The sequence below is a fragment of the Trachypithecus francoisi genome, unplaced genomic scaffold (genome assembly GCF_009764315.1).
Source record: "Trachypithecus francoisi isolate TF-2019V2 unplaced genomic scaffold, Tfra_2.0 Lachesis_group0, whole genome shotgun sequence".
Lineage (NCBI taxonomy): Eukaryota > Metazoa > Chordata > Mammalia > Primates > Cercopithecidae > Trachypithecus > Trachypithecus francoisi.
Genome location: NW_022681453.1, coordinates 139918608 through 139979541, shown reverse-complemented (window position 1 = coordinate 139979541; position 60934 = coordinate 139918608). Strand labels below are relative to the sequence as shown.

At 44.7% G+C, this 60934-nt stretch overlaps 2 protein-coding genes across 9 annotated transcripts; one reads left to right on the top strand and one right to left on the bottom strand.

Annotated features, from left to right (window-relative positions):
- Window positions 1-1069: 1069 nt before the first annotated feature.
- SS18L2 (SS18 like 2) lies at window positions 1070-15882 on the bottom strand. 5 transcript variants are annotated; one of them, XM_033212211.1, is made up of 4 exons: window positions 15745-15882; window positions 6127-6284; window positions 5496-5571; window positions 1070-1646 (listed from the first exon to the last, which is right to left on the bottom strand). In XM_033212211.1, exons 2-4 carry the CDS (start codon window positions 6193-6195, stop codon window positions 1537-1539), a joined length of 255 nt encoding a protein of 84 aa, XP_033068102.1. In that variant the 5' UTR covers window positions 6196-6284; window positions 15745-15882; the 3' UTR covers window positions 1070-1536. The 5 variants fall into 5 exon arrangements, with proteins under 5 accessions (XP_033068102.1, XP_033068105.1, XP_033068101.1 ...); XM_033212214.1 differs by lacking the exon at window positions 5496-5571 and adding an exon at window positions 4491-4567 and having other exon boundaries at window positions 15745-15873; XM_033212210.1 differs by lacking the exon at window positions 15745-15882 and adding an exon at window positions 15488-15633.
- SEC22C (SEC22 homolog C, vesicle trafficking protein) lies at window positions 14697-51852 on the top strand. 4 transcript variants are annotated; one of them, XM_033212201.1, is made up of 7 exons: window positions 14697-15530; window positions 30810-31018; window positions 35904-36067; window positions 38302-38481; window positions 42134-42252; window positions 43806-43871; window positions 46376-51852. In XM_033212201.1, exons 2-7 carry the CDS (start codon window positions 30837-30839, stop codon window positions 46574-46576), a joined length of 912 nt encoding a protein of 303 aa, XP_033068092.1. In that variant the 5' UTR covers window positions 14697-15530; window positions 30810-30836; the 3' UTR covers window positions 46577-51852. The 4 variants fall into 4 exon arrangements, with proteins under 4 accessions (XP_033068092.1, XP_033068091.1, XP_033068094.1 ...); XM_033212200.1 differs by lacking the exon at window positions 14697-15530 and adding an exon at window positions 15711-15857; XM_033212203.1 differs by lacking the exons at window positions 14697-15530; window positions 46376-51852 and adding exons at window positions 15711-15857; window positions 45775-46352.
- The last annotated feature ends 9082 nt before the right edge of the window (window positions 51853-60934 follow it).

The following is a 60934-nucleotide window of genomic DNA, read 5'->3' as shown; positions in this document are numbered from 1 at the left end:
AAATTGCGCCATTGCACTCTGACAGAGCAAGATTCCGTTTAAAAAAAAAAAAAAACCAAAAAGGAAAAACAAAAAAGAAAGAGCCAGAGCCCTCAGATAACACATCAGCGCTAACATAGATTAACATGTGCCCAGTTCTCAGCCACATTATCTATCTCACAACCTCAGGAGGCAGATGCTATTTTCATTATCCTCACTTTAGTAGTGAGGAAACAGAGCTTTCAGAGGTTAAGGGATAGAGCTGGCATTCAAAATGAGTTATCTCTTCACTATTTACATGTATTTTACAGTTGCCCTAGGTTGCAACCCTTGACTCCAAAAAAAAGGAGCAGGACCTGGACTTCTAATTTTGGATATCTTTACAAGAATCTCTTTGCCTCATCTTTCAGATATATCTCCAAGAGTGAAAGTTGTTTATAGAATACAGCTAATAAAGTCAGAAAGAATGATAAATTAGAAAATCCTCATTATGTAATCTCTAATTAATTACCAGATCAAAGCTGGGTGGATCATAATTTAAGTGAAAGGCTGGTTGGGAACTTGAAAATAAATCAGGTCACTCCTTATGTGATGCAAAAGCAAGTACTTATCACCTTCTAGTATATTCCTGCTAAAAATATTAGAACATGAGTCTGCATGAGCCTCTAGATCTACTAGTTTGCAGGAAAAGTGGATGATAGTGACACATGGTTAACAACACTACAGAGATATAACTGTATGTAGAACATGAGAAAATTCTAGGGTAAACACCTAGTTCTTTCAACAAATAAATAAAAAAAGGAACTATTAAGTATTCTTTAAGTGACTTAAAGGAACATCAACAAAATACAATGTGTGAATCTTGTTTGGATTCTGGTTCAGATAAATCAACAAAAAGACTATCTGATAACTAAAGAAAATTAAACATCTATTATCAGATGATATTAGACAATAACTAGAAATCACTATTCATTTTGTTGGCAATGATAATAGCATTGTTGTTATATACCTTACAGTTAAGTCCTCAAAGTTATTCTTGAAAACCAAATGGAATACTTATTACATGAAAACGTCTATACCTCCACATCAGTATTTTATAGAAAAATAAGCTTTATTTCAAAGCAATCTGAAAACAGCAGTCGGGGGACCACATTTGCAAACTGGTAGGAAGGAGCATACAGTTACATGTCCATTTAGCAAGGTCTCAAGTCAGGAGTCTCACCAATTCCTGCCCAATACCTACTCAGTTTCCTCTTCAGGTTGAAACTAAAAAGTAGACTTGAACATCCCAGTGATGTCTTTGTTATCCAAACATGCTCCAAGTTCAGGAAAGAGGACACCTGGGCTCAACTTATTGAGGGATTTGCTTAATTATTTAAAAAATATTTACATTGAGAATACAGTTAAGTTAGGAGCTTTCTTCACATTTTCACATTTTTTGAAAGAGCCACAGAGGTTTCATTCATGTTTTAACCAGTTGAGTTGATAAAGACCCTGTCTCCATTTTGTAAGAGATGGATTACATTCAATTACTCCTCACGACAGCCAAATGGAAGATTATTCTATTGCTTTTGAAAGATTATTCCATTGCTTTTGAAGTGCTGGTTGGACTGGCATCTGCAATGGTAGCCAAATAAATGAGATTTCTATGTAACACATGCTGGTACCTATGGGCAAAAAAAAAAAAAAACAGGCAAAAATCAGAGGCTTGTTTTTACCGACCATGAACAAAAAACTGGAAAATAATTTGCCCACTTTAGTGGAATGGCTCATCTACTAACTGGATGATTCACTGTTATCAACCTTCTTGTTTAACATATTTAAGGAAAATATAGTCAGATTCTCACCCATTCTCACTGATTACTTTCATAGCTACCATCATTTCTTGCTTGGACTATTGCAGTAGACACCTAGTCTCCCAGATCTATCTTTGCACCCTACTTTATTCTCCACACAACAGTCTGAGAGATCATTGTACAATTTAAATCAAGATCATGTTACATGTTGTTACATGTCTATTCAAAACCTTCCAAAGGCTCCCATCTCATTCAGAGTAAAGGTGAGCTGTTCTTGTGTCCTAATAAGGCCCTACATGATTGGGGCCTCCCGTACCCCTCTGATCTCATCTCTTATGGCTATACCTTTGTTTACTGAATACTGGCCACAGTGGCCTCCTTCCTGTGACTTGAAGATATCCAGCACACTCCTACTTGGGAGCTTTTCCACCTGATGCTTTCTCTGTCTTACTTATCTCACTACGCCTTACTACTGCATAGCTGGCTCCCTTACCCCAGGTCTCTACTCAAATATCACCTTATCAGACATACCATGTATAAAATAGCACTCCTTCCCCGACTTACTCTGCTTTATTCTTATTCAAAGCACTCATTATTATGTGCCTAATTATACATTTTCTTATAGATTCTAGAGTCTAGAATGTCAGCTCCATGAGTGTGGAGCTAGTATCTGTTTTACTACGGATTTCCCAGATTCTGAAACTGTGCCTGGTACCAGGAGTGCAGTTGTCCCTTGGTATCCACAGGGGATTGGTTCCAGGACACCTCCCTCCTCCCCTTAGATATCGAAATCCGAGGATGCTCAAGCTCAAGTCCCTTATATAAAATGGCATAGTATTTGTAATATAACCTACACACATCCTCCCATATCATATACTTCAATTAATTAATTTATTTATTGAGATGGAGTCTTGCTCTGTCGCCCAGGCTAGAGTGCAGTGGGGTGATCTAGGCTCGCTGCAATCTCCAACTCCTGAGTTCAAGTTCAAGCAATTCTCCTGCCTTGGCCTCCCAGGTAGCTGGGATTACAGGCACACACCACCATGCCTGGCTAATTTTTGTATTTTTAGTTTTTAGTAGAGACGGGGTTTTGCCATGTTGGCCAGGCTGGTCTTGAACTCCTGACCTCAGATGATCTGCCCGCCTTGGCCTCCCAAAGTGCTGGGAATACAGGTGTGAGCCACCACACCTGGCTCACATACTTTAAATACTCTCTAGATTACTTATAATACCTAATACAATTTAAATGCCATATAACTAGTTGTTATACTATATTGTTTTTTATTGTTGTGTTGTTATTTTTTATTGTTTTGTGCTCCCCAATATTTTTGAAATGCAATGCAGAACCCATAGATACAGAGGACCAACTGTACTTATAAAATATCTGTTCAACAACTTCAAGAAGGGACAAAACATTTTCATGATCAACATAAGTTTATAGGGGAGTAGAGTTCTTCACCTAGAAAAATAAATCAGACAAGGGGTCAGAAAGCATGGCCTGTGCAATTGAAAAATCCCACTAGGAGATTTGATAACTTTCTTACCCTTGGGTTGCGAATTACTGTACCAAATGGAAGGTTTTACAACCATTTTTCATATAGAAAAAGGAGAAGGTATTTATTATAAACTTTTAAAAATCAAATTACCAAATGCCAGAGTCAGATGTAAAGATTAACCCAAAAATTGGTATCTCTACTATTCTATCAAGGTATTCAGTGAGGGACTGTAGGTAATTTTTCTAGGGGGTAGGGATTGTGAAACATTTCTTCAGTAACAATGAAATAATATATTTTTCTATAAGAAATGGGCATAAGGCCGGGAGCAGTGGCTCATGCCTGTAATTCCAACACTTTGGGAGGTTGAGGCAGGCGGATCATCTGAGGTCAGTAGTTTGAGATCATCCTGGCCAACATGGTGAAACCCCGTCTCTACTAAAAATACAAAAATTAGCAGGGCATGATGGCACACGCCTGTGGTCCCAGCTACTCGGGGGGCTGAGGCACGAGAATTGCTTAAACCTCGGAGGTGGAGGTTGCAGTGAGCCGAGATTGCACCACTGCACTCCAGCCTGGGCGACAGAGGAAGACTCTGTCTCAAAAAAAAAAAAAAAAACGAAAAGAAAAAAATGGGCATAATACCTGGAGTAGATTTGGAAAAGAGACTCAGATTCTATTTTCTCTCATTTTGGTATCTGCTTAGGGAGTGCATTAAACTATGATGCAGAATTCACCTTTGACTAAACTTGGAAATCCTTTGTTTGTCTTTGTGTGTGTGTGTCACTAACAGACTGATGGGAAGTTAGAAATGAGAGGGAGCTTAGCAGTCAAATGGCCTGACCCCTTCACTTAACAGAGAAAGGATGAGGCGGGGATCTAAGATGAGAAAGGGGCCATGGCTCCAATCTCCTGAGCCTAGTTTTCTGTGTGCTCCCACCCCCATCCCTGTTGTCATCAGCTGGCATAGCTTTGAGTGAAGGAAGTTTTGCAGTGAGAATAATTCACGTTTTGAAGAAAGAGCCACGTCTGACTCCAGGCTCCACAGTGTACTTGTTGTATGCTCTTGGGCAGGTTAGCAAACTCTTTGGGGCTCTCTCCTCAGTTCAAAGAGGGGCTTAACTGCGATCAATCACCCAAGACTCTTAGTTCGAGAAAGCACCATATCACACAGGCTTTCCCTCTACCCACAGGTGAGGCGCGCGGGGGTGGGGGCACTTACTGGACGCACTCGTTCCCCCGGCCCTTGTTCTGATACTCCACAATACAGCGGATCAGCTGGTCATTCTCCTCAAGGAGCTGAAAGATCAGCGAAAGAAAGGGTCAGTGCAGGCCCGGGGCAGTGGCTCACGCCTGTAATCCTAGCACTTTGGGAGGCCGAGCTGGGCGGATCACGAGGTCAGGAGTTCGAGACTAGTCTGGCCAACATGGTGAAACCCCGTACTAAAAATACAAAAATTAGCAGGGCATGATGGCACACGCCTGTGGTCCCAGCTACTCGGGGGGCTGAGGCACGAGAATTGCTTAAACCTCGGAGGTGGAGGTTGCAGTGAGCCGAGATTGCACCACTGCACTCCAGCCTGGGCGACAGAGGAAGACTCTGTCTCAAAAAAAAAAAAAAAAAACGAAAAGAAAAAAATGGGCATAATACCTGGAGTAGATTTGGAAAAGAGACTCAGATTCTATTTTCTCTCATTTTGGTATCTGCTTAGGGAGTGCATTAAACTATGATGCAGAATTCACCTTTGACTAAACTTGGAAATCCTTTGTTTGTCTTTGTGTGTGTGTGTCACTAACAGACTGATGGAAGTTAGAAATGAGAGGGAGCTTAGCAGTCAAATGGCCTGACCCCTTCACTTAACAGAGAAAGGATGAGGCGGGGATCTAAGATGAGAAAGGGGCCATGGCTCCAATCTCCTGAGCCTAGTTTTCTGTGTGCTCCCACCCCCATCCCTGTTGTCATCAGCTGGCATAGCTTTGAGTGAAGGAAGTTTTGCAGTGAGAATAATTCACGTTTTGAAGAAAGAGCCACGTCTGACTCCAGGCTCCACAGTGTACTTGTTGTATGCTCTTGGGCAGGTTAGCAAACTCTTTGGGGCTCTCTCCTCAGTTCAAAGAGGGGCTTAACTGCGATCAATCACCCAAGACTCTTAGTTCGAGAAAGCACCATATCACACAGGCTTTCCCTCTACCCACAGGTGAGGCGCGCGGGGGTGGGGGCACTTACTGGACGCACTCGTTCCCCCGCCCTTGTTCTGATACTCCACAATACAGCGGATCAGCTGGTCATTCTCCTCAAGGAGCTGAAAGATCAGCGAAAGAAAGGGTCAGTGCAGGCCCGGGGCAGTGGCTCACGCCTGTAATCCTAGCACTTTGGGAGGCCGAGCTGGGCGGATCACGAGGTCAGGAGTTCGAGACTAGTCTGGCCAACATGGTGAAACCCCGTACTAAAAATACAAAAAATTAGCCGGGCGTGGCGCACTCCTGTAATCCCAGCTACCCAAGAGGCTGAGGCAGGAGAATCGCTTGAACCCGGGAGGCGGAGGTTGCAGTGAGCCGAGATGACGCCACTGCACTTCAGCCTGGACGACAGAGCGAGACTCCGTCTCGGGGGAAAAAAAAAAAGAGAAAGGGTTAGTGCAGTGTGACGTCTGGACGGCGGGGGACAGAACCCCATGCCGGGCTATCCTGCCCCGGCGCCTGTGCTGATTTCGTGCCCATCTCACCCCGCACCCCGGCTGCTCAGCTCCCTTCACAGTCAGCCGGGAGGCCGCTCACCACAGGATGCTTCTCGCACCCCGCGGCCACTCGGGATCCCGACTTCTTCTCTTCGCCCGCCCGCCCGCGTGGATGCTTACCCGCTGGATAGTCTCTTGATTGACTTCCGCCTTGCCCCTCAGCCAGTCCGGTACGAAAGCCACCGACATCCCGAGGAACCTCCCGAACCACGACCGCCAAGCGACTCGACCCACGAAAGGTGGGGCCTACGCTGTCGACGTTGATTGGATGCTCCCGCCTACAGGGCGGGGGACAGAAGGGACGTCATTTGTGACTGGACGCGCAGGAGCGACACTCAGCGCCTTCCTCGGTCCCCGCCCCCAGAACACCGGGGCCGTTTACGTATCCTTTGCGCTTGCGCAGTCTGGAGAGCGAAACTTGTGGGTCGGGGCTGGGTCTACTGTTGACCTACCTGGCCTCAGCACCTCCAGTGTTAGGCTGTGCATGCTTTTTTTTTTTTTGAGATGCAGTCTCGCTGTGTCGCCCAGGCTGGAGTGCAGTGGCGCGATCTCGGCTCACTGCAAGCTCCGCCTCCCGGGTTCAAGCCATTCTCCTGCCTCAGCCTCCCGAGTAGCTGGGACTACAGGTGCCCGCCACCACGCCTGGCTAATTTTTTTTTTTGGTAGAAACGGGGTTTCACCATGTTAGCCAGGATGGTCTCGATCTCCTGACCTTGTGATCCGCCCGCCTCCGCCTCCCAAAGTGCTGGGTGTGCATGCTTAATCTATCTGCAGGAGTGGCTTGCTCGGCACTACACAGCATGTCTGGAACCCAGATATATGGCTTCAAATCCACTGTCCTCTCTACATCACTCTGGTGCCTCCAGGTCTGCATCTGGAGCATGAACATTGACTATGGCATTGTCTTCTGCCAGGCCAAATCTGCAGGGCCAGGAAAACTCTGGTATTAGTTTTACTCTTTGCTGAAGGAGAAATTCCCGTTTTTTTCCACATAGCCTAGACTTATTTGGGGCAGGAATAATGCTTATTAGGTTGGCAACCCTAAAAAGCACTGGTATTTTCTCCATTTTACAGATGAGGAAACAGGTTAAGTAACTTGCCCATGGTTCCTTAGCAAAGCCAGTCTCTGAATACGGGCAGTCTGGCTTTAGAACTCTCACCCTTAACAATCAGGGACTGCCCAGGCACCATACTGCAAAGGTGGTGTGCCACAAGATGCAAGGAGGAAGCTGGACATACCCTCTTGAGCCACATGGTTACTCCTGGTGATCACTAAAACTGAACTGGTTGTAGTCTTCTAGACCAGTGGTCCCCAGCCTTTTTGGTACCAGGAACTGGTTTCGTGGAAGACAATTTTTCTTGTCTTCCACGGGGGTGGGGGTGGTTTTGGTGTGAAACTGTTTTACCTCACATCAGCAGGCATTTAGATTCTCATTAGGAGTGTGCAACCTAGATCTCTCGCAAGTACAGTTCACAATAGGGTCCATGCTGCTGTGAGAATCTAATGCCCCCGCTGATCTGACGGGGCAGAATCCTCGGCGGTAATGTTTATCCGCCCTCTGCTCACCTCCTGCTGTGCGGTACGGGTCCCTTGTTCTAGCCATCCGTGGTGGATGTGGTAACAAGATTCGTTTTCCCTGGAGTGAGCACTTCATTTAGGAGGGAGATCTTGGGAGCCTACTCCTAAAAAGGGGAGCTCCCTAGAGCTTTATTCCCCTGAATGGTGGCTCTGATCCTGAGCAAGCTCATCTGCTTTACTGGGCTTTCTTTCCACAACCCCTTTATTCAAACCTGTGAAAAGGCAGCTTTCATCCCATTTCTTTTCTTTTCTTTTTTTTTTTGAGACAGAGTCTCACTCTGTCACCCAGGCTGGAGTGCAGTGGTGTGATCTTGGCTCACTGCAACCTCTGCCTCCCGGGCTCAAGCGTTCTCCTGCCTCAGCTTCCTGAGTAGCTGGGATTACAGGTGCCTGCCACCACACCTGGCTAATTTTTTTTGTATCTTTAGTAGAGATGGGGTTTCGCCATGTTGGTCAGGCTGGTCTTGAACTCCTGACCTCATGATCCGCCCGCTTTGGCCTCCCAAAGTGCTGGGATTACAGGTGTGAGCTACCGCACCCAGCCTGCTTTCATCCCATTTCACAGAGAGGTAAACCCGGTGAGAGAAGTGAGGTAACCCCTGAGCTGGGGCGGACTCAGGACTTCCTGGTTACCAAGCCTGCACTGTTAACTCTGCATCAGGCTTCCTCCTCAGGAAAATTCCCCAAAGCTTTCAGAGAAACAGAGTGGGCAGAAAAAGAACCATCAGGAGCAGGATGTAGGTCTTGCTACAGGCGCTCAGCCCTATTCCTGTTAAGACAAGTGAGGAATGACAATAACATGAAATGGCCCAGACAACAATCCTCCCACCTCTGAAAGCTTCCCTGGGATTATGGGCATGAACCACCATGCCCAGCCCATGCTTTTGTTCATAAAGTTTAAGTGACTTGCTTACCAATCTTATGCAAAATTTCATGTAATTTATGTAATACTATATAACATAATGCTACATATGGTATGTATATATAGACACAAAGATCTGTCCTGGGTATTAAGTATCTTATCTCTAGGCTTTATGTTTATGGCTCTGAAATGGAGGGAACTGGGACATACATGTTTTGAGGAATAAAGTGAATAGGTTTTGTTTTTTTTTTTGTTTTTGTTTTGTTTTGAGATAAAGTCTCACTCTGTTGCTCAAGCTGGAGTGCAGTGGTGCAATCTCAGCTCACTGTAACCTCCATCTCCCAGGTTCAAGAAATTCTCCTGCCTCAGCCTCCCGAGTAGTCTGGGACTATGGGCACGCACCACCATGCCCAGCTAATTTTTTTGTATTTTTAGTAGAGACGGGGTTTCACTATGTTGGCCAGGCTGGTCTTGAACTCCTGACCTCATGATCCATCTGCCTTAGCCTCCCAAAGTGCTGGGATTACAGGTGTGAGCCATCCTGCCTGGCCCTGGTTTTTGTTGTTGTTGTTGTTATTGTTTGAGACAGAGTTTTACTCTTGTTGCCCAGGCTGGAGTGCAATGGTGCAATCTCAGCTCACTGCAACCTCCACCTCCTGGGTTCAAGCAATTCTCCTGCCTCAGCCTCCCAAGTAGCTGGCATTTCAGGCATGCACCACCACGCCCAGCTAATTTTGTGTTTTTAGTAGAGATGGGGGTTTTACCATGTTGGTCAGTCTGGCCTCGAACTCCTGACCTCAGGTGAACCACTCACCTTGGCCTCCCAAAATGCTGAGATTACAGGTGTGAGCCACCAAGCCTGGCCTAAAGCGAAGGTTTTGAGTGCAGTTTATAGAAGGAATTGATTGTTTTTTGTTTTTTGTTTTTTTGAGACGGAGTCTTGGTCTGTCGCCCAGGCTTGAGTGCAGTGGCGCGACCTTGGCTCACTGCAAGCTCCGCCTCCCGGGTTCACGCCATTCTCCTGCCTCAGCCTCCTGAGTAGCTGGGACTACAGGCGCTTGCCCTCAAGCCCGGCTAATTTTTTGTAATTTTTTTTTTTTTTTTTTAGTAGAGACAGGGTTTCAGTGTGTTAGCCAGGATGGTCTTGATCTCCTGACCTGCCTCGGCCTTCCAAAGTGCTGGGATTACAGGCATGAGCCACCGCGCCCGGCCTGATTGGTTTTTTTAACATCATTAAAGTTTCTTTTTTTTTTTTTTTTTTTGAGACGGAGTCTTGGTCTGTCGCCCAGGCTTGAGTGCAGTGGCGCGACCTTGGCTCACTGCAAGCTCCGCCTCCCGGGTTCACGCCATTCTCCTGCCTCAGCCTCCTGAGTAGCTGGGACTACAGGCGCTTGCCCTCAAGCCCGGCTAATTTTTTGTAATTTTTTTTTTTTTTTTTTAGTAGAGACAGGGTTTCAGTGTGTTAGCCAGGATGGTCTTGATCTCCTGACCTGCCTCGGCCTTCCAAAGTGCTGGGATTACAGGCATGAGCCACCGCGCCCGGCCTGATTGGTTTTTTTAACATCATTAAAGTTTCTTTTTTTTTTTTTTTGAGACGGAGTCTCGCTCTGTCGCCCAGGCTGGAGTGCAGTGGCCGGATCTCAGCTCACTGCAAGCTCTGCCTCCCGAGTTCACACCATTCTCCTGCCTCAGCCTCCCGAGTAGCTGGGACTACAGGCGTCCGCCACCTCGCCCGGCTAGTTTTTGTATTTTTTAGTAGAGATGGGGTTTCACCGTGTTAGCCAGGATGGTCTCAATCTCCTGACCTCGTGATCCACCCGTCTCGGCCTCCCAAAGTGCTGGGATTACAGGCTTGAGCCACCGCACCCGGCCACATCATTACAGTTTCTATCAGGTAAAAAAAAAAACAACAAAAAAAAACGATATGGTGTTAGGGTGAGGCATGTGGTATAGGGGACCAACCTGTTCCAGCATACAGGGAAAGCCCTCCAGAAGAAAAGTTTTATAAAGGCAGTATAAAGGCAAAGTGGAGGTTAAGCAGGACACAGGTATCCAGATTCTGTACTCTCCTAGGAGCAATGGGAGCCATGGATGGTTTTAGGCGGAAGAATGATGAAACCTGAGATGCATTTAGAGTTTTATTGGCTGTAACATGGTGAAAGTTAGGGAAGACACCCAGATGAGAAACAAAAAGAACAGTGACAAGGCTGCTACAAGAAGGCAGGCCAGAGATAGTGGGAGCAATGAGAAAAGAAGTGTATGCATTTGAAAGACATTGGAAGTAGACTTGGCAGGCCTTAGTGATCGAGTGGGGAGGGATAGAAAAGGGAAATTAGGGATGCCTTCTGGGGTTCTGGGTTAAGCAACTGAGAAAGTGGTGATGCCCCTTATGGAGGCAGGGAACAGTGGGGGAGACGCTGGACTGGAAATGAAGGTGGTAAATTCAGTTGTGGAAATGTATAGTGTGAGGTGATATCAAACGATGTGGAGGCTTGTGGCTGACTATTTGGGGCTGAAACTCAGGGACAAAGACTAGGCTGGAGATACAGCTTTGAGAAACATCACTTGTAGAAACTGACTGGAACTATGCAGTGGATAAGACTGCCTAAGGAGAATGTGATAGTTTCTCTTATGACAGAGGAAAAGAAGCTGCAATGGAGATTGAGGGGAGAAAGAGACTAGAGATATAGGGAGAGGAAAACCAGGAGAGTGAGGGTTATGGCTTTTTTTTTTTTTTAAACAGTGACTGAAAAGGACAGACAGGACAGCAATGACAAATGCTGTTGAAAGGTCAAGGAAGGGCTGGGTGCCGTGGCTCACACCTATAATCCCAGCACTTTGGGAGGCCAAGGTAGGTGGATCACTTGAAGTCAGAAGTTTGAGACCAGTCTGGCTAACATGATGAAACCCTGTCTCTACTAAAAACACAAAAATTAGCCAGGCATGGTGGCACGTGCCTGTAGTCCCAGCTACTTGGGAGGCTGAGGCTGGAGGATCGCTTGAACCTGGGAAGCAGAGATTGCAGTAAGCCTCAGCGCCATTGCACCTGGGTGACAGAGTTAGACTCTGCGTCAAAAAAAAAAAAAAAGAACAAGGAAGATAAAGACTAGGTCTTTGAGGAGAGCATTTTCAGTGGTATGGTGAAGCAGATATCAGAAGTGCAGAGGACTGAGAAATGATGAAAGGTGAAGGTGAAGCAATGGAGTGTTCAGATATAGACCACTTTTTCCATGAGGTTTGGTTGTAAAGGGGAGAAGGGAAAGAAGGTGGTAGCTGGAGGGAGAGGAGTTGTCTGGAGCTAAGGGACATCACTTTGATGGTTGCTCTTTCTTCAGTAAAGGAGGTTCCTGGGAAAGCAAGAGGGGGAGGGGGTGTTGAAGAGTGGGAGATCTTGGGAGCATGCAGGATATTTGGAAGTTGATTTTGGGGGAGAGCTGGAGAGAGCTGCCTTGGCAAATAGGACTGCTGAAGGGTGTTGAGGACCTAGTTGAAGTTGACAATGTATGTAGCACTGATCTGTGTGGTTGTGAGATTTTGTCCAGTGGCCCTCAGAGCCAAGAAGCAGAGAAGACAGAAGGTTGGATTCTTCCAGGATTGTAGTGCTGCCAGATGGGTGTTACTATCCTTCTAGTTGTGCTAGAAAGATAACTGTGCAAGAGATATAAGTATATTGGGAAGAATGTGATGGAGGTGATAAACCCTGAACTCTCAGCTGATGGGGAAGGAAGTGAAGACTCGAGGGAGCTCATAATAAAAGTAGAGGCACAAATGAACTGGAAGTTTCTGCAGGCTAGAGAAACCATGGAAGGAATTCAGAGACTAGCAGGACAGATGAAAGATCAGGTGTCTGCATTTATAACTTCAGAGGTGGAGCTCTTCTGTGGTCCAGGGTGTTACCCTAGGAGTGGAGGGCTGAAGAGGACTGGAAGAGAAAGCCTCCGGAGTTGACTGTGAGTCTGGAGTCAAAGTGACCAATGATTGGAGATGAGAGCTAGGACTTTAGGTACTACATCTCACCCCTGTTGTCCATGGTGCCTGAGCCACACCAGTTGCACCAGTCAGAGGGTGTAAAGTCCTATTCTAAAGCACTCGCACCACAAGTTTTGAGAGCCCAATTCCCCATATTTGTTTGTTTGTTTTGTTTTGTTTTCTGAGATGGGAGTTTTGCTCTTGTAGGTCAGGCTGGAGTGCAATGGTGCGATCTCGGCTCACTGCAGCCACCTCCCAGGTTCAAGTGATTCTTCTGCCTCAGCCTCCCAAGTAGCTGGGATCACAGACACCCCCCATCACTCCTGGCTAATTTTTGTAATTTTTCAATAGAGACGCGGTTTTGCCATGTTGGACACGCTTGTCCCTGACCTCGTGATCAACCTGCCTTGGCCTCCCAAAGTGCTGGGATTATAGGTGTGAGCCACCACACCTGGCCCCAGTTCCCCATATTTGAAGTGCACTTATGCTACAGGGTTTTCAATTGCCTTTACCAACCCTGAATCTCCTGGTTTTTCTTCTTCTTTATGCCTGTTATGACCTACCCTCATTATCAGAGACTCACTGTGGGAGGGGACTACACAAGGGTATAAATCCCAGGAGGTAGTGATCCCTGTAGGCTATCTTAGATTCTATCACAATTGTCTTCAGTTTTCATTTTGTAATTTTTCTCTGGCTATGTAAGCCCTGCTTCGATTTCCGCCCATATGATGATGACTTTCAAAAGTCCAGGCTAGGCGTGGTGGCTCACGCCTTAATCCCAGCACTTAGGGAGGCCAAGGCAGGCGGATCACTTGAGGCCAGGAGTTCGAGACCAGCCTGGCCAATATGGTGAAACCCCCATCTCTACTAAAACTACAAAAATTAGCTGGGCGTGTTGGCAGATGCCTGTAATCCCAGCTACTTGGGAGGCTGAGGCAGAAGAATCACTTCAGCCTGGGAGGTGGAGGTTGCAGTGAGCCGAGATCGTGCCACTAAACTCCAACCTGGATCCCAGAGTGAGACTCAGCCTCAAAAAAAGTCTGTGCCCAGCCCAGACCTCTACATTGACATGCAACCTGTATATACAACTGCTATGTTGACATCTGTATTAGTCAAGGTTCTCCAGAGAGGAAGAACCAATGTGACATCTATATATCTACAATATAGATCTATATCTATAAATATATGGGAGGGGATTTATTAGGGGAATTGGCTCACATGGTTATGGAGGCTGAGAAGTCCCACAATAGGCCATCTACAAGCTGGAGAACCAGGGAGGCTGGTAGAGTGCTTCAGTTCAAGACTACCCTGTCTTGGACTTGCCCTCAGAACCAGGGAAGCTGAATGGTGTATCACCCAGTTCAAGGCCCAAGCCAGGAGAACCTGAGGAACCACTGGTACAAGTCTTGGAGTCCAAAGGCTCAATAGTTGCTAAATGAATAAATGGATGGATTCTACTACCTAATCTCCTGGAGTTAGGAGATTAGGGGAACCTGGAGTTCTGATGCCAAGAGCAGAAGAGGGGTGTCCCAACTCCAGAACAGAGAATTTGCCTTTCCTCTGCCTTTTTGTTCTCTCTATTAGATGGTGCCTGCCCATATTGGATGAGGACAGATCTTCCTTACTCAGTGCATTGATTCAAATGCCAATATCTCCTGAGAACACCCTCATAGACATACCCAGAAATAATGTTCCCCCAGGAATCTAAGTATCCTTTAACCTAGTCAGGTTGACATAAAAAACGAATCATTGCAAAATCCTAACCAAGTCTCAAAGGTGCCTCAAATTCAACTTGTCTAAGATGGAGCTCAAGATCCATTTTATCTCCTCTTCCAGTGTTCTCCATATCTGTGAATCCCTCCACCATCCATCCATTTATCCAAGGCTGAACAGTGGCCTCATCCTTGAAGCTACTTCATCGCCCCTTCACATCCAACTCATCACCAAGTCCTGTTGATTTTGCTCCTGTATTTCTCTGCAGCCTGCTCAGATCTCTTTTTCTTCACTCTCACACCAGTCCACACTCCAACTCCATTCTCTCTTGCTCAGATGACTGCACTGGCTCCCAGGCAAGTCCCATCATAGCTTTTTCGAGATTTCTCCATTTTGATCTGCACTTTAGCAGCCAAAGTGAGTTTTATAAAATGCAATTTTGATCAGTGTTCCATGGTCCTAAACGTTCCACTATGGCCCATAAGATCCTACATGGTCTGTCCCCTTCCTTCTATTCGCTCTAGTGGATCTCACTCTACTCCTTTACTCTCTAAACTCCGAGTTTCTTTTCTTTTTTGGTAAAATGTACATAACCACTTTTAAGCGTGCAGATCTGTGGCATTTGGTACATTCACATTGTTGTGCGATCATCACTACTAACCATTTCCAGAACTGTTTCATCTTCTCCAGCTGAAATTCTGTATCTATTAAGCACTAACTTTCCATTACCCCCTTTCTGGGTTTCTTTTCATCCCTCAAAGGAGCTCTGCTGCCTTCCACAGAGTCCTTATATACATGCTGATCTCTCCATCTGAAACACACTTCCTCTCCCCTTTGCCTAGTTAGCCTCCTGTGGTTCCCAACACCAGCCTAGAAGCTTCTGTAAATTCTCTCAAAACCCCTTCTCCTCCCAGAAGAACAATTTGTATTTATACAGGTGTTTGATTGTTTGAAGGGTGCTCTCACCCTGCCCTCCTCTCTTAACATAGTTTTTCCTGTCAGGAATTCCTCGCTTTGTCCACAAGCCCTGGCACACAGCAGGTGCTCAATCCTTGCTAAATGAATAAATGGACGGACTCTGCTACCTAATATCCTTCCAGCCGGTCATCCACTTGTGGGTGCCTCCGCCCCCAGCTTGGGGTGTGTCCCCCTGGGTCGGACTTTGGCGCCCTATCCAGGCTGGCAGTAGGTTGTGCTCTTTGGTTTGCCTATCTCGGGCCTCCCGCCCAGCCGCGCGGACCGCAGAACACACGCCCCGGGCGTATCACACTGTCACGCGGAGCCTCCCCGCCTCCAGACGTCAGTCCGGTTGCTACCCCGGCAGGAATCGAGCTTATACCACGAAGGCTCCTTCTCACCTGCGGACGTGAGAATTACAGGCTTGGACCTCAAACCGCCGCGGTGAGAGCCGGGAGGTGCGAAGAAAGTTGGGAGGCGCGCATCCCCGTCACGCTCCCTCTCAGTTTGGGTCGCAGCCCTTTAACAACCACTACAGTCGCGCCTTCGCCGGGACGGGGGCTGTGGAGGCGCGCCGGGATTGGTCGGTTTGGGTGCGGGTGTCGCTTAGCAGCAGCGAATGGGGGCTCAAGGCTCGCGCACGCGCACTACCGCCTACCTGCGCCTGGGCCGCCGGTGACCTGGGCCGGGTCCGCCCGGTCGGCTAAGGTTGCTGAGGAGGCGGCGGGTAGCTGGTGGGCGCCGACTTCCGAAGGCCGCCGTCGGGGCGAGGTGAGGGCTCACGGGCGGAGGCGGGTGCCGCAACCCGTTAGCCGACAGGAGGCGGGTTAGGGTGTGGCGCAGGGCGGGCTCAGAGGTGGAGGCGGCCCAGGGCCAGCCCCGCCCTCAGGCCCGGCCTTGGCCCTGGGGCTCCCCACGGGGCTTCCCTGGGCTTCTTGGAGTCTTCTGTCCCCTTTCTCTCGCCAGCCTCTCCCTGGACCCCGGGGCCACCCAAGACACGCGCCTGCGGGAACCCTGGGCTGACAGATGGGCGCCGAAGGCTTCTCCCAGTTGGAAGAGATGGGGAGTGAGAAAGGGGACGACTGTTTCTTTAACCATTCACGAATCTCACGTCAGAGCATTGTTTAATCTGAATAGCAAACTTCCCTTAGCATGCCAGTGTTATAAGACTTTAAATATTGGATACACTGAACCAACTTTTCGGAGCACTGGGTGTAGGACGTTCCATTACAGGTTTTGTGTTCATTACAGATTTACACATGTACCTCCAGAGCCAGAAGGATAAAGCACTTGGGGAAAACTTAGGTTTGTAGAAATCAAAGCCACGAAAGACTTGCCAGTGTGGAAAGTAATTGGTGAAATTTGTGACATGGTCAGAAAAGAATACAGCTCAGAACCAACATAGAGGATAATATTTTTTTTTTTTTTTGAGACGGAGTCTCGCTCTGCCGCCCAGGCTGGAGTGCAGTGGCCGGATCTCAGCTCACTGCAAGCCCCGCCTCCTGGGTTTACGCCATTCTCCTGCCTCAGCCTCCCAAGTAGCTGGGACTACAGGCGCCCACCATGTCGCCCGGCTAGTTTTTTGTATTTTTTAGTAGAGATGGGGTTTCACCGTGTTAGCCAGGATGGTCTCGATCTCCTGACCTCGTGATCCGCCCGCCTCGGCCTCCCAAAGTGCTGGGATTACAGGCTTGAGCCACCGCGCCCGGCCTAGAGGATAATATTTAATTACGTTTTGCAGAGGAAAGTTGATCCCGCTAAAGATAATTTTAGTAAAATGAAAAATGGAAGCAACTGGAAATGGTTTAACGTTGCTAGATAGAATTAAATAAACAAATAGAGTTTCCTCTGGAAAGTACATTTTGGACAATGTTGTTAATAGCTCTGATTTAAGTGTTTGTACTTGCAACAGAAGCCATCTTGGAGTCTCAGTGTTTTTTTATTCTTAGAATAACTTAGAATCAACTATATTCAAAAAGTAACATGGTCAGAGAGAGGACAACCTGACTTCAAGGTAATACAGTGGATAAAGAGCAGTTGTAACAAGTGTAATCTCAGGCTCCTTCGTCTACCAACAGGTCTCTGATTAGCTTATTAGTGCTCTAAGGAGAAGAAATTATTTTAGAGAAAGGGAGTAGCTGTAATCCCCAAGGTTGGATTTATAGAAGAAGGATGTGGTGGAAAGATCGTCAGCTTTAGAATATTTGAAGTAAGGAAGTGTGGGTTGAATCTGGCTCTATCTCTTGAGCCTTAGAGCTGCAGTTTTCCCACCTAGCCAGTGTAGATTATGTCTACCTTATAGTTACAAGCATTTAATAACATTATCAGTGTAAAAGGTCCTATCAAGTTTAGTTCCCTACCCTTCTCAGTTCCTAACAAATGACAAAACTGACCTCTACCCTCCTGTTCACTCCATCCCCAAGCAACTTGGAGCCTTAATAGAATCTACAAATTTGGTAACCAGTTCTCAAGTCCTGTGGCTGAAGGTGAATTTAGTAAGGGTGACACAACTCAGTTTTGTCTTCTGTATTGTGTATTTGAGTCTTCTGTATTCTGTATATACTTTATGGTGAACACTTTGTGTTTGAATATTTGTGTGCCAAATGAACCCTGTTTTGTCTAAATTCCTATTTTGCAAGGTGCAGTCATCTCTCTCTTTCTCTCTTTCTTTCTGTTTCTCTCTCTCAGCCTCTCCCTCTCTCAGTGCATGTGGTAGGGGCTTGAGGAGGGGTTAAGGGTAAAAGGAGGAAGAAAAAACAGAAACAAGGGTAGCCTGCAGCATAGGCACAAAGTCTTTGTTGATAGAACAGAGATAATATATGGCATGAGCAATTTACAAACAGATGCTGGGAAGAGGATTTAGGAAATAAGGGAGTCAAATTAAAATATATTTTTATAAAACTAGTAACACGGATGCTGTGTATTTGATTACTACTTTACTCTACTTTTAGACAAATGTCATCTGTATAAACCTTTCTCTTTTTCTCTCCAAGTACAGATTTATTGTGGAAAAGTGTTCAAACTGTAGATCAGAATTATGGCAAGGGATCTGTAAACCTGCATTTCTTGTTTCAGTGAGCAAAAATAAGGTAGCCTTTAGGTCATTCATTCATTTACTTAGCAGTGTTTACTGAGTGCTTCCTAATATGTCCCAGGCAAGGTGGTAGGTTATGACATCCACTGCCTTGTGGAAGGATCTGCTAAGATCTGGAAGACATTCCATTGTCTCTTTGTGTGAACATTCTGAAGCTGCCTTTGTCCTTGTGGAGTTGATTTTCTTTTCTTTTCTTTTTCTTTTTCTTTTCTTTCTTTTTTTTTTTGAGACACGGTCTCACTTTGTTGCCTAGGCTGGAGTGCAGTGATGTAGTCACAGCTCACACAGCCTTGACCTCCTGAGCTCAAGACTCTCACCTCAGACTCCTGAGTAGCTGGGACCACAGGTGTGTGCCACCATGCCTGGCTTTTTTTTTTTTTTTTTTTTGAGACGGAGTCTTCTCGCTCTGTCGCCCAGGCTGGAGTGCAGTGGCCGGATCTCGGCTCACTGCAAGCTCCGCCTCCCAGGCTCCCCGCCATTCTCCTGCCTCAGCCTCCCAAGCAGCTGGGACTACAGGCGCCGCCACCTCGCCCGGCTAGTGTTTTTGTATTTTTTTTTTTTAGTAGAGATGGGGTTTCACCGGGTTAGCCAGGATGGTCTCGATCTCCTGACCTCGTGATCCGCCCATCTCGGCCTCCCAAAGTGCTGGGATTACAGGCTTGAGCCACTGCGCCCGGCCTTTTTTTTTTATTTTAATTTTTTGTAGAGATGGGGTATCATTGTGTTTCCCAGGCTGGTCTCAAATTCTTGGGCTCAAGCAGTCCTCCCACCTCTGCCTCCCAAAGTGCTGGGGTGACAGGTATGAGCCACCATGCTCAGCCTGCTTTCCTAGTTTTTTTTTTTTTTTTTCAAACGGAGTCTCGCTGTGTCGCCCAGGCTGGAGTGCAGTGGCTCTATCTCGGCTCGCTGCAACTTCTGCCTTCCGGGTTCACACCATTCTCCTGCCTCAGCCTCCTGAGTAGCTGGGACTACAGGCACCTGCTACCATGCCCGGCTAATTTTTTTGTACTTTTAGTAGAGATGAGGTTTCACCATGTTAGCCAGGATGGTCTTGATCTCCTGACCTCATGATCTGCCCGCCTCGGCCTCCCAAAGTGCTAGGATTACAGGCATGAGCCACAGCACCTGGCCCTAGTTTTTTTTTTTTTTTTTTTTTTTGAGATGGAGTTTCCTTCTTGTTGCCCAGGCTGGAGTGCAATGGCACGATCTCGGCTCACTGCAACCTCTGCCTCCTGGGTTCAAGCTGTTCTCCTGCCTCAGCCTCCAGAATAGCTGGGATTACGGGCATGCACCACCATACCTGGCTGATTTTGTATTTTTAGCAGAGACAGGGTTTCTCCATGTTGGTCAGGCTGGTCTCGAACTCCCAGCCTCAGCTGATCCGCCTGCCTCTGCCTCCCAAAGTGTTGGGATTACAGGTGTGAGCCACCACACCCAGCCACTTTCCTGTTTTAAGTTGAATACTAGTTATCTTTGAGCAGCTTTATTTCAAAAGAGTCCTGAGATTATAGTACTTCCAGTTTGGAAATGTCATGTAGTTAGGGAGCTATTCACTATAAAGTGTGCCCTTCAATGTTCATGCATAAAACATCAAAATTATAGTTAATTAGCAGATAAGATTATTGTTCCATTGGTGGAGATATTTAAAAATGATATTTGAACAAAAAAGTATGAGCATAATTTAAGTAACCAGTACGTGAAGATCTTAAGTTAATACTTTTTTCCTAGCTTTTATTTTAAGATAATTATAGTTGCAGGAATTTGCAAAGGTAGTACAGAGAAATCTCATGTATGCTTCACCTAGTTTTCCCCATTGATTACATATTATATAATTCTAGTACAATAACAACTCCAGGAAATTGACGTGGGTATAAAGTGTGTGTGTGTGTGTGTGTAGTACTGTCACTTTATCGTGTAGATTCCTGTAATCATCACGGCAATCAAGATACAGAATTATTCCATCCCCACAAAGATCTGCCTTTGGCTATTCATTCATAGTCACACCTGTTCCCCTCTTCTCTACCATCCCTAACCTCTGACAACTGTTTATCAGCCCTCCGTTTCTCTAAGTTTGTCATTTCAAGAATGTTACATGAAAGGATGCATATAGTATATAACCTTTTGATACTGGCTTTTTACAACCAAGCATAATGCACTTGAGATCCATTCAAGTTGTTCTGTGTACCAGTACAGTAGTTTATTCCTCTTATTTGCTGAGTAGTCCATGGAATGAATATACTGTGGTTTGTTTAACCATTCACTATTTGTAGGACATGTTAGTTGTTTCCAGATTTGATTATAAATAAAGCTGTAATGAGCAATTATACAGAGGTTTTTGTGTCGACATGAGTTTTTATTTCTCTGGGATAAATACCAGGAGTGTGATTGGTAGATTGTACAGTAATTCCATGTTTAGTTTTAAAATAAACTGCCAAATGGTTTTTTTTTTTTTTTTTTGAGACAAAGTCTCATTCTGTCGCCCAGGCTGGAGTACAATGGTGCAGTCTCGGCTCACTGCAACCTCCGCCTCCCAGGTTCAAGCAATTCTCTTGCCTCAGCCTCCCAAGTAGCTGGGATTACAGGTGCCCACCACCACGCCTAGCTAATTTTTGTGTTTTTGGTGGAGACGGGGTGTCACCATGTTGGCCAGGCTGGTCTCGAACCCTTGACCTCAGGTGATCCACCCACCTCAGCCTGCCAAAGTGCTGGGATTACAGGCATGAGCCACTGTGCCTGGCCCAAACTTTTCTAGAGTATACCATTTTACAGTCCAGTAATGCATGAGAGATCCAGTTTCTCTCCATGCTTGCCAGTATTTGATACTGTCACTATTTATCGTTTTAGCTGTTCTGATGGGTAGGTAGTATTATCTCATTGGGCTCTCAAGTTGCAGTTTCATAATAGCTCAGTATCTTTTCATGTTCTAATTTGCCATCCATATATCCTCTTTGGCGAAATGTCTGTATGTGTGTTTTTCCCATTTTAAAATTGGATTGTTTGTATTTTTTCACTGTTGAATTTCAAGAGTTCTTTATACAGTCTAGGTTTGAGTTGCTTATCAGATATGTGGTTTACAGATATTTTCTCCCAAATTCTAGCTTGTCTTTTCATCCACTTCACATGGGCTTTCATAGAGAAAAAGTGTACAATTTTGTTGCAGTCCAGTTTTCTGAATTATCTTTATGGATTATGCTTTTGGTGTCATATCTAAGAGCTCCTCACTAAGCCATAGGTCCTGAAGATTTCCTCCTATGTTTTCTCCAGTTTTATAGTTTTATTTTTCATATTTAAATCTATGATAAATCTTGAGTTAATTTTTATGTAAGATGTGAGGTTTAGGTCAAGATTCTTTCTTTTTACTCCCGGCACTATTTGTAGAAAAGACTACCCCTCCTCCCTTAAATTACGTTTGCACTTTGTTAAAAAATCAGTTAGATATACCTATGTAAGTATATTTTTGGATTCTGTATTCCGTTTCATTGATCTATGTCTATTTGTCTGACAATACCGCACAATCTTGATTACTATAGCTATATAATAAGTCTTGAAGTAGGATAGCATGGTTTTTCCTATTTTATTCTTTTTTCAGAATTGCTTTAGCTATTTTAGTTTCTTTGCCTTTCCATATGCATTTTAGAATAATCTTATCTATAGCCACAAACTCTCTTGCTTATTTTTTTTTCCAGTAGTTGCATTAAACCTGTATATCAATTTGGGGGGAGAATTGACATCTTTGCTATGTTGACTCTTCCAATCCATAAAACATGATGTATCTCCCCATTTATTTAGCACTTCGATTTCAGGAATGTTTTGTAGTTTTCAGCATACAAGTTCTGCATATGTTTTGTTAGATTTACATCTAAGCATTTTATTTTAAAAATTATAGCTTTATTGAGATTATTTTTTAGAATGATTATAAATGGTATTTTAAGTTTTGGTTTCCATATGTTCATTGTTAGTATATAGAAATATAATTGTTTTGAGATGAAGTATCACTCTATCCGAAGAACCAACTTTTTGTTTCATTGGTTTTTCTCTATTTTTAAATTTTTCCATTTCATTGATTTCTACCCTATGATTTCCTTCCATGTTTGTGATTTAAGCTTATTTTGCTCTTCTTCTAGTTTCTTGACCTGTTAGCTTAAATTATTGTTTTGAGACTTCTTTTTGAACGTAAACATTTAGTGCTATGAATTTCCCTCTCAGTACTGCTTTAGCTGTGTGCCACAAATTTTGATATATTTTCATTTTCATCCAGTTCAATGTATTTTTAAAATTTCCTTGATATTTCCTTTTTAACCTATGGATTATTTAAAAGTGTTTGCCTTCTTTTCAAGTGTTTGGAGGTTTTCATTACCTTTCTGTTATTAATTTATAATTTGATTACATTGTGGTCATATAACACACTTTGTATGAATTCTTTTAAATTTATTGAGGTTTGTCTTATAGCCCAGGATATGGTCTATCTTGGTAGATATTCTGTGGTTTCTTGTCTTAAACTCCTGTCCTCAGCAATCCTCCCACCTCGGCCTCCCAGAGGGTTGCCATTACAGGTATGAGCCACTGTGTCCAGCCTATTCTGTGGGGTCTTTTTTTTTTTTTTTTTTTTGAGACGGAGTCTCGCTCTGTCACCCAGGCTGGAGTGCTGTGGCCGGATCTCAGCTCACTGCAAGCTCCGCCTCCCGGGTTCACGCCATTCTCCTGCCTCAGCCTCCGGGTAGCTGGGACTACAGGCGCTGCCACCTCGCCCGGCTAGTTTTTTGTATTTTTTTTTTTTTTTTTTTTTTTGAGGCGGAGTCTCGCTCTGTCGCCCGGACTGGAGTGCAGTGGCCGGATCTCAGCTCACTGCAAGCTCCGCCTCCCGGGTTTACGCCATTCTCCTGCCTCAGCCTCCCGAGGAGCTGGGACTACAGGCGCCCGCTACCTCGCCCGGCTAGTTTTTTTTTGTATTTTTAGTAGAGACGGGGTTTCACCATGTTAGCCAGGATGGTCTCGATCTGCTGACCTCGTGATCCGCCCGTCTCGGCCTCCCAAAGTGCTGGGATTACAGGCTTGAGCCACCGCGCCCGGCTTTTTTGTATTTTTTTAGTAGAGATGGGGTTTCACCGTGTTAGCTAGGATGGTCTCGATCTCCTGACCTCGTGATCCGCCCGTCTCGGCCTCCCAAAGTGCTGGGATTACAGGCTTGAGCCACCGCGCCCGGCCTGTTCTGTGGGGTCTTGAAAGAAATTCTTCTGTTGTTGGATGGAATATTATAAATGATGATTATATCCTTTAGTTGATAGTGTTTTTTAGTTCTTTTTTAAAATCTTTGCTGATTTCTGTTTACTTGTCTTATCAATTTTTGAAGTGGAGGTGGTTGAACTCTCCAGCTACAACTATTGATTTGTCTATTCCTCCTTTCACTTTATTAGTTTTTGCTTCACTTATTTACATCTTTGAAGTTTGGTGCAAACACATTTAGGATTATTGTGCCTTCTTGGTGGACTTATTCTTTTATCATTATGTAATATCCTTCTCTGTTCCTGGACATTTTCTTTGCTCTGAAGTCTATCTGATGATAATATAACTCTTGCTTCTTTTGATTAATGTTTACATGCTATATTTTTTCCATCCATTTACTTTCAACCTGTCTATATTGGTATATTGGAAGTGAATTTCATGTAGATAGTATATAATTGGTTCATGTCTTTTATCTACCGTCAGTCTCTGTCTTCAATTGTCATATTTAGACCCTTTACATGTAATGTAATCATTGATATATATTAGGAAATAAGTCTGCCCTTTTTTGTTTTGTGTTTGTTGTGTTTGTTGTTGTTGTTGTTATGTCTCCATTTTCTTTTCCTTGACTTCTTGTGAGTAATTTGAACATTTTAAAATAATTACATTTTAGGCCAGGCCTAGTGGCTTATGCCTGTAATCCCAGTACTTTGGGAAGCTGAGATGGGCAGATTGCTTGAGAACAGGAATTCAAGACCAGCCATGGCAACATAGTAAGAACCTGTCTCTACAAAATACATCTTTAAAAAAATTAGCTGGGTGTAGTGGTACATGTCTGTAGTTCTAGCTGCTTGGGAGGCTGAGGCAAAAGGATCACTTGAGCCTCGAGGCTGAGGCAGAAGGATGACTTGAGGTCGAGGCTGCAGTGAGCCATGATTGTGCCACTGTGTTCCAGACTGGGTGACAGTGAGACCCTGTCTCAAAAAATAGTAATTTCATTTTATAATCTGTAGTGTTTTTTAGTATATCTCTTTGTATAGCTTTTTAGTGGGGTGTGTATGTGTTTGTGTGTGTGTGTGTGTGTATGTGTATGACTTGTCGTGGTCTCCTGATGTCAGTGTTTTACTATTTCAAATGAAATGTAGAAACTTTACCTCCTTTTATGTCTTTGAACCCTCCCACTTATAATTGTCTTAAATATTTCCTTTACATATGTTGAGAACCACGAGACATTGTAATTAATGCTTCATTTACCAAACATCATTTAGAAAACTCATGAGAGATTAATCTGTCATATTTTTAAAAGTTTTTACCCTTTCTATTGTTCTTTCTTTCTTCCTGATGTTCCAGGATTTCTTCTTTTATCATTTCCTTTCTGTTTAGAGAACTTCTTAACAAATTCCTTTAATGTTCCTTCATCTAAGTATGCTTTAATTTTTCTTTTATTCCTTTTTTTTTTTTTTTTTGAAACGGAGTCTTGCTCTGTCACCCAGGCTGGAGTGCAGTGGCCGGATCTCAGCTCACTGCAAGCTCCTCCTCTCGGGTTCATGCCATTCTCCTGCCTCAGCCTCCCGAGTAGCTGGGACTACAGGTGCCCACCACCTCGCCCAGCTAGTTTTTTGTATTTTTTAGTAGAGACGGGGTTTCACCGTGTTAGCCAGGATGGTCTCGATCTCCTGACCTCGTGATCCACCCGTCTCGGCCTCCCAAAGTGCTGGGAATTACAGGCTTGAGCCACCGCGCCCAGCCTTTTTTTTTTGAGGCAAGGTCTTGCTATGTTGCCTAGGCTGGACTTGAACTCCTGGGGCTCAAGCAGTGTAGTTGGAACTACAGGCACATGCCACTGCACCTAGCTGCTTGAAGGATATTTTTGCTGAATATGGGATTCTGGGTTGGCAGTTCTTTTCTTTTAGTACTCGGAAAACATGTGTTACTTCCTTTTGGCCTCCATGGTTTCTGTGAGAAATTTGCTGTCATTTGAATTGTTTTCCCCTTATAGGTAAGGTATTATTTTTCTCTTGCTGCTTTCAAGATTTTTTCTTTATGTTTAGTTTTCGTAAGTTGGGCTTCTGTCTGTGTGCTGGCATGGGTTTCTTGGGTTTATCCTTTCTGGGATTTGTTCAGTTTCTTGAATCTCTGGGCTTATGTCTTTTGCACAGTTTGGGAAATATTCAGAAATTGTTTCTTTGAATACTTTTTCATCCCTGTCTTCTTTCTTTTGTCCTCCAGGACTCAAGTAACAGGAATATTTGGTCATTTTTTATAGCCCTCACAGGTCTCCAAGTGCCTGTGAAATATTTTTCAATCTAGTTCCCCTCATATTGTTCAGATTGAGTAATTTCTATACTCTGTCTTCATATTTACTTATTCATTCTTCTTCCCCCCCCCATATTTCTATTGAGCCCATCCATTGCGTTTTTTACTTTAATTAATTAATTTATTTATTTTCATACAGATGGGGTATCATTATGTTGTCTAGGCTGGTCTCAAACTCCTGGTCTCAAGTGATCCTCTTGCCTTGGCCTCTCAAAGCATTAGGATTGTAGATATAAGCCACTGCACCTGGCCTCAGTTTTATTTTGTTTTATTTTGTTTTGTTTTGTTTGATGGAGTCTCACTCTGTAGCCCAGGCTGGAGTTCTGTGGCGTGATCTTGGCTTACTGCCATCTCAGCCTCCGGATTCAAGTGATTCTCCTGCCTCAGCCTCCCAAGTGTCTGAGACTACAGGTGTGTGCCACCATGCCTGGCTAATTTTTGTATCTTTAGTAGAGATGAAGTTTTACTATGTTGGCCAGGCTGTCTCGAACTCCTGACCTCAAGTGATCCATCTGCCTTGGCCTACCAAAGTGGCAGGATTACAGGCGTGAGCCACCATGCCTGGCTGCCTCAGTTTATTTTTAATTCTAGAATCTCCATTTAGTTTTTTATATCTTCTGTTTCTTTACTGAGAGTTTTTATTTTTCATTTTTTAAAAGTGGCTGGGTATGGTGACTCACCCCTATGATCCCAGCACTTTGAGAGGCTGAGGTGGGAGGATCACATGAACCTGAGAGTTCAAGACCAGCCTGAGCAACATAGCAAGACCCTGTGTCTAAAAAAAAAAAAAAATGTAGTGATGTGTGCCTATATTCCCAGCTATTCAGCATGCTGAGGTGGAAGGATTGCTTGAGCCCTGGAGATTGAGGCTGCAGTGAGCCATGATTGCACTGCTGCATTCTAGCCTGGGAAGCAGTTTATAATTGCCCATTGAAGCATTTTTATGGTGGCTGTTACAAACTCTTTGTAGATAATTCTAATATCTCTGTCATCTTGATGTTGGCATCAGTTAATGTCTCTTCTCATTGAAGGTGAGATTTTTCTGGTTCTTAGTATAGCCAGTGATTTTCTATTGAAACTTACATTTTGGATATTATGAGATCTGAATCTTACTAAAATCTTCTGTTTTAGCTGGTCTTTCTTGATACCACTCCAGCAGGGGAAGCGAGGGACTGTCTTATTACTGCCCGATGGACGTAGAAGTCCAGGTTCCCTACATGGCCTCTGTTGACACCCTAGGGGAAAGGGACTGCTCATCATTGCTGGGGAGAGATAGGAATTCTGTCTGCCGAGTGACGTGGTGGGAGAGAATGGCTCATTACTGCCCTCTAACCTGCTACTTGGCCTTCTCTAATGCTACCCCGGCAGGATGGGAGGTGGAGAATGGGGCATCTTGTTACTGCAGGACAGTGGTGGAAGTCTAGGCTGTTCACTTGGCCTTCGTTGGCAGGTGTGTGGTGGCTACAGTTTTTTTTTTTTTTTTTTTTTTTTTGTGATGTTTGGCTGGAGTAGAGCAGTTTTTTTTATCTAAAAGTTTTTTGTTTTGTTATGCTTTACCTTTTCTAGTTTTTTTGACTGGAGAGAACAAAGTTTTTTTTGACTTTTTTTTTTTTTTTTTCGGTCTGTACCCATTGGCATTTCTTGCTAGCTTCTCCAACACCCAGTCTGTGATATGTGAGACAAACAAACAAACAAATAAGAAAAAACAAACTCAGCAGACTCACAGATGTGTCATTCCTTAAATCCCAAGGTCCCTAGCCAGTCTTCTTCTTCACCTTTCAGAATTTTTATTTTTATTTTTGAAACAGGGTCTCACTCTGTCACCTAGGTTGGAGTACAGTGGCACAATCTTGGCTTACTGCAACCTCTCCCTCCTGGGTTCAAGTGATTCTCGTGCCTCAGCCTCCTGAGTAGCTGGGATTACAGGTGTGTGCCACCACACCTGGCTAATTTTTGTATTTTTAGTAGAGACAGGGTTTTGCCTTGTTGGCCAGGCTGGTCAGAATTTTTGAATGTTTATTTTATATGTAATGTCCAGGGTATATCATGGGAGAAGCAGGGAAAAGTAATTCTACTTCATCTTTCCAGAAACAGAAGTTCATTCTGTTTTGAGCAGTGGTCATATCTCTTATTTGAGTACAGGCTGTCTCATAATAGCTCATAACCTGAATTCACAAATATCAAATCCCTGTAAAGATAAGCCCCTTCCTTTTTGTATTTTTTTTTTCTGTCTTTTGGAATATAAAGTATATTTTTACAAAGGAAAACAATGTCAAGGATGTTGTCTTCATTCTTAGACTCTTCTGTGGCAGCCTATAAAATCTTTTAACCCTTCAAGCAGCTGCCATCCTGTACATTCACATACACTCGCAAATACGCACAAACAAGTTAGTATCACAGTGTCACCTTCATTAAACCATCACAAATATTTTTAAAAGACTTTTAAAAAATAGATGGAGGTTTCACTAGTTTGCAGTACTAGTAACTTGATAGAACTGAAAAACAGAAGGGGTATTTATTTATCTTGAATACTAATGTTTGAGGAAAAGCAAGTTTGATCACCAAAGGATAGGATGGAGAAGTAGAGAACCTGGAGGGGAAGAGAGTGGTAAAACTAGTTCTCCTGATTACCATCGCTTGGAAATGTCACCCTTTTCTTTTTTATTAGCTTAAGACAATACCTGGCGTAAGGTAGATGCTCCATAAAGACAGAACTACAGAGGATGTTTTGGAATTGACATTTGGAGTCAGTGCACACTGCTTTCCTTTAGAGGAGCACACAGTTTACTCGGCTCCCAAAAAAGTACGTTTCTTATTTTACTTTGGGGTGTTTCTGTCCTGTCTCTAACTGTTTTGGTATCTCATTGACTCTCTTTTTGGCCTCAGTGTCTTCATATCTTGGCTTATGGTTCTCGTTGGAGTTATTGTTAAGAGCCTAAGCCCTGGTCTCAAATTGATCTTGTAGCCTTTCCCTATGTCTGTCAGGGCTTTGTGCCCTATAAATCTTTTTAAAAAATGTTTTAAAATTAAATATTTCAAATACTTACAAAAATATAGAAGATAGAACAATTAACCTGTCTACATTTGTTCCCTGATTCCGTTTGTGGTGCTTGTGGTCTCATCATTGGCCAGGCGTCTGCTGTAGAACCCATAGTGTCTTCTGGCAGTTGACCTGGCCCTGCCATTGGTGCTGGGAACATAGTAGCTTTTCTGTGTGTGTGTACTTTTCCAGGGGCTTTCCACATTTTTACTCCCCAATGGAAGGTGTGGAGAAATGGGTCAAATGGACTGTGTAGTATCTGTTGGCTGGTAGCCTAATTTTTCTTTTTGCCTCCTTTGTGTTTTTATATCATTGCAGTTTCTACATATATATTGTGGTGATAATTATTCATTCATTCATCCATTCCAGACATGGTCTTTATTCTTAGAACTTTTATTTAGGTAGTGGAAATGCAAAATCAGTAAAATAGAGAACAAAGAGGTAAGTTTCCTAAGAATTTAAAAGAGGGAGAAAGTACTTCCAGCTGGACAAGTCTGAGAAGGTGGATTTGAGACAGTCTTTGATTTGGATTTGGATGTGGGGAGATCAGAGGAGTGACACTGCAGACACAAGTGAAGAATGCATAGAGGTACAGAGATAAAGAGTAGTGTGCATCCTGGGAGTCTGAGATGAAGAACTGAGATGCCAAATAAGGTTGCATCCCTAGAGTTCTTTGGAAAAGAGGTACATTGGTATCCTGTTATCATCCTATCAAGTAAAGGGCCTGGTGGTAGAGGATCCTGTCAAGTAGAGGATTTGTGAAATAGGATGTGTGGACACATCCTGTTGGAAAGACTCATCTGAGCTGCAATGGCCACCTCACTAATCCCTAATTGCAGGGTTGCCACTCACAGATGTACAAGTTATGCCCTGAACAAGCACCCTGCAGAGTTACAGATAGGGCTAATACAGCCAGACTCTGCCAGCAGAACTGGTGCAGGCCTGTTTCCACCAAGAGAGACATCCTTTTCCAATTTGCCCAAGGCACCATGAGGGTTCAGATCTGTTTCTTTTTTTTTTTTTTTTTTTTGAGGCGGAGTCTTGCTCTGTTGCCCAGACTGGAGTGCAGTGGCCGGATCTCAGCTCACTGCAAGCTCCGCCTCCCGGGTTTACGCCATACTCCTGCCTCAGCCTCCCGAGTAGCTGGGACTACAGGCGCCCGCCACCTCGCCCGACTAGTTTTTGTATTTTTAGTAGAGACGGGGTTTCACCGTGTTAGCCAGGATGGTCTCGATCTCCTGACCTCGTGATCCGCCCATCTCGGCCTCCCAAAGTGCTGGGATTACAGGCTTGAGCCACCGCGCCCGGCCCAGATCTGTTTCTTTCTGTTTCTTAATGGTATTCACATATCATGGCCAAATATTTAGAATCTTACTCTAATATAATTTGCTAAATGATTGCCTTTAGCCATCTGTAGGGACTGTCATCACTTTGAAGACTGGCTCTATGTCAGACATTTGCAGAAATTCAGAAGGACATGATCTGGAGGTTTCATTTTTGCCTTCTGCTCTCCTTGTCACCAGCATTAGGTTAGATGCTCAGAATCTCTCCACCTTCTTCTATCTCCTCTCAAGTGAGGATATGGCAACTAAACTGCTTAGTGCCTATCTCCGTGGGTGACCTGAAGTGCACAGGTCACTGGACCTCAGTCCTTGCCGCTTCAGTGTCTGGTGCTTCTTGTCTCTTTAGGACTGTCTTGCTGTGTCTAGTCCTGCTACCTGCCATTACTACTGTTGCTCCTGAGCCATCTGGTCCTGCTTCCGTTCTGTATTCCTTTCCCCATCATCCCAGTTGGCTTAATTCTGGAAAAGGAGAGACTCATTAGAGAAAAAGAAAAAGAGAATTATAAGTGCAGAAAAGGCAGGGAGGATGATAAAGGGAGGAAAATTGGGAGTGATGTAGGAGTAGAGGCCAGGGAAATAACAATAAAAGCAACATTTGCAATTATAGTGGGAATGAGGGTGAAAATCCCTAAAGTGGGCATTTCATGGGTGGGGGTATTTCTGGCACTGTCATTTGAGCCTCAGTAACAAGGTGATCTTGCTTTCTTCAGGTGTCCTCATGACTCCTCTTGTGGACCATGTCCATGATCTTTTTTGCCTGCGTGGTACGGGTAAGGGATGGACTGCCCCTCTCGGCCTCTACTGATTTTTACCACACCCAAGATTTTTTGGAATGGAGGAGACGGCTCAAGAGTTTAGCCTTGCGACTAGCCCAATATCCAGGTCGAGGTTCTGCAGAAGGCCGTGACTTTAGTATACAGTAAGTGAGCATATTCACTTTTTCAGAATATTAGCAAAATTTGGATTATTTTTAACTACATGTAGTGGTAATCTTATGCTGATCACATTGTGTATTAAAAGTAGATCTAGCATCAGTGGTCTGAGGTCATGTGTGTCTGCAACAGAATCATGAAAGAAATGGGTTTTCTTAGAGCCTCAGGGATGGTTGCTCCAGCTTTTTTTTTTCTTTTGAGATAGAGTTTCACTGTGTCACCCAGGCTGGAGTGCAATGGCACCATCTTGGCTCACTGCAACCTCCGCCTCCTGGGTTCAAGCAATTCTCATGCCTCGGCCTCCTGAGTAGCTGGGATTATAGGTGCATGCCACAGTGCCCAGCTAATTTTTATATTTTTAGTAGAGATGGGGTTTCACCATGTTGCCCAGGCTGATCTCGAATTCCTGATCTCAGGTGATCCACCCGCCTCAGTCTCTCAGAGTACTGGGTTTACAAGTGTGAGCCACTGCGCCCAGCCATGGCTGCTCCAGCTCTTAACTTCTGTTAGTGGAGTGCCCATGAGCATTGGGAGACCTAGGTTCATGTCTTTAGTTTTGTAGTTTTTTTTACTCAGATGCAGGGGAAGAGAAAAGGTAAGGGGGGAGGAGATACTGGATTATAATATTGGGGAGGGAAAATAATGAGAGTTAGAAAGCCAAGAAAATAAGAAAAAAATTTCATTTATACTTTATACCTTTGCTTTTTAATTTTTTCACTTTTTATGTTTTGATTTTTCACTTTTTAATTTTTATTTATTTTTTTGAGACAGTTTCGCTCTTGTGGCCCAGGCTGGAGTGCAGTGGTGCACTCTCTGCTCACTGCAACCTCTGCCTCCTGGGTTCAAGTGATTCTTCTGCTTCAGCCTCCTGAGTAGCTGGGATTATAGGCGCCTACCACCAGGCCCGGCTAATTTTTGAATTTTTTAGTAGAGATGAGGTTTCACCATGTTGGCCAGGCTGCTCTCGAACTCCTGACCTCAGATGATCTGCCCACCTTGGCCTCCCAAAGTGCTGGGATTATAGGCGTGAGCCACTGTACCCAGTCATTTTTAAATTTTTATTACATGACAGGAGCAGGGGAGTGAAAAATAAGTGAGAGGAGGTCTCTCTTCTCAAGGAACTTAAAGTCTAATGAGTTAACAAGAGAAATATATAACTAACTACAATACAGTGGGGAAAATGCTCCATTGGAAGTAGGAATCAAGTGATTACAATAATCCTGGTTACAATAACTGATATTATTGAGTGTTTTCTATATGCCAGGCACTATTCTGTGTTTTATGTGGCTAATGATGTAGGTAATAGTGTTACACCTGTTTTGCAGAGGAGGAAACTGAGGTAAAAAAACTTAACTAAGGTTACAGTGTTAGTAACTGGTCAGCCCAGGATTTGAATGAAGGCAGTTAGGCACCAAAGTCTGCTTCTTATGCGTTATAAAATGTCCTGTTCTAGGACTCAGAGCAAGAAGCAAGTCATTCTATGGAGGCATCAGGGGCAAGGCAGATTTTAGAATATGAAAATGGCTTGTTAGAGTTTATGTCTATTTTCTTTTGTATCTAGACCTTTACTTAGCAAGTCCCTTTTGCTCTCCTTATATTTTTATTTTTTATTTTATTTTTAGAGACAAGATCTCAGCTGGGTGCAGTGGCTCATGCCTGTACTCCCAGCACTTTGGGAGGCTAAGGTGGGAGGATCGCTTGAGTCCAGGAGTTCAAGACCAGCCTGGGCAACAGGATGAGACCCCATCTCTACAAAAAAATTAAAAATAACCCAGATGTGGTAGAGTGCATCTGTAGTTCCAGCTTACTTGGGAGGCTGAGGTGGGAGGATTGCTCAAGCCCAGGAGGTCAAGGCTGCAGTGAGCCATGTCCATACCTTAGCCGCCCAAGTAGCTGAAACTCTGTCCCCCAAACTGGGGGGGACAGAGACCTTGTGTCTAGATAGACAGGTAGATTAGATAGATAGATTGATTGATAGATAGCCTCCCAAGTAGCTGAGTCTACACACCACTACCCCCAGCTAATTTATTTTTATTTTTTAGAGACAGGGTCTTGCCATGTTGCCCAGGCTGGTCTTGAACTCCTAGGCTCAAGTGATCCTCCTGCCTTGGCCTTCCAAAGCCCTGGGATTATAGGTATGAGCCACCTTGCCTGGCCCCCTTTTGATTTCCTTGAATAGTGAATTTTTAGTTGACCTGCTAAGCTGAGGTCCTTTTAGGGGAATTCAGTCTCAGAATTGTAAAAACAAAAGGAAAAGTCCAGCCCTGACACCAGGCTAGGTGGTAATGTCAGGCTAGAAGGGCCATGTCCTGAAGGGGGTGACAAATAATAGGCACATGCAGCTGTCACCTGGTGATGTGGGCTCTGGATGTTCAGGAGCAAACACTGAGTTGCACCTGTCCACATGTGCAGCCCCTTTCTCTGGGGGCCTGAACATGCTGTCCTTGATGGTCTCTCCTTTACTATACTGTGATTAGCTGATTTGTACTGTACTTCAAATAGGAAAGCTTTTCTCTGTTAAAAGCTATTTTTCACAGAAAAAAGAAGTCTAAGACTTCAGATTTAAATCCTGGAAACTTCAGTAGTATTTTGGAAAAAGGAATAAAAAATGTTCTACTCATTTGTAATTTTGAATTAAATATTTACCATTATTTTCGCAGAGGAAACAGACTTTCTTTTCTTACAGGTGAGCAGTACCGTAGCTTTTAATAGTTAAGGAGTGTGTTAGTTCCCTACAACTGTCATAACAAATTACCACAAATTGGCTTCAAACAACAGAATTCATTCTCTCACAGGTATCACAGGACCATGTTCCCTCTACAAACTTTGAGGAAGAATCCTTCCCTAACCTCTGCTACTTTCTGGCAGTCATTGGCAATCCTTGGTTTTCCTTGTTTGTAGATGCCTTACTGCAGTCTCTGTCTCCATGGTCACATGGTCTTCTTCCCTATGTCTCTGTGTCCAAATTTCCTTTTGTATAAGGATACTGATCATTAGATGAGGGCCCACCCTAATCCAGTATGACTTCATTTTATCTTGGTTACATCTTCAAAGACTCTATTTCTTTGAGTTAAGACATCAGTAAATCTTTTTGGGGGGACACACTCAACCCACAACAGGGGTCCTCTTTCAAATAGAAACACATCCATCCTAGAGTGGCTAGACCCTGTTGAAGGATTTCTTCCATAAGAAGGAGAGTTGTCCTTTTTTTTAGATTGGAAAAGTTTTTATGTAGGGAGTTACAGTTTCAAAAAGATGGTAGAACAACATAACCTTAGAACCCTCCTACTGAAAACACCCAGAAATGAGGGTAAATACATGTCAACAATTACTTTAAATATGTAGTTAATCTTGAAAGAAAGAAATCCTAAGATGCTAGAAATGAAAGGGGGGCAAAATATTAAGGTAGTAAGTGTGTGAGCAGACACTGAGGCTCCTGGCATTCAGTCACCGTACAATTGGGGCTTGGTTTGGGCTTACATAGGATGGAGTGTCAGAACAAGACCCTTGTGGCTGGGTGCCATGGCTCACACCTGTAATCCCAGCACTTTGGGAGGTTGAGGCAGGGAGATTGCTTGAGCCCCCCAGTGGTTTGAGACCAGCCTGGGAAACATGGAGAGACCCCATCTCTACAAAAACACAAAAAATTAGCAAAGTGTGATGGCATACAACTGTAGTCCCAGCTACTTGGGAGGCTGAGGCGGGAGGATGGCTTAAGCCTGGGAGGTTGAGGCTGCAGTGAGCTGAGATTATGCCATTGCACTCTAGCATGGATGACAGAGTGAGACCCTGTGTCAAAAAAACAAAACAAAAACTCTTGCATAAAGGAAAGTTCTTGTCAGGCCACAACCTAATGAAATGGTGATAGGTGAGGGAAATAGTTTTCCCATTGATACAGGGTAACTCACCTCTACTTGGCTTTGTATGGGAAGGAAAAATAAATTTCACCTAAGAAATTGAAATGTTATTCTTGTGCCTTGTAAAAGATTGAAGTTGGAGTGTATACTCCTCAAAGTCTGGGGAACTCCTAAGCCAAGGTTGAAACATTGGTATTGGTCCCAGAGTGATGACATTGCTGTGGTAGGCAGCCAGAGCAAATGCAGAACCACACTGGAAGAAGTGTGTCACAACTCGGGCCTCAGGGGATTCTTACAAAAAATGTCCCATAGGGATGAGCTCTCAGCACAAAATGACAAAACACAAGAGGAGACATTCCACAGTGAGTGGGAGTCAGTAGACACACAGATAGGTGATCTAGAGCCCCCGTACCCTGAACTTGAAATGATAGCCTGACAGCCCAAAAGGGAGTAGAAAAAGAAAAACTGTATTTATTTTATGAGACCAGAATAACCTAAATACCATAATCAGATGAAGACAGTATAAGAAAGGAAAATTATAGGCCAGTCTTATTTATATAGACACAAAAGTCCCAATTAAAATGTTAGCAAACTGAATCCAGCAGTTGATGAATATGTAGGAACTTAGATCCAACAAGGGTTTATTTTAGGATGCCAGGATGATTTAACATTAGGAAATCTGTTGATGTAGATTAAAGAAGAAAAACGTTTTCTCAGCATATGTGGAGAAGTCTGAGGCTAATTCCCCCTAATAGAATATGCATCCCTCATGCATGAATAAATAAGAGTGATCACAGGCTGTCATTGACTAAGACTGCTAGACATTTTAAAGGAAGTAGCAGAAAGACAGTGTCAGGAATAGGTCAAACTGAAGAGACAATATACCTGCAACAAACAGCTACAGGACTGTTTAAAACCAAGCAAGTGCAGAATTGAGGTAAGGTTGTATCTGGGTGTGGGATGGGAATACATGGGGCTGTTTCCTGGTAATACAGATGTAGCCCTTTTGTTTCAGTTTTTCTTCTTTCGGGGACGTGGCCTGCATGGCTATCTGCTCCTGCCAGTGTCCAGCAACCATGGCCTTCTGCTTCCTGGAGACCCTGTGGTGGGAATTCACGGCTTCCTATGACACCACCTGCATTGGCCTAGCCTCCAGGCCATACGCTTTTCTTGAGTTTGGTTTGTAACCCTGTTTCATATTTATTGTTCTCTTCCATGGTGTTATATGTGTAGAATTTACAGTTTAGGTTTGGCTTTGACCATCAAGGAAAACCACTGGAGGTGCAAAAACATGTCACTGAAGAACAGACTTGTACCATGAGATTTCATAGCAATTGAAGTGGCCCGGAAAGTGTCAAGGTTTCATACTCTGGCTTTTCATCTCCACAGAGCCTGGGGGCAGGGTGGAGGAAGGGTGAAACATGTAAGTTGTAACCCACAGCTCTCTGAAGCTGGGGTCAGCAAACAATGGCCCATAGGCCAGCCGCCTGTTTTGTAAATGAAGCAGAACACGGCCATGCTCATTCTTTTACATGTTGTCTGTGGCTGCTTTTGCCCTACAACAGCGGAGTTGAGTTGTGACAGAGACCATGTAGCCACCATCCTAAAATATTTACTAACTGGCACTGTACGAAACTTTTGTTGACCCCTGCCCCAGAGTATTACTACTGAAAGGGTGTTTATACCATCAGGAGGTAAGCACAGAAAGTGAGAACTGGTGTTTAGAAATTCTTATGGTAATTTGACATTCCTGTGATAATTTTTTATTGCTTTTTTTTCAATCAAAATATCAGTCTGTGATGGTTTGGAAGAAAAAAACAGTTCCTTGACCCAAAAGTTTGCTCTGGAAAATGATACTTCTTTTGTAGGCTCTGCCAGAAAGGCCTTGTCGAGGCTTAGAGACTTTGGAACACAGCGTGATAATCATAGTATGTGCCCTATTTTGGTCAGGTGTGGGTCATTTTGAGCTCTTGGACGAAGAGGAATGGAGGTGGGAGTTGGGGGACATTCTCTGCTTTCCGTGTAAACAGCTGCTGACTCTGTGATGTTCTTAAACAAAGGTGTGGTAACATTTGTTATAAATGGTCAGGGGCAGAACCAGCACCTGGAAGTGTTGCCACTTAGGCTTTCTGGCTACTCCTGCCATAGCCCTCACATTCCTTCATGTGTTCACTGGCTAGCCCATCAGGAATGGGGCTAGCACCCTCTTTTGGTGTCACCCTGCTAGGCAGACTCCAGCCTGGTAGACCAGTGATAGACTGAGGGTTCTGCCCCTGAATCTCCCTGTGAGGTCTTAGTCAAGCTTGTGCTCTGGGCTGCACTTCTTTCTCTGAAGAGGGCTGCTAGTTCAAAACAGACCATAGCTGCAGCATCCCTGGGCTGTGAGTTGATTTGGAGCTAGGTAGACCTGTGTTCTTCTCTCCCTTCATCTCTGGATGTGCCTTCCTTCTAAAGCCATTTGCTTGATCTGATGGGAGCCCCTTCCCCAGCATCATGTTTGCTCATTGTTGAGTGGGAGTAGAATGAGTCAAAGTATACTGAGAGTAGAATTATACATGATTTTGCTTTGCCAGTATGTATGAAACTTCACTTCAAGAACTGTTCAGATTCGATAATGGATTAATCCTAACATAAGTTTAAGAATTAAAATGAATACTTTTCAAATATATAATCCTAGTTTGCACAACATATTCATTTGTAATTTTTTTCAAACAAGTCTTTTTTTGAGTTAATCAGATCAGGAGTAACTGTCTCCATTTTTCAAGCTTAGAAATATTCTGTAAATTGCCTAGGGTTGTACTGTACTATGAGAAGTGGTAAGGGGCTAAGACGCATGCCCCTTTCCCCTGACTCATTCCTGAGGTTCTGTGATGCATTATTGCCTTTTTAGTCAATCACATTTTAACTATCCTGCTTTGAAGAGATTGATCAGACAGTGTTCATATTAGCAATCATTTGACCTTTATGTTTAACTTGACACTTTTCAGAATCTGGCTGATTAGCTCTTAGAAATGTGAACTTTAGCTGGGTGCAATGGTTCACGCCTATTATCCCAGCAGTTTGGGAGGCTGAGGCAGGAGAATCCCTTGAGCTCAGGAGTTTGAGACCAACCTGGGCAATACAGTGAGACCTTGTCTTTACAGAAAAACAATTTAAAAATGAAAAAAATTAGCCAGGTGTGGTGGTACACATCTGTGGTCTCAGCTACTTGGGAGGCTTAGGTGGGAGAATCACTTGAGGTCGGGAGGTCAAGGCTGCTGTAAGTTGTGATGGCACCACTGCACTGCATTCCAGAGTGGGTGACAGTGAGACCCTATCTTCAAAAAAAGAAATGTGAACTTCATTTTGTACATATTATCTTATAATATCTATTCTGATGAAAATGTTTAACTTGTGTTGCTCTCTTTTTGCAGACAACATCATTCAGAAAGTGAAGTGGCATTTTAACTATGTAAGTTCCTCTCAGATGGAGAGCAGTTTGGAAAAAATTCAGGAGGAGCTCAAGTTGCAGCCACCAGTGGTTCTCACTCTGGAGGACACAGATGTGGCAAATGGGGTGATGAATGGTCACACACCCATGCACTTGGAGCCTGGTAAGTGGCTAGTAGTTCCCTCATGTTGATGAAGTGATACTGTGTATTTCAAATGGACGTTGATTTTTTTTTCACTAGAAAGCTATTTTTTAGGGAGAAGGAGTGGTATAAAATACGCTGAGAAAAATATGGACCAATCCTGTTTCTTGGTGGCTGTTACAAAACTTTGACTACAGGCAGGCGTGGAGGCTCATGTCCGTAATCTCAACACTTTGGGAGGCCAAGTCAGGTGGATCACTTGAGTCCAGGAATTTGAGACCAGCCTGGGCAACATGGCAAAACCCCATCTCTATCAAAAATACAAAAAATTAGCCAGAGGTGGTGGCTCGTGCCTATAGTCCCAGCTACTGCAGAGACTAAGGTGGGAGATTCACCTGAGCCCGGGAGGTCGAGGCTGCAGTGAGCCGTGATTGTGAGCCACTGTACTCTAACCTGGGTGACAGAATGAGACCCTGTCTTAAAAAAGAAAAAAATTGACTATTATGACAGTGGATTGGTTTGAGGGGAGGCTATTGTGATGCAATTCAGGAGTTGAAGAATGACTTGGCAGGTTATTTTCTTTTTTCTTTTCCTTCTTCTTCTTTTTTTTTTTTTTAATAGAGACAAGTTTTCTCCATGTTACAGCCCAGGCTGGTCTTGAACTCCTGGGCTTAAGCCATCATCCTCCTGCTTCGGCCTTTCAGAGTGCTGGGATTACAGGTGTGAGCTACCATGCTCAGCTGGCAGGTTATTTTCTTAATTAGGGTGAAGTCTACAAGTTTATTATTTTTAAATTTTATGTATTCATTTATTTAAGTTCAAGTTGTTCTGACAGAACTACAAGTTTAAATGTTGTTATAAAGAAGATTCATTCTCTTTTTCTGTAAGTTACTTATTGAACTGTATAGATTTACATAATATATATTATATATAATATATACTATATATATAATGATATTATATATATATAGAGAGAGAATCCTTATCATATTATTTACTGAAATGTTGTAAATCTGAAACCCCCACTCTTCTTGTTGGAGGGAAGATAATGGGGATGAGAGCGTTGGGCAGTGGATTGGAGCCAGGGCTTCTAATGTTCTCACTGTCTGGCTCTCTCTGAGACCTGGGATCTCCCTCTATCCCTGTGGATTTCAGAGACCTCATCTGAAGAAAGAGGTCTTAATGAACGTGATTACAGTGCCCTGACATTCCATGACTTTGTCATTAACGTCATTAGCCACTCAATGCTTAGCACATAACAAACCATGATTTTTTGCATTCCTGTTTATATTACATACAATTAAACTAATATTTAATTAAATTGGATATTTACATTCTAAGAATTCTATAATGGCATAAGAGCTGAATCCTTTGCTAAAAGAACTGTCTACACTATAATAGTCTTAATTATTTTGTTTAACTGTTTTATGCTAAACTCATTTCTTGAATTTTAAAAGTGATGTATTATGTTCATGGTTTTGACTTAACTTTGTGTTTTAGTTTAATGTGTTTCAACCAATACTTGAATTGGCTCTCATTCTGGTCAGTAAGTGGTTCTAGTTTATGTTGAGAATAAACTTAATTTTTGTAAAAGGAAGACTGGGTAACTGAGCTCCAAGCTTCTCACTTACCATATATGAATGCAGGCATATCTTTGTAATGTATGTTTTGTTTTTTAAACACTTAGACAAGAGGAGCAAATCCAGAAAGTGTCACCTTGCCCGTCTTTCTAGGACATTTTACTGTGATTTGATTTACCCTATTGTCCTGAGGCTAGAATCTTTACAGGTAGCATATTCTGTTCTAACAGTAACTTTTAATTGCTCAGTGGAAACTCTAACACACTAACAATAGGCATAAATTGGATTGTGGCTAGGTATTTGTGTGTGTGTGAAATATAAGGGTAAGAAAGGAGTATAGCGAGAGAATGGGAGGGACACCATTTAATTGTGTGAACCAAAATCAATTTCAGTGATTATCTTTACAGAGAAAATGAGCATTTGTTCTCATTATAGTTCTAGAAACAGCTTGTAACCTGAATAATCAATGTTTCCCTCTTTCCAGTTATTTTAGGATTTTAAAAATTGCATTTGCTGTGAATTGCTCTGGAAACGCACATGACATCGCATATTATTATTGTCAGAGAAAGAGGACAAGTTGAATGTTGAGGCATATGATAGAAATGCTTTAAACATTTGACAACCAATTACAAATAAAGCCTTGGTTCTCTTTGGTAGTATAAGAAACTTTTATTTACTTATTTATTTAATTGTTTTTTGAGACAGGGTCTTACTCTGTCGTCCAGGCTAAAGTAACGTGGTGGGATCTTGGTTTACTGCAACCTCCACCTCCAGGGCTCAAGCTATCCTCCCACCTTAGCTTCCTGAGTACCTGGGACTACAGACACACACCACCACACCTAGCTAATTTTTGTATTTTTTTTTTTTTTTATAGAGATGGGGTTTTCACCATGTTGCCCAGGCTGGTCTTGAACTCCTGAGTTCAAGTGATCCTCTCACCTTAGCCTCACAAAGTGCTGGGATTACAGGCATGAGCCACCATGCCTGAACTCTTTTTTTTTTTTGAGACAAGGTCGCTCTGTTGCCTAGGCTTGTGTGCAGGGGTGCAATCATGGCTTACTGCAACCTCAGCCTCCCAGGCTCAGCCTCCTCCCACCTCAGCCTCCCTGGATGACAGAGTAAGATAAGACCCTGTCTCAAAAAACAATTAAATAAATAAGTAAATAAAACAGTTTCTTATACTACCAAAGAGAACCAAGGCTTTATTTGTAATTGGTTGTCAAATGTTTAAAGCATTTCTATCATATGCCTCAACATTCAACTTGTCCTCTTTCTCTGACAATAATAATATGCGATGTCATGTGTGTTTCTAGAGCAATTCATAGCAAATGCAATTTTTAAAATCCTAAAATAACTGGAAAGAGGGAAGCATTGATTATTCAGGTTACCAGCCTCCCAGGTAGCTGAGACTATAGGTATGTGTCACCATGCCTGGATAATTTTTTGTATTTTTTTTTTTGTAGAGACAGAGTCTCACTATGTTGCCCAGGCTGGTTTTGAACTACTGGGCTCAAGTGATCTGCCGCCTGCCTCAGCCTCCCAGAGTGCTGGCATTACAGGTGTGTGCCACCGTGCCTGGCCCAGAAATTGTTTTAGGATTTTTCAACCTAATCCCTATTGACATTTTTGCATCAGATAATTCTTTATTATGGAGGCTGTCCTGTGCATTCATTGTAGGATGTTTAGAAGCATTCCTGGCCTATATCCACTAGATGCCAGTAGCAGCCTGTCTCTAGTTGTGACAATCAGAAATGACTCCAGACATTGCCAGATATCCACCGGGGGGCAGGTTGCCCCTGGTTGAGAAACACTGCTTTAGATAGAAAGGAAATTAAGCACTTGAAAAACCTGTACTTGCCTGGAAAAGAGCCTTTTTCTGGAAGAAACTTTACTCAAATACCCACATCCATTCTGTCCATCGTTTCTTGCCTTTTTTCCCTCTAACTTCTGCTGCTTTTACAATTAATATGTTTGTAATTCTGTGTTTAACATAGTGAACCTATCATTAGTGTAGGTCTAGTTAATGTCTTTGTTTATTTTTCTTTCATATAGAAATTACTTTCACTAAACACTTGTTTTTTTTCATTGTGAAGCTCCTAATTTCCGAATGGAACCAGTGACAGCCCTGGGTATCCTCTCCCTCATTCTCAACATCATGTGTGCTGCCCTGAATCTCATTCGTGGAGTTCACCTTGCAGAACATTCTTTACAGGTAATTTTCTTTTTTTAACAGTTTAAATTGAAGGACATATGATAGAAGAAAGTGATAGGTATACATTTTATCTATAAAATTGAGGTTTTATAATTTTTCAAAACTAATACGAATTTTATTCTAAATTTTATTCTTTGTAGTAAGTTGAATGAATATGAAAGTTGCTCTTTTATGTCTATTGTCCTAAGAGGCCAGAGGGGCCTGCCAAGATATTGGTAAGAAATGGAGAATTTGCTACAAGGACATTAGACCACCCTGTGGCTCTTGGGACCCCAGGAGTCACTCCAGGGACTGGATTATTTACCCAGGACAAAAGTTTCATTCTCTGATTTTAAGGTTCAGGCTCTTTTTCCCCTGAGAGAAAGTTGTCCTGTAATCTGATTTATATAATGCAGATGCCACCTTCCTTGTGTCTTTGTCGAATAATTATATATCACTGGGAAGTTCCTACACTGGTCTGCTCATTTCAAAGGAACTTACTATTTCAGTGCTTTTTAAAAATAGTTTTAAAATTTTGAAGTATTTTAAGAAGTATTTTAAGAAGGTATAGTCTGGGTGTGGTGGCTCACACCCGTAATCCCAGCACTTCTGGGAGGTTGAGGTGGGTGGATCACTTGAGGTCAGGAGTTTGAGACCAGCCTGGTCAATATGGTGAAACCCTATCTCTACTGAAAATACAACATTACCTGGGCGTGTTGGTGCATGCCTGTAATCCCAGCTACTCAGGAGGCTGAGGTGGGAGAGTCGCTTGAAACCAGGAGGCAGAGGTTGCAGTGAGCCAAAATTGCGCCCTAGCCTGCACGACAAAAGCGAAACTCCGTCTCAAAAAAAAAGGGAAGGTATAGAACCATTATTAGCATCAACAAATAGATATTACTTTTAAAGATAGAGCCACCATACTCACACCCATGAATTTAGTGTGTAAAGTCTGACGCATGACTGATGTTGAACCTCAGGAGACTGATGTAGACTGACCTCTTTGGCGAATAGCAGCAGGCCTGTGTTATGAGTGGTAACTGGCTGTTACCACATCCTGTCTTTGATCAATGTGTGTTATGGTTTCTACTCTTATTGTTTATGATTGCTCTTAGCCAGATACTTACCAACTGTCTGCTTGTTTGTATACATTAGAATAAGTACCTGGCGAGCAAGATGGTTAAGATATAGTCCCTGCCTTGGGGGCTGTCATGGCCCAAAACCGTGTGTGATGGCAACCCTAAGGAGGCGGCAGTGCCTGGAGATGGGAGGAATTAGAGAAAGCTAGGGCTTAACAGATGCTTAGGTTTCTGAGAGGTGGAGGGATTGGCGGCTCATTCCAGGTTGAAGACTTAGCACAATCACATGGGGACAGGAGGCACATGCTGTGACCAGGCTGTTGAAAACAGTTGTATGCTAACCCTGATCTGGTGCATAAACCGGAACTTGTGTCTCACCCAGCCAGGGATTTTGTACTGTCAACCATACCAGACTGAAGGCAGAGTAAAGTGCTTTATGGTGCTGTGTTTCCTTTCATCTAAATATCCCTTTCCTTGTGTTCCTTGTATTTGTTTTAGGTTGCCCATGAGGAAATTGGAAACGTTCTGGCTTTTCTTGTTCCTTTTGTAGCCTGCATTTTCCAGGTGGGTGAAATGATACTTTGGCGAGTGGATTAAATCCATGACCTTATTTTGTTCTTCTGTTCATCTATCAGCAATTTTCTAGATGTGATTTTTGTTCCACCAAGGTCATGGTTCAAATCATGGACAATACCAAGCCCTTAGTGGAGGACCTTAGGCCCATTCTGCACAGTCCTCTCATTTTACAGAGGAAGAAATTTGTGCTCAGAAAGGGAAAGCCCCTTGTTCAAGGCCAAGGGGCTACTGACAGCAACAGAACAGAAACCAGCAGTTTGGATTTGACTTCCCAGAAGGGAGGGATGAAATTACATGGGGATTGGATTAGGCCTGACTAGGGGGTGGCAAGATACTGCCTTATTGCCTTGTGCTTATTATTAGGACAGTCCAAGCACAGGAATGTCCTTCTATAAAACTAGCATCTGTGTACATGTAGTTTTTAATATATAGGACTAGGCCAGGCATGGTAGCTCACACTTGTAATCCCAGTACTTTTCAAGACCAAGGTGGGAGGATGGCTTTAGGCCTAGAGTTTGAGACCAGTGGTGGCAACACAGCAAGACCCCATCTCTGAACTTTTTTGTTTGTTTTTGAGACAGAGTCTTGCACTGTCACCCAGGCTGGAGTGCAGTGGCACAATCTTGGCTCACTGCAAGCTCTGCCTCCCGGGTTCACACCATTCTCCTGCGTCAGCCTCCTGAGTAGCTGGGACTATAGGTGCCCACCACCACGCCTGGCTAATTTTTTTTGTACTTTTAGTAGAGACAGGGTTTCACTGTGTTAGCCAGGATGGTCTTGATCTCCTGACCATGTGATCTGCCTGCCTCAGCCTCCCAAAGTGCTGGGGTTACAGGCGTGAGCCACTGCGCCTGGCCTCCGCAAAAAATTTTTAAAATATATATATACATATATAGGACTAGGTCAAAGAACTGCTGTTTTTTGTTGTTGTTATTGTTTTAATAGTAATACTTTCTGACTCAAACCTATTCTTTAGCAACTGAAGCAAACATTAGAAAACTAACTAGAGGGTTTTGATTAGTTATTTTCAAATAAGCTGTGTACTAAGGGGTGGCATAAAGAGGCACTTTTGAGTCCCTCATAGGCAGAGTTAATTCTAGTGAAAGCCTGGCTCTAATTCTCCTTCCTTGTCCTCCATATGGACTAGGATTTTAGCACTCTCTCTGAATACATATTTTTTTCTCCCTTTTTTTAAAATTAAAATTTCTGTTCTTAGGACACTTTCCTTCTCTTCCACATGCATTCTAGAATGGTTTATTCTTAAGAATTACCCAGGCCAGGTGCGGTGACTCATGCCTGTAATCCTAGCACTTTGGGAGGCCAAGATATGTGGATCACTTGAGGCCAGGAGTTTAAGAGCAGCCTGGGGAACATGGTGAAACCCTGTCTCTATTATAATAAAAATACAAAAATCAGCCAAGTGTGGTGGTGCATACCTGTAGTCCCAGCTACTTGGGAGGCTGAGGCATGAGAATTGCTTGAACCCTGGAGGTGGAGGTTGCAGTGACTGAGATCATGCGACTGCATTCCAGCCTGGGCAACAGAGAAAAACATTGCCCAGAAATGCAAAAAAGACAAAGCATTACCTGATGGTGCAAAAAGAAATTTTCAACCTATGAAAATACACTCATTTTTTAGAAAACAAGTCTCCAAGACCTTGGACATAGCCAGTGGCAGTTTCCTAGAGCTATGTTTTAGGACTGCAGGGATTGTACAGTTCCACCACATTCCTTCAACTGTGTTCCTAGTTGGATAGCTCCCTCCCTCCCTCTGTAGGTTGAACCTTTGTTGTATTGATCCATGTTCAGTGATGTCCTTTTTTAAAAATAAAACAAAACAAAACAAAAAACAAGAAAGCATTGAACCAAAATGCTGTTTCTACCTTTTGCAGAACAAGAATGGCCCCTTTTATGTGTGATAATCATACACAAAATACCAGTCACTCTCCCTGCTGTGAGACCTTTGCCCGACTCAGAGATGCTTTGGAAGACATGATAAGGAGGGTGCCCAAGGGAAGAGTGGTACTCAATGTAGTCGTGGCTCAGGAGAAACCAAAATAGTAAAAGCATGGCTTCCTCTCACCAGCTTGCTTGCCTGTCATGGCTCCCTGAAGGAAAACTTCACTGGGGGACCAGTCAGTCACGTTAGGGTCCCCTGGTCTGGCTGTCTGCAGCTTACCTGCGGCTCTTCTTTCTCTACTGCCAACAGTCTGGGCATTTCTGTCTATTTCTTGAACTTCTCTCAGATGTGCCATGCACTAATTCTTCCTGTGACATCTATTTCACTTTCCTTTAATCTTCCAAATCCTCACTTTTATCCAATAATTAACAGCAGCCTAACCACTGGTTCCCACTTTACTGTAATGAATTCAGTTTAATCAGCTAATGTGAGGGAAATGACACTCTTCATGGAAGCTGTGGGAGGTGAATTCTGCATATGATCTAGTAGCCATTTTATCTCTGATTGGAATTCCTCTTCTGGTCTCATTTCAGTGTTATTTGTACCTGTTCTACAGTCCAGCCAGGACTATGAAGGTGGTGCTGATGCTGCTCTTTATTTGCCTGGGCAACATGTACCTGCACGGGCTGAGGAACCTCTGGCAAATCCTTTTCCACATAGGAGTGGCTTTTCTGTCTTCATATCAGATACTAACAAGGCAGCTTCAGGAGAAGCAGTCTGACTATGGAGTATGAGGATGACACTGTGATGAATGGATTCTTTGATTTTCTTTTGAGGATCAGTCTATGTTTCTCTTTCTGCTTCTCTACTTTACACTCCAGTTTCCATCCTTTTCAGCCAACTGGCCTGAAAAACCAGGAATTGGGGATGTTAAACAGTTGCAGTGGAAGTCATGAAGTTGCTTGATACCCAGCCTTGGTTCTGTGCCGAGCATTATTGCAGGATCTCCAGTTCAGCACGTTTACTTAGGACAGCTGGATCTGGGGGCTTATCCAGAAAGAGCTTTATTGGGAGAGAGAAAGGAAATATTTTGGTCTTTTAAGTTCAATGATACAGTAAACCACTTGATTCAATAACACTGGTTTTAGTAATTGGCAGTTGTCTCCAAGGAACCACTTTAAAATCCAAATCAGCTTTCAGTCTAAATATAACTTGGTTGGTTTTTTTTTTTTTTCCAGTGGGTCAGTACAGGATGAATTAAAAACCTAAAAATATGGTTCTTAAATAAAAGCTAGATAAATTTTGTTTACATTTTTTCAGTATCTTAGGTTCGATATACTTTGGAATATTTAAATATATTTTGGATATAAATTGGACTTCATTTAGGGTGAGGGCAAACTTAAGCTGAGAAAATGGTTAAGAAATCTGAGTTAATTTATATGTAACCTTTCATGGTGGTGGCACTGTGTGGGTACAGAAATGTTTTATTTATTTGCGGGGTATATCCAAATATTTTAAAAATTAATTGAATAACCGGTACTACTAGATGATAAGTTTATCAGCATGAGCAGAAATGAGAATTTCAGGATTACTTACAATTGACCACAACCTGGAGTAGGTAAATGAACATGGATTCAATGGCACCTTACAGATCCACTTGGGAGAGGCTGCTGTCATCAGCCTTTTCAGTAGAGCTGAGTGCCTGTTATTTTAATGATGGTGACTACTGTACCCTGTGTACCTGTTTGCAGAGCACCTCCAAAATTAATTCGTCCTCTGTACCTTTCCCAGTCATCTTAATTAGCTTGAGGGCCTAATTTTTTATGAACAAGAGTTAAGTAGCTGTTAACTTTTTAAAGCTTGATAGAGATATAATTAACACATACTCTGGAAAGTTACTGTCTTTCATTGTCAAAAAATTGCTTGATCACAGTTTTCCAGAATATGGTTCTGGATAAGATCGCTTAGGTCTCCCAGAATTTCAGCCTGGCTTGTTTAGTACCACTCAGGAGGCCATTTTGGGAGTTTGTTCTTTGGATTGTTCTTGGTAGAAGTCTGGAATCTGAATAGTTCAACCACAGTGGCACGGAACGCTTTGAGTGTTCAACTGCATTATGTGGTCTTGATAAATTTTTAAAAATCCTATTTTGATAGTTTTTAAAAGTGGAAAACCATTACAAGAGTTGAGTAGATAGGGAATGTAAGAATGTAGTTTTAGAAAATTCAATTATATTTGGTTATCATTGGTATTATATTGTTACTGAGCTACCTTGTTATCATTTTAAGAAAGATAAGTTTATATACTGGGAACTCTGTTGGGAAAATGTTGCCATAGTAACTTTATTTTTTATAATAGAATTTTCTATTTTTGACCAAACATAAAATATCTGGATATGGGCCAGGCATGATGGCTCCCACCTGTTTCCCAGCACTTTGGAAAGCCAAAACAGGAGAATCGGTTGAGGCCAGTAGTTTGAGACCAGCCTGGACAACATAGTAAGATTCGTCTCTACAAAAAAAGGACAAAAAAAAAACTTGCCAGATGTGATGGCACATGCCTGTAATCCCAGCACTTTGGGAGGCTGAGGCAGGAGGATCCCTTGAGTCCAGGAGTTTGAGGCTTCAATGAGCTATAATCATACCACTGTACCCCAGCCTGCATGACAGAGTGAAACCCTGTCTCTAAAAAATCTGAATATGAAAATTATATTGGCAACATACTTAGACATAAACTCCAAAGTTGTCTCTCCGCTGATTTCACATCTGCATAATTTTCTGCATACCCAGCAGGTGAATTTTCAGTTTTTCTGGGAGACAATTTTGAAGAGATGGTGAAATAGAATGGGAATTTAAGGAGGGGAGGTAAATTGTTTTAAATGAGAAGAACGAAAACGTTTTAAAAGTCAATAAGAACACTTTGGGAGGCCGAGGTGGGCGGATCACAAGATCAAGAGATCGAGACCATCCTGGCCAATATGGTGAAACCCCAGTCTCTACTAAAAATACAAAAATTAGCTAGGCACGGTGACGTGCGCCTGTAGCCCCAGCTACTCAGGAGGCTGAGGCAGGAGAATCTCTTGAACCCAGGAGGTGGAGGTTGCAGTGAGCCAAGATCGAGCCACTGCACTCCAGCCTGGCGACAAAGCAAGACTCCGTCTCAAAAAAAAAGTCGGTGAGAACAGCTTGAAAATGGACTGTTTTCTTTTTAAGCCTGTGTGGCATTGGGTTGCCGTGTAGACCTGTACCCCGGGTGCTTTGGGCATCTGAGCCTATGATCCGTATTCAGTAGCCAGTAAAGAAACGGTCCTTGAAGATGAATCCTTCCTGGTAATGCTTCCTGACCACCAAAGCACTACCAAAGATGTTACCCACACCAGGTTGAATGTGTGGATATCAGTTAACATCCACATGGAGTGAGATTGACTTTTGCAAACAAAAGGGAAAAGATGCAGTAGAAAAACAGTACAAGTAATGACCACAAAAACATTGACTGACATCCAGGTAGCTAAAAGAATCCTCAGCTCACTGAAGGAAGAGACTGATCATAGGAAAGAAGTTCTGGTGATTTCATCCAAGGGAAATCCCCAGGCTTAGGTTTGACTTGGTTCAGGGTTGGAGGTTTATATAGCCTCTTGTGTGATCCTTGATACCAGCAAACTGGTTCCAAATCCCAGGAATTATCCTCACTCCACCGTGGACTCACTGTTGTTGTAGCACTTTTGTTTTCCCAGTAGTTAAATGCTACCTGTGCAGCTGATCTTACTGGGCTAGATCTGGGAATAGATGAAATAATGTTGAAAACAAAACTTTAGAGGTGCCTTCTGGTATCAGATGCTGCAAGGCCTTGAGCATCAAAGTGTGTTAAGTCCCATCTACTGTATCAGGGCCAGAGTGTGGCTCAGTGCTCTTAGGAAGGGTTTCTCAACCAAGGGGCCAGAGCCCAAAAGGTTTCCCCTTCCCTAATATCCTAATGAAGGAAACATGTAAATCTGTTTTCCCATGTTAGGCTAGCCTTATTGTGATGAGGACTGTATCTGGCTTTCCTTTTCCTGGGTGGAGACAGCTGGGGCATATTCAGGTGGCATTCCCTCTCAGTACCAGAGGTCCCACTGCCTGCAGCTGGAGGCATGTGACCATAAGCTCCTGGTTTTGCTTTTTGGGCTTGCATCCCTCTTTTCTGTGAACTCGAGAATGCTGGAATTAAAACATGTAAGCATTTTGATTAAATGAGCTTGAGCTCCTCTGTTCTTTTCTGGGTGCTCTTGTTCTCCAACTCTCCTGCCTCTTTCTACCTCTGCCCTATACACTCCAGCTCTGGAGACAGAGGCTGAAACGAGTCTCTGGAGGGATGAGAAAACCACCTTTAATTGTAACGAATGGGGTGGGTAGACGAGCTTCAGAGTGGGAGCAGATTGCACTGAGGTTCAACTCTCCCACCCATGCCTGGGAGTCAAGTCTTGGAGAGGAGTAACACTCTTGGTGGTCAGCACAGCTCAGAGTCAAAGACAACAGCCAACAGGCCAGCAGCAAGGCTGTCTGTATGAGGCACAGGAAGCAGGGCATAGATAGGGAGCAGAGCTAGGGGTTCTCTCTTTGCTGGAAGATAGCAGCTGCCCCTTGGCATATGGGGGTTGCACACTGCACCTTGCAGCCAGGGCTGCCATTTGCTGTTCTGTGAAGGAGTTGGCCACTCATTGTAACATGCAGGACAATGGCCTTCCGAGAACCTACTGCTTGCTTGCACAGTGCAGCACAAGTGAGGACAGGCACGGGTGGGAGCATTTGTGGTGATCAGATGTGCCTGGCAAGCCCCTGTTCAAACATTGCTCACATTCCAAATGGTTTTGTGTAGAATGTTGCATAAGTCTGGGGACGCTCTACCTGTGCACTGTGAGTGTTAATGATGGTGGAGAAAGTGAGTGTAGCTGTGCCCTTGAGAGATAAGGTGAGGGAAAGAGTGCACCAGTTAGCTAACCATCAGCTTGCTAGGCTCTTCACTGAGTCCTATGTCACAGTGCACAAATCATTGCCCATCAGGCCTCAGTTTCCTCATCTGGTAAATGGTGATAACATCAGTCTGCTTCCCCAGGGTGCTGTTATGAGGGTCAAAAGTGGTAGTGGAGGGGAATACTGGGTGAATCCACCATGTGTGGGAGGAGAAAGGCTTTACATTCACCTGGTACATGAAGGTTTTTCTGCTTCAGGCAGCACAGCACAGCCATTTCTTCTGGCCTTTACAAAAAGGCATTTTGTTGTACTATAGTGTAAACAACCCCACTTTTTCACTTCAAAAGGTAGCAGCCCCTTTTCTTTCCACCCTGGACCTGCCTTTCACCCCGTGGGCACAGAGCGCATGGTACTATTGGTGTTTGGTTTATTCCAGGATCCAGGGAACTGGTTCTGCTGGTTGGACCAAACCTCATGAGCTAGCCACCCCTGACCCAAATGAGGAGAGCTCTGATTCTCCCATCTGGGAGCAGTGATGTCAAACTTCTGTTGCTGGGGAAATCTCATCAGCAGGGAACCTGTGGAAAAGGGCTTGTCAGTAAAATCTGGGAATGGCTGGATATGGAAACATCTGCCCATGTGTGCTGATGGCAGAGCTGTTGCCCACAAGCGCCTTTTGTTTAGGGTAAAATTAACAAGCCCATTCTGTTCCTCCGACCCATGCTTGGTACATATAACCTTCTTTAACCCTTACATTTATATGATTCTGGGGTTGCTTCAGAAGTATTATTTCATGAATCATTCATATGATTTGATCCCCCAGGATTCTATTTTGTTTAATGGGCTTTTCTATTAAGAGCATAAAATACTGAGGCTGATTTAGTCAGGGCAAAACCATTTACATATTCATTTTAAATACTTGCTGTTCATGTTACACAAGCGTCTTACGGTTTTCTTGTAACAATAAATATTTTGAGTAAATGGTACATTTTAACAAACTCATAGTAGTACAACCTAAACTTGTATGAAAGTATGTAAAAATGTTGTATAGCCATTTATATCCTATGTGTACATAAATAAGGTGGCTTCAGAAATGGCAGAATAAATCTAAAGTGTTTATTAACATGTGTCTTTGCACTTGGGTGAAAAATTCTAAGTTATGGATCCTTTCCTAGACAGTGTGATGTGGGCGTGATGTAATGGGAGGGGGTTGTTGAGAGAAATGAAAGTCAGGTCATGTCCAGTGAGGCCTAGACAGGTGCAAGGGCTCAAATAGTCTTTAGCACTAATTCCCAACCAAAATAGCAGTCACAACAATGCCCTGGGGGCTGGGAGGCCTCCCCACTTCGCAGGCTCTGCCCCTGTCCTGCTGTGTGCAGCAGGCACTTTCCCTGCTCTGTGTTTTGGGCTCTTGTCTACTGGGAAGGTGAAGTTTCATCTCCCAGGACCAGCCTGACCACAGAATGGCCACCAGGGGGCACAGCTGCTGGCCACCTCCTCAGGTTTCCAGACAAGGGAAGGTGGCCTGTTGCAAAGGCCGTTCCTATAGCAGCTAATAAAATTCCCAGAAAGGAAGCAAATGCACTATCCTCTCCTGACCATCCTCTAAACACATTGGGGAATTCACTCTCCAAGAGTCTCTGCACCATCTGTCCTGAGTCAGAATCTTTTGGAGGAAGGCAGTGACTGCCAAAATAAACATCTGAGTTATTGGGTGCTGGGATTTGGAAGTTGGTAGTTTTCAGACACCATCTGCTTCAACCACGTTTTTGCTCAGGTTGGGAAGCTGAGGCTTGTTCTAGGGAGCCAGTGACATTAAAGTTCGGAGCTCTGTTTCCACTGAGCAGGAAACAAGTGTCTGTCCCCCACTTGGCAGTACCCACAAAGAATAGAAGGAGATTCTGGCCCATGAAAGTGTTCCTTCTATGCCAGGAGGACTGGATGAGAAGTTCTAGCTGGTGAGTTGCCTTCTTTTTTCTTGGGGCCTACCCCTTGAAGGGTGCCAGGTAGCAGAAGTGCTACCTGACAGCTGCCAAGCATCTTTGGGCAGTGCTAGTAGAGGAGAGGCTCTAAGGAGCCCACTTGGCTCTGCTGAGTCAGCACAAAGATGTTGCTGGGATCAAATGTGGTCAGCAAATTCTGTGGAATACATTGAAGAACTTGAAGATTATCTTTGTGGCTTGTGGCGGAAAAGGACTTCTTAAGTCAAATGTGGACAGCAAAATCTATGGAATACGTTGAAGAACTTGAAGATTATCTTTGTGGCTTGTGGTGGAAAAGGACTGCCTTAAAGCAAAAGTGATTGATGAATTTGACTATACACAAATAAGGATTCCATGGGCAAAGTTAAAAGAATGGGAGGAGATAATTATGATGCCAGAAACCACTAAGGGATTAATAACACAGAAGAAATTCCTGTAAATCAGCAAGAAAGAGCAATCCCAATAGAAAATGTGCAGACAATGAACAGAAGATAAAACCTAAAAAGCTAATAAGCATATGAAGAGATTTTAATCATTAATACACATTGAAACAATAATAAGACATCACCTCACACCTATGAGTTTGGCAAATCTTGCAGAGCTGGATGGCACCAAGTGCAGAAGGGAATATGGAGATACAGGACTTCGTGCGAGGTGGCAGTGAGTAGAGAGGCACAACTGATCTGCGGAGCCATGCCACTGTTAACAGCTGAATTCTGTTTCCCCGAAATTCACATGTTGAAGTCCCAACCCATGAGAAAATAAATGTCTGCTTAAACCACCCAGACTGTGGTACTTTGTTAGGGCCGCCTTAACAAACTAATACAGCCTACTTACCCAAGTTAAGAGTGCACACCTTGTGAAGTGGAAATTTGACTTCTGGTTATTTGTCCCAGGAAAATTCTTATACAGATCCTTAAGGGGACACATTCATTGAAGACTTACTGGTGTTGGTGGAAAGCAATCTATGTATCCATCATGGAAAGAAAGTGTGCAGGCATACCACGGAGCATCACGATGCAGGCACATGTACCAGATTTAGATGCAACGTCACATGGATGAATCCTGAAAACTTAGAGCTGAGTGAAAAATGACTGTTATATAAGAAATATATGCATACAAGACGATAAAATAGTTTGTGAGGATACATGCAAAAAGATACATGTTAAATACACTTGAATGGCTTCTTACAAGGGACCAGGAGCTTGGGAGTTAGGTATAGGGATAATAAGGAATTGTTTTAAAAAGAGGGTTGCTTGAGTCAGCAGTCAGTTCTGAGAGCTCTGGGAGAATGGGGTGGGCCTGCATGCCCGCTGGGAGATCTTGTCCTGGCCGTGCCCAGCCCTGCAGTTGACATTACGAGGTTGAGAAGGCTGACCTTTGGGGGCTCTAAAGCCCCATATGCTGCCAGAGTGAGCCTCCAGGGCTGCAGTGGTGGGAAGTGGGGGCGGGGAAACTGAAGCCTGGGGTTATATTGGTCCAGGAGGGCTCTGGAAGCCATGAAGAGTTTGGAGCAGAGAGGAGAGACTCCAGAGGGGAAAGTGGGCAGGGGGAGCTGGCTCTGACCGCCAAGCCACTAGGGACTCTCCTCCCCATATTTGAGCCGTCTGACCAGCAGTTTCCTGGCCAAGACTTTCCCATATGAGGCACTCAGCTGAAGGGCTCTCATGAGGACAAGGAACACAGCCGCAGGGGGACAGAGGTGCCCTCAAGGCAATTTCTTCCTCCTACCCCAGAAATAGCCTGTTCTGGCCACAGAGCCCAGAGTGTGGGCCTGGGGAAGTGAAGCCAGAGGCGGGTGGGGGTGGGAGGAATAAAGGTGACCAGGACCATCACTGCCCTGGGGGTTATTCCGGGCGCATTTCCTGAGGCCCCAGGGATCAGAGCAAGGGCCGGGGCCAGGAACACAGGGCCAGCATTGGAATGAACTTTCTCACAGAGCTGTCCAGCAGGGGCTGGAGAGGCAATGAGCTCTCCACTGTGAGGTGTGCAGGCAGAAATGAGATGCGTCTGATGGAACCTTGGAACATGCTGTCCCCATCTCACAGACATCGTCTCATCCAGAATGCTGGCGTCCAAGGGGACATTTGCCTATCTCCCGGAGTGCCTCCTGTTGTGTCCATCCCACAGGGCGAGTCAGACGCCAGTTGCAGGAAACAGCCTGTGCCAGCTCCCGTTTGAAGAGTAAATATTAGTCTTTTCAAGAGCTGCTTGTTCTGTGTCACTTGGCACCGAGGACATTGAACTGCGGGTGGGGTGGGGGGGATCTCCACGTCCAGAGGGAGTCTGTGGGCCTGGGTCACTGCTGCAATGAGGGACCTAAGAAACCCTCACCATGTCCAGCCAGGCATCCTCTACTTACTGCTTGGCCAGTCCTTGAGCCCCTGCCTAGGGGAGTTCAGACCCTGCTGAAGCCCCAGGCCGCCTGGCTCTCCTCAGCTACTGTCCAGGCTGCTTCTGCAGAGGCAGGGAACTGGATGTTTCGACCTGGACTGCAAGATCTCCGAGCCCCAGCTCTGATGCATATGGTTTAAATTCCTCTGATCATCAGGGAGGGGAATGGCCTGCTCTTGCCCCACTGTGAGCCTCTCTGGCCACCCCAACTAACAGAGCACCCCCTCACTCTAACCCTCATCCTGCCTTCTTTTTCTGTAACTTTTCTCATTTACTATCTGTCTCCACCATTAGAAAGTCAGTTCCATGAGGGCAAGGGCTCTGCCATGTTCACCACTGCGTCCTCGGTGTCTAGAACTGTGCACACAGTAATTATTTGCTGAATGAAAATATGACGGTAATATTTTGAAAACATTAAACAGATACCGTTCTCATTACCTGGCCCCTGAGATTATATCCCTCTGAAGCCCTCCACCATTATGACCTGGGGAAAGGTGGATGAGGGGTATATTATCTCTGCAAGGAGGAAGTGAGGATGGAAGGAAGGGAGGAAAGCCCCCCTGGTCTCATTACCTAGGAAATATTGAGGGGACACATTGTAACCTGAAAACAGAGGGTGTTTGTGTCCCACTCTGTTAGGAAGTCAGTCCTCCAAGCAACCTGTGCCCCTTAAGTGGCCCTCCTAGATAAAATGGTGGAGCTACAGATTTAACGCCAAGTAGATCTGAGTGAACACCACCAAGCTACCCTCAGCTCCCAGAGGCCTGGAAGGGACTCAGAAGTTCCTGCATGCTCCCTGGGGCATGAGGAAGCTGGAGGAGTTGGAACTGGTGGGTCTGTCATGGTGCTACCATGGTGAATGGTGAAGTGAGTCTGCCACAGAGGCCATGGAGCGGGGAAGCTCACATCCAAGGCTGGATGATGGCATGGCTGAGCCTGGAGGGGTGTGAGGGGCCAGAGTGAGCCTCAGTGGGGCTAAGTCAGCTGGAGTAGACCCTGGGGCTGCAGCCAAGAGAGCAGCTATGAGTACCCCAGCCAAACACCTTAGCAGCAGGGCCAGTGAGTGTCCATGCAGACCTTAGTGCACAAGGACCTTTGTGTGGGGCTCCTGTTCTCTGCCCCAGGAGGCCACCTGTGTTGGGTCCTCTGCTTCATTCCCTATTGGCCACCTTGGCCAGCTTCCTGGCAGAGGCGGGGGATCTGACAGCTCCTCACCCCATCTCTACCACATAGCTGGCCCTTTCTGCCCTGGATCTTCTCTGATTATGTGATGGAATGCCTGCAGGAACCTGCTTCTTGTTCATGCCTGTCAAGCCTGGAAGAGTGAGGGATTGACATGGGCAAACCTTGAGCAACAGATACTGGGAGCCAGTGGTTAATGCTTTCCTTCTCTGTCCCTCAGGAGGACAATTCTGGGCATGTTCTGCCAGTCTTGCAGAGGGTCCCAGTGAATTGAGTCCTGTTGCCCCAGTAGTGGCCAGCGCTCACCTTTTTCGTCAGACAGGGTCTTGGTCTGTCACCAGACTGGGGTGCGGTGGCATTATCATGGCTCCCTACAGCCTCAACTTCCTGGGCTCAAGTGTTCCTCTCACTTCAGCCTCCCAAGTAGCTAGGACTACAGGCATGCACCACCACACCCGGCTAATTTTTTATTTTTTAATGTTTTTGCAGAGATGGGGTCTCACCGTGTTGCCCGGGCTGGTAACTCACCTTTATATTGGCTTTCCTTACTTCCCCGTTTCACTCTTCTGTTTCCTGGTCATAGGCCCTTGTCTCAGGCTCTGCTTTCTGGGGACTTGGGCTACAATGCCACCTGAGCTGCTGTGCTAGAAATTGTCTATGGCATTCAGCCTCTTCTCTAGCCCCTTCCATGTTCCCCTGCTTTGTTGGGGTTGGAAGGCTCAAGGCTCCCTTTCCAGAATTCCCTCACTGCTAGGAATCTGATGCAACTTAGGTTCTGCCAGAGGGAAGCACCACCAAGACAGTTGGGAAGCAGAGAGAAGTAAAGGCCATGTTTCCTGCAGCGTGGTGGTTGATGGGTGGGATATGGCAGACCTGAGTTTTCTACAGCAACAGGACACTATGTTCCTTCTGCTTTCTTGTCACTAGCTTTAATGAATGTGCAACTGAGATATTGGCAGTAATGTTCGGCAAGGTGGCAGCTGCAATGGTGTGACCATGGATAGATGTGCACCCAAACTTCCAGCCCTCCAAGCCTTCCTATATTTAATTCCCTACACGCAATCTCTTTCTGTATAAAACATGCAGAATGTTTTCTGTCTCTTACACTGAAGCATGACTGATTTGGATCTTTCACCTCCCCCATATACTGCACCACCAGGCTCAGGTGGAGGAATATGAAAGATCACACATTTATCCCAAGAAACATCCAAAAAGAGACTGAGAATCAGACTCTGTTGGTTACCTACTCAGTAGCCATCCCCATTTATTTCTCAGCAGATCAGCTTCCCTTATAGAACCCTCACCAATCTTTGCAGCTGTGGTTTGGGTGTGTGACCTAATCCTGGCCTGAAGAGAGTGTGCGAAAGGTGGGTCCCTGGGGTAGATGATCGTCCCTGATAAAAGGAGACTTATGGAGGAAATTCTCCTCTCTGCCGGTGGATGGGGTTCTTTGGGAACATGATGCTTGGAGAGCGATAGCCATCGTACAGTCATGAGGGGATAAGTCTGAGGATGAAAGTCCACATACTGAGATGGAAGAGTGGACAGACAGAAAATACCTAGATCTGCGGTGACATTGCTGAGCCACTGAATTTGCTCTGGAGCTGCCTCCTTCTAGTAGACATCACCCTGACAGGATCCTTTCCCTCTGAACCACATAAAGACCAGTCTGGAGCTCTCCAGAGTTTCTTCCATGCTGACATCCCGGGACACGGGGATGCTGGGAACCCGGGAGCTGGGCTGGGATTAGAGTGAGGCAAGCAAGGTACTTGCTTCAGGTGCAAAATTGAAAGGGATGGCAAAAAAACCTCAGTGATCAAGATAATATTTTAATCTAGTATTTTTTAAATATAAAAATTAATGCAAAACATAATAATGAGCAAAATATCAAGGTTTTAAACAAAGAGTCAGCGTCACTGATTAGGTCTGCTTTTCAAGTGTTTCCACACAGGGCACCCCAAACGGTCTCAGCTATGATGATGTGTGTAATGGAAGAGGCAGGGCTCTGGGGTTTAGAGAACCGGGTTCAAGGCCAGGCTCTATCAGTGACTTTCCTGGTGACTCAAGCATGTCCTTTCCCTTCTATGGCCTTTGGTTACCCCATCTGTCCTGTGTAGAGTCTGGGGCATTGCCAGGGTGGCCTTCTGACCTATCTTCCTCATCCCCATAGCCTGCTGGGGTTACTGTCCCTCTTCCTAGGAGGCTGTGTCTCCAGGGTCACTGGCTCCTGCCTATTAATATCTTGGCCATCCCTGGCCTGATTGGGGTGTTTAATGACTGCCAGCTGTGGCTCCCGCCCCCTCCCCCGGGAGAGATAAGAGCAGTTCCTGTTCCCACATTGGGGGAGGCTGGGTCATTGTTCATTAAAATAGGCCCTGGGCGAGTGGTGAGAATGGAGGGACTGATTCTGACTCTTCACCCCACCCCTGCCAGCAGAGCAGATGGGGGTCCCTGGGGATATACACTCCCCCCACACCCCTCCCCAAGGGGGCTGCCCTGCGTCCCCACCTGCCACCTGAGCTCTGTTTCACTTTAGGTCCTGATTCCAATAGCCTTGGAGCTTCTTCCCAGATGTCCTGCAGACATTACATTCAGCATGTCCCAAACCAGGTCATCATTTCCCCGGCCCTCGTCCTCCTCACCTGGATGGGGAACTGACAGCTTTTCCCAGCTTCCCCCCTGGGCTCTTCTCAGTAGCCAGAGTGGCCTGCCCCAGACCCTCCATCATCCCCTCGGCCTCACTTAGGAAACCTCCACTGTGCTCCTGCTGGAAAGGACCCCTATGCCTGCCCTCTAGGATTCAGGTATCCCTGGCACCCATCATGTTCCCTTGGGACCCAGAGACCTGTACCTAGCCCTCAGAGACCACCTCGATGTTGCCTCACCTGAGACACTGTCCCCTATCCATCCTGCTGGCAAACTGGCCACCCTCCTTGGGCAGCCTGTGCCCTGGAGTGGCAGGAATCACCCAGATGGTGGCCTCTGCTGTGGAGGGGATGGTGGTTCTCTGCATGGGGATGGTGGGGTGCTCCTTGTCCTTGTCTTTCCAGGAGGTACCCACATGAGTCAACTGGGCTTTGCTCTCAGGGACTGGGCTTAGGGCTCAGTCAGTGGCTAGGGTCCAGCCTGTGGCCAGTCAGAGGTGGGGCTCTACCAGGGGTTACAGCTGGGTCTGTGGCAGGGTTTGTGTGCAGCAGAGGTCAGTGGCCTGAGTCTCAGGGCCAGGCCCTGGGTCACGTTAATTTCAGACTAAAGCTTGAGAATCAGTCCTGTGGCCTCACCGCCTCACTGCCTCCTCCCTCTTGTATCTCACTCTGCGTGGCACTCAGGAGAGAGGCCCTCCCTCTGGGTCACCTGGCCTCCTAGGAATGGGCCTCCACCCAGGTGTTTGGGCACTAAGCCTAACCTTAGTGAAGTCCTTAAAGCATCCACCAGGGGGCGATAGAGATGAGTTGGCCTGGCCCGACAGGTACCTGGCCAGGGACCTGGGAGCGGGCGGGGCAGGGGGAGAAGCAGGGGACCAGGAAAAGTCCTGCTTGTGGCCAACCCCATTACTCCACGGTTGTTCCGGCCTGGGAGACTGTGTTTCGGCTTCTCACCATACTTAAGTGCTCATCACTAAGCTTTGCCCTTCCCAATAGCTTCTCTGAGCAGGGCCCCACCTACGTCCTCCCTTTTGTTGCCCACATCTTGGCTCTCTGCTTCATTCACTCTCCACCCTCTTGGCTGACAACTGGTCCCCTACCCAGGCTGTCTGCCTTACCCCAAAGCCATGACACACAAATACGGGGGATATCAGGGACTGTGGTGGGTGGGACAGGTACAGTGTGGTGTGGGGGCCCCTCTCAGCCTTCACACAGCGCAGGCAGTCTATAGGGTCCTAACCTGGAAGGCAAGGTGCTGCCCTTTCCTCTGCATTTCTGTCCCCCATCTCCCTTCTCCTTTCTTCTACTGGCCTGAGTTCATCTCTCAAGGAGTACTGCCAGGTCTCTGACCTTGTTTTCTGCACAGCCTCCATCCTCTGTGTATGCCTCAGTCCCCAACTGCTTGGGGCTCCTCCCACCAGCTGCTGTCCTCCCTCTGAGCCCAGGGGGGCAGAGTGGGTGGCAGAAGGCTCTGGGCAGCCCCTCCTCATTAGCCACCTGTGCCTTAGCCAGGGGCTAAGCAAAGTCATCTAGAACCCTCCCTATTGTGCAGGTGGATTGAGAGATTCATACTCAGGAGACCTGCCTGTGATCTCTGAGAAAGTCTGAAGCAGAACTGGGATTAAATGACAAGGGCTGGGTCTTCTGGACCTTATTGAGAAGTATGGGGTGGACAAGGTCTCTGGAAGCAGTTCAGAGAGGCACCAAGTAGGGAGTGGGAGGAGGGAATCCAGAGAGAGAGAGAGAGAGAGAGAGACATGCCCCAGTTGGGTGAGGGGAACATGGACAGGTTGTCCCCTATCTCTCAACTCCTATGCCTTGGAGTGGCGGGAATGCAAGATGCTCAGGGTCAGCAGGCTGGGTGCAGTGGCTCACACCTGTAATTCCAGCACTTTAGGAGGCCGATGTGGGCGGATCACCTGAGGTCCGGAGTTCAAGACCAGCCTGGCCAACATGGCAAAACCTCGTCTCTACTAAAAATACAAAAATGAGCCAGGTGTGA

Bases quoted from the DNA above. Each gene is read 5' to 3' on its own strand.
- SS18L2 (XM_033212211.1), bottom strand. From the start codon at position 6,195: ATGTCGGTGGCTTTCGTACCGGACTGGCTGAGGGGCAAGGCGGAAGTC. The intron at 5,572-6,126 runs GTAAGCATCCAC...CTGATCTTTCAG, and splicing joins ATCAAGAGACTATCCAGCGG to CTCCTTGAGGAGAATGACCA. The intron at 1,647-5,495 runs GTAAGTGCCCCC...TTTTGCCCATAG, and splicing joins CGGGGGAACGAGTGCGTCCA to GTACCAGCATGTGTTACATA.
- SEC22C (XM_033212201.1), top strand. From the start codon at position 30,837: ATGTCCATGATCTTTTTTGCCTGCGTGGTACGGGTAAGGGATGGACTG. The intron at 42,253-43,805 runs GTAATTTTCTTT...TATTTGTTTTAG, and splicing joins TTGCAGAACATTCTTTACAG to GTTGCCCATGAGGAAATTGG. The intron at 43,872-46,375 runs GTGGGTGAAATG...GTCTCATTTCAG, and splicing joins TTGTAGCCTGCATTTTCCAG to TGTTATTTGTACCTGTTCTA.